Source organism: Panthera pardus, unplaced genomic scaffold, assembly GCF_024362965.1.
Source record: "Panthera pardus isolate Hobbes unplaced genomic scaffold, ASM2436296v1 HiC_scaffold_1, whole genome shotgun sequence".
NCBI classification, from domain to species: Eukaryota; Metazoa; Chordata; class Mammalia; order Carnivora; family Felidae; genus Panthera; species Panthera pardus.
In genome coordinates, this window is record NW_026526654.1 from 68,221,670 (window position 1) to 68,293,758 (window position 72,089).

Here is a 72,089-nt window from a genome sequence, read left to right on the forward strand (position 1 = left end):
TCTCTTGGGTTTAAGTCCTCTCTGTTATGCAATGATTCGAAGCATAACAGAAGAAAGTGGATTATACCAGATTGAAAGTAAAAATCCAAGTAGGTTTCTCCAGCTCTGGTGGGCCTATTTGCATTTCCCATATTCTTTTTCAGGTTAGTTAAAGTGGTCCGGGACCCAGGCAGATGTGTCCAATATGGACTGGGGAATCAATAACGCCTTTTGTATCTGAGTGCTTTGTAGGGAGTAGTCTGTAACAGGCAGGCTCTTAAGCACATTTCTTTAAGACCTCTTTTTTTTGTCCCTGGTGTGGGTTACACAGCACAATGTATTTCTTACATTTTTTATGTCACCTGGAGCTCCTTTCATTATAAGCTCTCAATTTCCTTTACCATTATCACCTTACTAAAGAGATAAATATTTGCAACAGTTTTCATCATCAAAACAATCTTAAAATTTTTTTTTAAATAGAAAGTATGGGGGCAGAAGAAGAAACCAGCTTATTTCACCAGCCCAAGGATCTTGCAATTATCACCAAATTTAAGAAACACAGTTCCTCAAGTATATGCCCTACCTAGGAGTGCAGTAGCATGGAGACTGATCTAGGTAACATAGGTCAACAATGTCAGTTGGTTCTAAGGGTTTCAATGTCAATAACTCATTGTGAGATCTTTCCTAGGTCTTTGTGTCTATTAAGAGCGAGGAATGCAGGGGACAGTTTTAGGCAGGCATAGACTGTCATGTTGCTCTAGGACATGATATCTGAGTAAATAGGAAATAGACTTCTCATCAATATTTATGGCGGAAAGCCATCTAGACTGGAACCTACCTAAGAGTCATGAAGACTAAGTGTGGCAGAAAGCTCTTCCTGTTTTTGTGCTGCTAATTATGCTGCTTTATGAATGATTTTGTTGTTGTTGTTGTTTAGTAACTATTGGCAGATGCAATGTATCTTGGGGTTCCGAGGTGGAAAGGTCACTTTAGTGATCTTTGACCACAGTTCCACTGACCACAGTTCTGCAGGAGACCAAAATCATTCAAGTTTTTCTTTGATTTTTGAATATTTTGCTTAATGATCATAAGAAAGTAATTTTGTGGTGGCTTTTAAAAATAAGTCTGTCTAAATAAGTGTGACCTTCCCATTAGCTTGAATTGCAATCTGTTCTTGGACTAGGCAGAAAAAGAACTATCAGAACTTCTTGAAGTCTTTTTTCCAGGACTTTGATTCTATTAGCTAGAACACTGTTTGAACACAAGGCAAAGTCCTTTAGCTGTTCAGTCTGAAAACATGAAACTTCACATTTATGGTTTTCAGAAATTTGAGTGTCCCAAGCCAGCCATGTTTGTTTTGTGATTTTCTGCCCAGTGCACTTTTCCTATTTTGACTTAATCAAAACAATTTTTTAATGTTTATTAATTTTTTTTTGAGAGAGAGAGCGCAGGTGGGGGTGGGGGGGTGCAGAGAGAGAGGGAAACACAGAATCCGAAGCAGGCTGCAGGCTCTGTATTGTCAGCCTAGAGCCCAATGTGGGGCTCAAACTCACGAACCGCAAGATCACGACCTGAGCCAAAGTCAGATGCTCAATGACTGAGCCACCCAGAGACCCCCCTGATTTAAATTTAAATTGCACATATATTTTTTTAAAAATTGCACATATATCTTAGATGTAATTAATGAGTAGGTATGAAATATAAGATATAATATACAGACATATTTAGAGATGTGGAATATCAAACCCTGATTAGACTATCTCACCCATTCTCATACAGGTTCTAGACAAAAGAGTTTTTAAAATTATTTAGCAGTTAAGTTTACAAAATATCTCTGGGAGATAATGTATGTTATCATATGTTCCACCAATGAGTGCAGCTACACTTTAAACTATTTTCAGAGTTAGGATTAAGTAATATTATTTTCCATATTTCATGAGAGTGTCACAATGTTAAATAATTTACCAGAATTCACATAAAGTTAGCATTGTTTTTGTCTCCACTGTGGGGAAAAGGTTAAAAAACAAAGAAGAAAAAATTTTTAGGGATTGCAGGGGGCCTTTTAATTAGATCCTAGGGTGATTAATACATTTTTTAAAAAATCAGTGTTTTTTGTTTTTGTTTTTAGAGAGACAGAGAACTTGAGTGGGGAAGAGAGGTAATATTAAGCAGGCTCCATGGTCAGCTCGCTGCAGGGCTTGATCCCATGACCCTGGGATCATGACCTAAGCCAAAATCAAGTTGGACACTCAACTGATGAGGCCACCTAGGCACCCCTAAAAATCAGTGTTAAATGGAATCTGCCTTCAGGTGCTTTTTACGTGTGTCCTATTATATGTACCAGGTTTATCTCATTTTAGGAAAGTGCACAAAAAAGATGGAATTAATGGTCTGAAAATTTAGTCAAGCATCTAAGAAACCCACTGAAAGAAATTTCGTAGTACTAACTTCAGATTCCTTTTCTGTTATAATAAAATGGCATTAAAAATGGCAAACTATTGCTTTCTCTGTATTAATTAAAATAATAATTTTGATAAAGATAGAAGGAAGGCAAATTCCTGTACCGAAAGCCAGCCAGAATAGAGTGACAGAGCGCTGGGGATATAAGTCTGGCTTGGTGACAGAGGGCCTCAAAATTTAAATTATATACATACACACATTGTGTGCATAGCAGGGGGCTGTGAATCATATATGTAGTCATGACAGAGAAATATCAGTGCCTCCTCCCACAATTCATGTTGCCAAAATAATGATTATGATAGTAGCAACACTCTCTTTGCCTTCTTGGATGAAGCCCAGTATGACACTTGGTAAGATTTAACTGGAGTAGGGTAGGCTTTTTATGATATTTGGCCAGGCTTTGTGCATATGTCTTTTACTTGACTTAAACACACACATGCTCTCTATTATAAATTATCAATAATATTGGGGTTTACAGTATCCCTTCTTTGAACATAAATAAAATAGCCCTATGACCCAGCAATTGCATTACTAGGTAGTTATCCAAAGGATACAAAAATGCTGATTCAAAGGAGCACAAGCACCCCAATGTTTATAGCGGCATTATCAACAATAGCCAAGTTATGGAAAGAGCCCAAATGTACAATAACTGATGTGGTATCTATATACAATGGAATATTATTTGGAGATCAAAAATAATGAAATTTTGCCATTTGCAACAACGTGGATGGAACTAGAGTGTATTATGCTAAACAAAATAAGTCAGAGAAAGATAAAAATCATATGATTTCACTCATATGTGGAATTTAAGAAACAAAACAGATGAACCTAGGGGAAAGGAAGGAAAAATAAGATTAAACCAGAGAGGGAGGCAAACCATAAAAGACTGTTAAATACAGAGAACATACTGAGGGTTGCTGGAGGGCTGTTGGGTGGGGGGATGGGCTAAACGGGTGATAGGGATTAAGGAGGGCACTTGTTGGGATGAGCACTGGGTGATACATGGCAGTGATGAATCACTAAGTTCTATTCCTGAAATCATTATTACACTATATGTTAACTAACTTGGATTTAAATACAATTAAAAAATTAAAAAGAAAAGAGTATTAGAAACTTATCTAATTTATCCTCATCAAATAAATAAAGGAAGGAAGGAAGGAAGGAAGGAAGGAAGGAAGGAAGGAAGGAAGCTTTCAATGGCCTGGAAACTTCCTTCTTTCTTATTCACCCAGAATGCCAATCAATCTTCACAGAGCAATCTTTTTGTTTTGTTTTGTTTTGAACAGGCTATTTGCAAAAACTCTCAGCAGTTTTCTCAGAAAAAAAATTCCACACTACTCATTTTAACACGACATGGAGATTTATAGCTCCATCCTGCCTATCCTGCTGTTATGCCCCACATTACTCTGCATGTACCTGCTGGAGGCCTCTCACTCAGCCCTCTCACGCAGTGGTCTTGGTGTCCTTGTTCATGCCATTTCCTTCACTCAGGCTTTTCTTCCTCCTCCTTTCTCTGCATCCAAATCTTTTCCATTCCTCTAACTAAAATCCTGTCCCCTCTATGAAACTTCACCAGGCCACTCCAGGTCATTCTGGACCTCAATGTCATACTTTGAACAGTTGACTTATTCGAGTATTACTGGTAAAATATGAGGCATGGTGAAGTTTAAGCAAGACTAGGGCTCATGTTGTTTGAGTGGATTCTAACCATTGGACCCATCTCTGTGCCTCTCTTCTATTTCTCACTCTATCTCTATCTCTATCTCTCTCTCACTCTTTTTTGTTTTTCTCATCTTTTCTCTCTTTTTTTCTCTCTCTCTCTTTTAAAGGTGAAGGGACATACTCCAAATGTGGAGGTACTTGGAAAGCCATGCTTTGAAGGGGGAAGCTAATAGATGGTAACTGGAGGACTGGAGCATCCAGGGTGGGGGCATATCCAGTCATTCCACCATCAACACAACACAATCCCAAATGCCAAGAGAGCTTCATTTATTGTTAGGACAATTCCCAAAGGCATATTACAGCCTGAGATTCTGAGAGGAAAAAAAACAAAGCCCTGAAAAACTAATTCAGTTCATCAAAGAAAATAATGACATGATATAAAATAAAATAACTGAAAAACATATATGGTATTGAGGTAGGGAGGTGATAAGAAATATAAACTTGGGAGGTAAGACATTTAGAAACAATAAAAGATATTTAAAGTTATGGAGAGAAGAGCAGTGCCTGCTTAAATCTGAAGAGAGGTAAGTTGAAGCCTTAGCATTGCCTGGAAGAAATACATTTTTTTTTAAATTTTTTTATTTGAGAGAGAGAGAGAGAGAGAGAGAGAGAGAGAGCACCCTTAAGTGGGGGAAGGGAGCAGAGAGAGAAAGAAAGAGAATCTTAAGCAGACTTCACACTCTGCATAGAGCCAGATCCCACAACACTGGGATCATGACCTGAGCAGAAAATAAGAGTTGGAAGTTCAACCAACTGAACTACCCAGGCACCCCTGGAAGAAATATTTCTTAAATAAAAGTTGAGACAAACCCACAAAAGATGCCCAGCCAAGCCACACACTGGGTTAAGAGAGAAGATATCAAAAGCACATTTCAAAGGGCATACTGAGTAATGTTGTTTCACTAGGGGCCCCAAATTTGCAAAAATTTCCAATCCTCTTGCTAAATCTGAAAGAGAATGAATTAAAAGCATGGAGATGTAAAAAACCTAAAAAACGAAAATCCTTATCCAAGCATTTAGATTTATAAATCTAAATGATCTAAGATTCTTAAATACTTTTTTAAAAAAATGTTTATTTTTTTAGACAGAGGGAGAGACAGAGAGAGAGAGAGTGCGTGAGCAGGGAAGGGACAGAGAGGGAGAGAGAATCCCAAGCAGACTCCTTGCTGTCAGCACAGAGCCAAAGGAGGAGCTGGATCCCAGGAAACAGTGAGGTCATGACCTGAGCCCAAGATCAAGAGTCTGATACTTAACCAACTGAGCCACCCAGGTAGCCCTGATCTAAGATTCTTGAATTAAGTTCTCTATGTTTTGTTTTCCCTGATGGTCTTTTTTTTTTTTTTTTTTTAAGGTTTTATTTTAAATAATCTTCACTCCCAATGTGGGGCTTGAACTCACAACCCTGAGATCAAGAGTCTCATACCCTATGGACTGAGACTGCCAGGCATCCTGTCTTCCTCCCTGGTTAAACAGAAAAACAAACACCAACATCAAGAAGAAATTTAAAGCAAGGATCACTTTTAAAATAGAGTTTCCTTACTCTCTGAAAATTAATGTGAAAAAGGAAAACAAAGGTCTTAGTTAATGGTTACTTACCATTATGTTTTTAGCTTTCTTTTGTTGAGTCATCAACTATTCTCCTCCCCCACTCCTTAGATTCCAGGGTCAACAGGCAACCTTTTATTAAATCATGGGACTGCGTTTGCTATGTTTGGTCTTGATCCAGCTTTTTTATTATCTGTGCTGTTGTTGTGCACTACACTGTTTTGTAGACACATCAGATAAAATGGGGAAACAAAACCGGGAGACTATTCCCAGACTATTTGCCAACTGATTTTAGACTGTTGCTGGGTACTGGTATGCAAAATAATAAATAGTCTTTTATTCCTAAATCTTGTAGAATAGAAATGGGGGGGGGGGTTTGTTAATTTCCGATTCTGTCAAATGCCTTCATTCTTCCTTTGCCTCAGTTTCCTAATTTAATAGTGTCCAGAATTTTTTCTTTTCTTCCCTAATTCTATGTAATGCAAATGCCTTCAATATTTTTCCATCATCCCATCATAACAAAAAGAGAAGCAGGAAGGATATATGTATAATCATTTATAATCCTCCAGATCTTGTTCTGGAATTCCTTAGTTTTCAATGGTAGTGTCTCAGGAAATCTATGAAACTATGCCAGTAGTTCACAAAGTAAACCTCACAGGGTTGATCCCTCATCAAGTGAGGGTCAGGGAGTATCAGTAAGGTGCTGCAAGACATATGGCTAGCTGGGATCAGAACTCACCAGAACTGGAATTCAACTCTTGGCCATTCTCAACTGAACTCTCAATTTTCAGTGGAATTTCAGAATGCCTAAGCAGACTTAGGGTCTGGATTGGGTTTCTGAGTCCAGTATGACCTTTGGAAACATGGTCTGAAAGATTTGACAATCTTGGGTTGTTTCACAGGGATTTTGGGGTCTGATTCTACCGAGTCTGGGACCTAACCTCATTCTGGAGCAGAGCCACATTCCCAAGGACCTTGGCCTCAACCTACTTCCTTCACAGTTGACCGAGGTCAGAGTTGACACAGCTGAAACATTCTACACTGTATCCACCTTTCTGGTGGAACAAGGACAGAGTGGGGGTGGAAGAGTACAAGATCAACCATTTGTTCAAAGAGCTACACAATCATTAACCCAGTTAACAGTGCAGGCCAGTATCCTCTTTCACATTAGCTATAAGAAGAATCTTTTCAAAATATAATTTTGCCTTACCCTGATTATTATTTTTAATTTTGCAGAAAATTACTAAAGACTCATCATTGAGTACCTTGCCTTTGAATCACAAATCATCCGGTGTGCACGTGGGTTTTGTTCAAATCTGCACCAGAGTGGAACATTTTGTTTTAGGAATGTGAGAAGTACGAAATACAAATCTGCCAAGAGTCTTCCTCCAAAGTGCTCTGGGATTAGGCAGGGTAGGTATTGACCTTCCAAGGGAGGGGGTGAAGACATGGCAAGTCTGAGTCCGGTAACGCCCTTGGGTGAGGTCCCAGGAAGATAAAAGTAGTCAGATCACAAGGATAGATTGTATTAAACATTTCTGCCCTCCACTGGGCCAGTTCCATAATATAGAGAGGAAACGGAGGTGTGGACGCCCAAAACTTCCAGTCTTTGGACTTGCGGTGGGGGCAGCGAGCAGGAAAGGGCCTGCCTGCTACTGCCTGAGGTGAAGCCACTGTGCGCGGCGAACCCAGCAAAGTTCACCTGACTTCGTTACAAACCTGCAACATTGAGCCCGGAGGTAAACTGGGTGTAAAAGAACTCAGAACCGGAAAATCCAGGCCCGCACCCAACGAGCGCCCGTCCCCGCTCCCCGCCAACCGGCAGGATCCTGCGTGGGACCTAGGGCGGGGGCAGAGTCTGGCGCGGCGCCCGGCCCCGCCCCTCCCGCCTGCGGTCCCGCCCCTCCCGTCCTCCCCGCTCCAACCCCGCCCCCGGGGGTGCGAGCCGTCTCCGCCCTCGCCCGGGAGCTGTGAGGCTGCGGGAGCGCTGCAGCAGTAGCCGCCTCAGCAGCCGCGGAGCCGCTCGCTTCACCTCCGTCGTCGCTGAGCCGCTCCCGGCCGAGGAGGCTGCAGCCGAAGCCAGGAGCCCTCAGCCCTCGCCTCGAGCTCGCCGCCGCCCTCCGAGGGCGCCCCAGGCCGCGCCATGGTGAAGGTGACGTTCAACTCGGCTCTGGCCCAGAAGGAGGCCAAGAAGGACGATCTCAAGTGCGGCGAGGAGGCACTCATCATCCCCCCCGACGCCGTCGCGGTGGACTGCAAGGTCCGAGGGCCGGGGAGGTCGAGGGACTGGGAGCTCGGCCCGGCCCGCAGGGCTACGCGGGCCCCGGGACGGCTTTGCGGTGGCGCGGGGGTGAGGGCGAGGGTCCCCGGGAGGGTCTCCGGGCTCTCCTTCTTCTGAGGCTGCTCCCCCTTGCGTGTCCGGCCGCAGCTTCTCCTTTGTAAGAAAGTGCGTGTGCAGGAATCGGTGCTTAACACGGGATCGGGGGCTTGCGAGGCCTGGAGAGAGGGATCGAAGAATTGTGCCGAGTTCACGGTCGTTGTGCAGTCGGGGGAAGGTGCGTTGGGTCGTGACTGGGTTCGTTCCACCTGGAGACCGGCGGCGACATGCAAAACAACAAAAACAACCACAGAGTTTGGCACTTCCTCCCAGTGTAAATAATGTGCCTAAAATGGCTGACATCATTACAAGCCTAAACCTCTGTTGCTTCCTACTTTCGTTTCCAGGCTGAACAGCACTTGGACTAAGTCCAGCTGCTGTAAGTCTCTTAATTTTAAAAGCATTTTCTTTACTTCCTTTTTCCACGGCCCTTCGGTATTGGCAGGTGAACTTCACTTTGGGGTCTGGAGAGGGGGGGCTGAGGAACGGGTGACGGAAGGAAGCGAAATGACGATCTTTTCAGAGTAGCCTTTGGCTACTGATTTTATAGTTAAAACAAATATTCCCGGTAAAGATCCGTAATTACTGTGTACATGTTAGTGTCAAACCGACAACTGGTTTTTCAATTATATAAGCGTCTTTATGAGGACCCCTTACGCTAAGTGAAACTAAACGGGAGAAACTTGTCCAAGTCCCTTATAAAATTCTCCTTTATTTCGCAAACTCCCCCTTTTAGTCCTAATTAAAAATCAGGAGTGGGACCATAATTGTGGTAGCTTTTAGCGGCTTACAATAATAAGTCATTTAGAATACGATTGTAATTGTCTCAAGTTAAAAAGGAAAGACTCCTAGCCTATTTTCTACGAGATCTTCGGGCTGCAAAAATTCAGTCCTCTAGAAATTAGCTGTAGAAGTTATTTATGCTGCACAACTTACTTTTTCCTTAGCATTTTTCAAGACGTGTTATCAGTAGGGCACACTTAGTTTTTACTTAAAAAACAATAATTGTGTGCCGGTGTGAGTAATAAGTTATTTTTTTTTTATATGGTTTAGTGAAAGTTACTATTGAAAAATATGGCACTGACATACTATAAAAAATTTGAGATTGTGTGAAGCTGGATGTGCCTGTACTTATTTTTTGGGAATGTTCTAGTTAAAAACAAAAACATCAGGGGTTGATTTTTAAATGACTGCCTTGCCTTGAAATAGGAACAGTGAACTGATTCCCTAAAAGGATTAAGAGTTTTGGTATTGGTATTGTTTTTCTGAATCCATTGCAAACAGTCTTGGTCTTAAAAGAAAATGTTTGGAATGCACAGAGGATAATTCCAGTAGCAAATTATTATCCTAGCTCTGTGTTTATTTAACATTCATTGCACCTAAAATAGATTGTCAAGTGCCCTGTCATAACAGTCACAGTCTCAGATACATATAGAGATTTTAATCGTATTATGTATCTTTTAAAAAATCCTATAAATAAATATAATTCCTCCCGTTTAAAAAAAGGGAGGGAGAAAGCATCAGATGATGTCACTTCAGAGAGCTTTTCTCTGTTTCTCTGTACTGAAGGAGATTTGAAACTCTGGATGAACGACAGAATTAATTTGCTAGGCAGCTTTAAATCTGACTTTTAACATTTTCTGTCATTTCTGAAATGTTAACTTTGTTTTCAGATTTTCAGAATTTCTCGCAGTTTCACCATACGCTAATTTTGTTTTCCCAGCAGTTGTGAAAAAGTAGCCATTGGTAGCTCTGTGCTTTGTTTTCTATTTTCTTTTTCTATTTGCTTTCTATTTTCTTAGATCCTATATGTAAATAAAAATACTTGAACTAAGCTGTGAGGGCCAGAGTATTCCTTTGTAACCACACAGCAGTCATGGATGAATAGGCAGATAAAAAAATGACTAATTCTTTTTCTAGCAATAAGCTCAAAGACTTCTTTTCTTCAGTGAGTGACAAAATATTGCTCTACATTAAAAGTAGAACCCGTATAATCAGTCACTTAACGGTAAATGAAGACTTTGCTTAGTAATAGACATTGTGAAAGAACTTCTGATCTGCATCTTAGCTTGGGCTGTGATTACATAATGTGCTCTAGCTCCTTGGGGTGACTTTACCAGTAACCACTGGTTTGACTGCCCAGATTCTGCACCGAATCAGCCTTCCTTTTTTCCCCCTGGGGCATTTCCTTGCCTGCCTGGTTGGTTGAGAGAAACAAGTAAAGCTAATTATGGACCAGAACTCCTGAACAAGACATTTTTAATACCTTTAAACCCTCCTGGACCTCAATGTCCAAAAGACATTTGTTTCTCAAAATGTACAGTTAAGGGTCACCTGCCCTGATGTCATTTTGGATTCTGGTTAAAAAATGCAGATTCTATTGGTTAGAATCTACCAAAGAATTCTGATCTCTACCATCAAGAATTCTGATCACTCCAGCCATCTGTCTTATGTAACACACATTCCAGTACTTTAATGTTGCTTCTGTCTTTTGCTGTTTCTTTAGCTCTTATTGCAGGTTCCATTGCCCCATTTTTCAGTCTTGTCTTTGCAGTAGCTGTCAACTCCCAACAGCCATGTCTCTTGATTATCTCAACTAGCTCGCTATTTACTATTCTTAATGTTTATTTATTTTTGACAGAGAGAGAGAGAGAGAGAGAGAGAGAGAGAGAGAGAGAGCATGAGTGGGGGAGGGGCAGAGAGAGAGGGAGACACAGAATCTGAAGCAGGCTCCAGGCTCTGAGCTGTCAGCACAGAGCCCAACGCGGGGCTCGAACCCACGGGCCACGAGATCATGACCTGAACTGAAGTCAGATGCTCAGCCAACGGAGCCACCCAGGCGCCCCTATTTACTATTCTTTCACTACATTTTCCCTTTAATTTTTCACCTTCCTCTGCCTGTCCCAACTGTCACAAAGCTCAGAGATAAAGATACAGAAATAGCAGAGTATGACCTCTGTTCTGTGTAACAGGTGAATTTGAAATCCCATGCATGTTTTATGTTAGGTGCCCCAATTCATTCACTTACATTTGTGTCTATAACTTTGAGCCTTGGAAAACTGTTATATATTTGCAGATATGAAAGAAAATACTTAATGTACTGAGTCAGAAGTCCCAGTTTTGTCTTTACATAACTGAGCTTGGGCTTAAGTTTTTCATTTTCTTTATCTGTTTGATGAGCGGGTACAGCCACATGGTCTATAAGGACTCTTCCAGTTTTACAATTTGATGAAGATGTTAGGATTACATAATTATATTTGGCAGGAATTAAGTTGTTTTAATTGTGAAAAATAACAACTAGCTCCTCACCCTAACCAGACCGTGCCCTTTCTTCTTCCCCATGTTTAGCATGTTACATTCCTTCTTCGTATTAAGTACCAGTGGGTCAAAGAGAAAAGAAATGGACCAAGGTTTTATGTAATAAACCAATTTTTTATTTTGGGTTACCTCACCAAGAGAGTGCACCCACATGAGCAAGGGAGGGGGCAGAGGGAGAGAGAGAGAGAGAGAGAGAGCGAGGGAGGGAGAATCTTAAGCAGGCTCACTCTCAGCTTAGAGCCGGATGCTGGGCTCAATCCTAGGACGCTGTGATCATGACCTGAGCAGAAATCAAGAGTCAGACACTCAACCAACTGAGCCACCCAGGTGCCCTTTGGGTTCCCTCATTTTAGAGCAGTAGTTGGTAACAGCTTTTTTGGTAATGCCTAATTATGAAACACCTTTCCCAATATCAAAACTCAGAAAGCTTAAATTTGCTTCATAGGTATTCCTGCCACTGTACTGCTGAAAAATAGCATTGCCTCTCTTCTGCCCTGCATTGTAGTTGTAGACGCAAAAGGGGAGAAAAGGAAACTGCTTGTGTGGGAGAGAAGATGGGGCAGGATGGAAGTGGGAGAAAAAGTACAGGACCACTACCCCAGTTAAGTTCTGAGTTACCCATTACAGAATGGCTATTTGGACTTAGTTCTTTACACTTTCTGGTGTTTCCTGTTTGCATAAATAGGACTAATGGGCTCAGTAATTTAGCTTTGTGGTGGTGGTGGTTGGTTTTTGTTTTTTTGGTGCGGATGAAGGGGAAGGAGGAACATAAAATATATGACATTTACTGAAATGTGTTGACCTTTAAAGAAGAGATTGGGAGCTTGGTTGTTTTTAAAGAATCTACATATCATTACCTAGTTGTGTAATTTAGTGCTTGTAAACAGTGGCCAGTAAAAAATTTATAGTCCTTAACATTTTGGTTCTCCAAGAGGGTATTTATCGATAGTTGAAGTGTGAGGGTTTAATATTGGGAGATAAATTAAATGTCCCTTGTGCATACCACATGACTTGGCAGGACCTGACCCCTCCTTCCACATACCTCTGGGGTTGCTACTGCAGAGGGTGGACAAGGTTGCATATTGTGCATTTGGAGGACAAATTACCTGCCTGGGGTCTTCACAGTGTCACCTTAAACATATTTTGTCTGTACTAAACAGAAGCAAGTGTATCATCCCTAGCAAAATAAGCACATCAGATGTTGTAGAATTCAGCTCTGCCATATAAGTGAATATAAGTGTTTTTTTTTTAACCAGAAATATCTTTTAGAACTCATGGCACAGGCTTAATTATAGTTGATTTAGAATTTAACTTATAAAGTTTTCATTATATATTACTAAAGCTTGATGTGCTTTCAACTAAATGTTCATTGAAAAATGTAGTAAGTAGTAATTCTGGGACATTTTATTTCTCCTTTTCTATCATATCATAACTTAATATCTAGAGTGCCTATTTAAAGGCATTTTCTTTTTCCAAAAGGAAATACTTTCTGAATTCATATTATAACTAAAGCTATTTGGACTGCTTTGTATATCATAGTGTCAATAGAGGAAGATTCAGAAAATATTTATGTCTTTTCAAATACAGAATCGGTGAATTCATCCTCTTAAACCTTTTAGGTAAACTGTAGGTACCTTTTAGGTAAACTTGGCAATTCTTATTAGAGCTTAGACTGAGGAGTTAAGGAATTTGCCATCAAAAGGCTTTTTCAGGTCATAATTCCTGCCTGTTTTAATACAGGATTTGACAGTTCTGAGTTTCTCAGGTGGTTTTTGTCCAAATGATATAGAAAACAGTCACACTGGAACTAGGTTTTCAAGAAGCTTATGTGCAGAGTTATTTCCTGGCTCTCTTATTTTCTTTGCACAAAACTTAACAATGAATGTCTTTTACAGGGTAGATGGCTAAAAGTTTAGAAATTTTAGTACAGATATGACCCAAAGAACATCATTAAAAAATCATTTACTTGTGATTATCCCCTTTAATTAGTATTTATGATACATATTCTTTTTTTTATAATTTTTTTTTTCAACGTTTTTTATTTATTTTTGGGACAGAGAGAGACAGAGCATGAACGGGGGAGGGGCAGAGAGAGAGGGAGACACAGAATCGGAAACAGGCTCCAGGCTCCGAGCCATCAGCCCAGAGCCTGACGCGGGGCTCGAACTCACAGACCGCGAGATCGTGACCTGGCTGAAGTCGGACGCTTAACCGACTGCGCCACCCAGGCGCCCCATATGATACATATTCTTAATAGCTTTAAAGATATCTACAATATAATCCTCTTTTATGTGTTACCAGCAAGTGAATGAACAAAATTATTTTAAACAGTTGAAGATTTTTTTTTAAGCTCTTTAATTGATTTGAGGGGAAAAACAATTTTATGAAGTATTTCTATAATTCTGTCACTTGGGGAAAAATCAGGAAAGAATGAACATAGGCTTTATTCTTATGCAGAAGAATTTTAATCTTGAGTTATAGAAATGAAAAAAGTATTCTTTTTTATATGACAAGAAGGATATTCTGATTTTTCACTTAATGTATTATCTTTTAATGTTGATAAGGTTCCCACAGTAATTATAGGACTTAGATCTAGTGTGTGTGTGTGTGTGTGTGTGTGTGTGTGTGTGTGTGTATGTGTATGTATTAGAAGAGAAATTAATGTTGAAATAAAATTTGTGTAAATGCCTGAACATTTTCAAGTTAAATATCTAGGAACTTTATTTGAAAATTGACAGTAATTATGGTGTTAGATGTTGGAGATTTAAAAATATTTGCATAAACCTTTTTGGCATAGTTGAATTTCATACTTTAGGAAATGAAGTCTTGATGGGTTTTTGTATATTTGAAAGTTTGTTTTAATGCCAACATTATTATTATTTTCTATTTGAGAGAGAGAACTCTCATGGGTATATGTGCATGTGGGCTCAAGTGGGAGAGGGGCAGGGCAGAAAGAGAGAGTGTGAGATAGAATCTCAAACAGGCTCCGAGCTGTCAGCCCGATTGGGGCTCTGTCTCAGGAATACTGAGATCATGACCGGAGGTGAAATCAAAGAGTCAGACTTTAACCAACTGAGCCATCCAGACAACCCCTGGCCAAAATTATTTTTAAAAGTTTGTCTGTTTCCCAAAACACCTAAGTGGCTTAGTCAGTTAAGTGTCCGACTTTGGCTCAGGTCATGATCTCACAGTTCCAGGGTTCAAGCCCTTATGGGGCTCTCTGCTGTCAGTGTGGAGCTTGCTTCAGATTCTCTGTCTCCCTGTCTCTGCCCCTTCCCTGCTGTCTGTCTGTCTGTCTCTCTCAAAAATAAACATTTAAAAAAAATTTGTCTGTTTTGCAGAACATATTAAGATTAAAGCCTAAATCTTGAATTGTTTACTCTGCTTTAAATATGATTATTATGTTTAAAATTATTTAATACAAAGCCCCAAAAGGTGAGTTGCATTGTTAAATAAATTAGTTGGATCACTGTAGTGTCCAAAAGAAGACCCAGCTTTGTGTTGGGAAAAATGATTTCCAGAGTCCGTCTGTCTGCGTCTGCATTTCTTAAAATTCATTTTCTCAGCCAACCTTTTAGTATTTCTGTTCTGCTATATACACTCTTCTATCAGTTTTTATCTTTTATTTTGTAGCTTTCGTCTTCAATTTATTTTTTTCCTTGCTTTCATCTTAGTGCCAAGAACATTTCCCAAGCGAGACATCAGTATTAGCCAGGACAATGATAGACTCTTTAAGCAGAGATCGCAAACTCAACGCCTCCTGGGCCCAAGCAGATAAATTAGTGAAGCTGGGCTTTTTACCTATTAAACGGTTAGAATATTCTTCATTTTCATTTAAAAAAAAAAAAAAGGATCCAGTGTTGTTTGATTCTCCAGTTTTTAAAGGCAAGGTAGAATCAGGGTTTTTATTTGAAACCTGAGTTTTAAATATTAACAACTAATTAATACAGGAATTTCAGGCAAGAATTGACAGCTTGACATGGGCCACTGTTTTAGTCTCCTTTATAGTAGAGAGCAGGGCTGGCAAATTATGGCCCATGTGTTCAAATGTGGCCTGCTGCCTGTTTTCATATGGCCCATGAGCTAGGAATTATTTTCACATTTTTAAATGGTTGAGGGGAAAATCAACCAGTTTCTCCCTTTTGCCCCAGTATCCTCACTCAGTAAAGGGGTACAGATCAGGAAGCCGTTGAGTCTAGTAACTGAGAACTCAGACTAGGCAGTTCTACTTTAGGATTTAAGTCCTATCTCTACTAGCCCTTACTGTGATACTCAGCTCTCTATGTCTCATTTTCTTCTTCTGCAAAATGGGGAGTATGATAATCTGTAAAAAGTTTATCACTGTGCCTGGAATAGAGTGAGAGTAAGACTCCATAGACATTAGCTGCTGTTATTACTACTACCATTACTGTCACTTATAACTACAGCTGTCACAGGGTTTGGCATTCCTCAGATTATTAAATAGCTATGTGATGTGAGACCAGATGTAGCATCTGTCTAGTTTTCCTGTTTGCTTTGATTCCACTTTGCACATGTCACTTGTTTTAAGGAAAGTTACCTTAAAGATTTCTAGAAGTAAGATTTAAAGATAGAAGTAAAGTGAACGAAGCAGGGCAGTTACTAATTTCAGTTTTGTTTTGTTTTTTTATAGACCAGTGCCCCACACCTAAAGCCATTTTCAGATAGGGTGAGATCCTACTGGCAAATGTTAATGTTGTAATCTGGATCTGGTAACTTGCACAAGTCAGGAAACCTCCCCAAGACTCAGTTCCCTCGTTAGTAGGATAGTGTGGTGACACTGGCCTTCTAGAGAATTGTTGGGATGAAATTAACAATACCTGCTACATAGAAACTTAAGTGTTAAGGCATTTCCTTCATCCCTATCTATTAAAATAAAGACCCACTTTTCTTCCTCATCATTCTTGTTCTGGAACATTACTTCTTGTGTTTACTGTTATTGTTTATCTCTATGTCACATGTCAGTTACATAACAATATTGTTATTAAATCACGCTCTCCAAGGATTCTGATGAGGATTCCTTTCTATAACATAAAACCCTTAGCCTTCAGTAGTTGTATTCATTTTCCTGCGAAAGTGGGTATTTTCCATCACATAAAGGATGTTAATAGAGTTTTATAAATTTAATTTTGGGTTTTACCAAGTAATACTTTATTTTAAAATGCAAATAATCCTGCCCTATCACAGAGGAACCCACTTTTTAAAAATCACACTATAATTATATTCATTACAATGCAAATTTTGAGTGTACAGTTATGTAACTTTAAACATACGCACCTGAATAACAACCCAATCAAGGTAGAATGTTGCTGTCAACTCACAAAGTTCCCATGTCCTTGTAGAGTCTCCTCCTCTCCCCTTAGAGGCAACCACTATTCTAATTTCTATCTTTGAAGATTAATTTGAGGCAATTGGGTTCACTCTGGCTTCTTACGGTCTTTTGTTATCAGAGTGGCCACTAGGCTACACTCTGCCTTTCTGAAAATTAGAAAAGGCTGCCCTCTGCGGTTTTGGTGAGCAGAGCACAGACTGGATTCTGGCTTCACTGATCTCCTTGGCCCTGTATTCTTGTACTCAGAACAATCTGCCCAGCCGTATACGATGATCCTAGCTCCGTGTTTCTATAAATTAGTGGTTCTCAAACTTTCTGGTCTCAGGACCCTTTTGTACTCTTAAAAATTGTTGAGGATCCCAAAGAGTTTTTGATTAATGCAGTTTATATCTATTGATATTTACTATATTAGAAATTACAACAATATTATTAACTTAAAATAACAATAATAAACCTATAAAACATTACCATAAATGACAATTTTATGAATACTGAACTTTTCCAAATAACCAGAAAAACTTTTTAAATTTATATTCAAGTCAGTTAGCTGGTTACAGTGTAAACTGGTTATAGTGTAAAATAACCAGAAATTTTTAAGAAGGGTAACACTTTTACATTTTTTCAATACTCTACTGAATAGCTTAGTAGAAGACTATTAATAATAGCTGATTCTCACATCAGCTTTTGTGGTCAGCTTATTGTGCTATCACACATTCAGCTTCTGGAAAAGTTGACTATACACTAGTCAGAGAGTGAGAATGAAAAAAAAAACAGTGTCTTAGTTTTTTTATGAGAATAGTTTTGACCTTGTGGAACCCCTAAAAGTGTCCCTGGACCACATTTGGAAAACTACTCTCCATATTTGCTTATGCTGCTGTTCATAGTTTTTGTTTTGTTTGTATTTTTTGCAGTTTTAGCTTATCACCTACTGGCTTCCTTATATGGAAAGTGAATATTTAGCCTTTTCTATATATTAACATATTACAAACATAGTCTATTCTTAAGGTATAGTTATAGTAATTTCTGGTTAAATTGATATTCTTTCCTTTTATTGTAATTGACATAAACATCATTTACACCTGAGTAATGTAGCTTTATTCTATTTCTTTTCTCATACAAAACCTTTTTATTATCCCTAGAGTTTAAAAAAATGTTTATTTTTGAGAGAGAGACAGCGAGAAAGACAGAGCATGAGTGCAGAAGGGGCAGAGAGAGAGGGAGACACAGAATCTGAAGCAGGCTCCAGACTCTGAGCTGTTAACACAGAGCCCAGTGCGGGGCTAGAACTCATGAACTGCGGGATTGTGACCTAAGCTGAAGTCAGGCACTTAACCAACTGAGCCACCCAGGCACCCCATTTTTCTTAGATTTAATCATTGTTTCTTGGGCCAAGGAGAGTTGCTTAATTTTCTATGTATTTATTGTTAATTCATCTTCAGACTCTGACAGCAGGTCCTGCCTGTCTGTATTTACAGACTTACTAGGTAACTCATCGAGTTTTCTGTTTTTCTTGGTGGTATTCCACTTGTCATTCTTCACTTTTGCCATCCCAACTGGTTGTACTCTAAGCATGTTGCTATACAGATGTCCAAGAGTAATTATTATCTTAGAATTGAATTGCCTTTGTCTTTATTCTGTGTTGGATCTGCAGTTGTATGAATCTGAGAAAAAGTGTCTGAAATCAGTTTTTTAAAAAAACTTTGCTTGTCTGAGAATCTTTATCCTCACATTTAATTGACAATTGGTAATTTATTTGGGTATAAAAATCTAAGTTAGCAATTTTCTTTCACCATTTTGATGGCATTGATTCATTTAACTTCTGGACTGATGCCATTCTGATTCCTGGTTCCTTATACATGACCAATTTTTTTTTTCCCCTCTAGAAGTTTGGGATTTTTGTCTGTATGCTTTTGGCTTTCAAAATTTTTATTGACATAATTTGTTTAATGTCATTCATTTCCATTCTCTGGCTTACAGTTTATTAATTTGCTTATCCCTTTATTATTACTCTGTTGAGCTTTCAGGAAGAAGTAAACATGACTATTTAACTGGAAATCAATAATAGGACTTTTAACTCTGCTGTCTTGGTAGCTTTTTAAAGATTAAAAATGGATTTTATGGTAATAATAGCTAATAATGGAAACCATTATTATCTGCATTATTATCAGCACTATTTTTTAAAGTAATCTTTACACCTAACATAGAGCTCAAACTCATGACCTCCAGGTCAAGAGTCCCATGCTTTTCCGACTGAGCCAGTCAGGTGCCCCATATTAGCATTAGTTTTAAGGTCAGACAGGATGGCCTAGAAAGATAGATGAGGCATCTTCTGGTTTCCCTCTATAAAGTTCTAAAACTGTCTCCTTCATGAGTTATTTTAGAGATAACTCACTCCCTACCAGCTTTCTGGTTTTGCTTTGTGGCTTTATTACTCTACTTAGATTCCATTTTTTTTAAAAAAAAATTTTATTTATTTTTGAGAGAGAGAGAGGGAGACAGAGAATCCCAAGCAGGCTCTGCACTGTGAGCACAGAGCCTGATATGGGGCTCAAACTCATGAACCATAAGATCACAACCTGAGCCAAAACTAAACGACAGATGCTTAACCAGCTGAGCCACCCAGGTGCCTCAGGTTTCATTTTTATAATTAATATCTTGCCTTTTCTATTTACTTTGAAATGTCTATATGCTGGTAAGCCTGACTTATTTTCCTTTGTTGTTTTTGCTTTGTGTGCATAGGATTTTAATACTTTCTGTTACTGTCCTTTGTAATTTGATGAGCAACAGAAAAAGCGTATTAATTTTCAACATAATAAATACAATACTACTGTTATAATAGTTAACACATAGTGCTTAATATGAGTGTGCCTCAGTTCAAATAAAATTATGATAGCAGAATTCTGAAGAAACTCGGGCTAAGTCATTTCTGATTGGATATGAGGATTATCCAATTATTACCTGGTGTCACTTCACTTATTATCAGTGTATTTGCGTAAGCTATTTAGTCAGGTGGTTTACCTAATAGCCCCATGCTTTTCCTTCCCTAAGATGTACATGGAGTGAGATGATATTCAGGCCTTACTAGTTCTGTGGTACTACACAAATAATTTCACTTAACTTCTCTGGGCCTCATTATATGTATCTGTAAAATGATGTGTTGGACTAAATGACCTTTCATGGTACCAGTAGATCTTTTCTTTCTGAAAACTGTACTGATCATGTTTTCAGAAGCGTCTACTTCATGGCCAGACACTATTAGGAATTTAAAAATTACTAAGCATCCTAGCCTTCAAGAAAGCACCTAGTACAGCTGAGAGAGACCAACCAATTGTGTAAACCAAATTAGTAACAACCTATTTAAATGTTGCAAAAAACACACCCCCCTGGACCCTAGAGCTAGGAGAGTGGTGGGATAAGGGAGCAAGATCAAATGTGAGTGACTACTGATGTATTGTGCGTGTATTTGGTGCTAGGCATAAGTTCAAAGCACTTTTTATGTGTTCATGCTAGACAAGTATCTCTCATCTCAAGAACTGGAATTTTTTTCCAGTAATTTTGTCTAACTTTAAAAATTCTAAACTTGGACAGAAGATTTAACTTTCTACATTTAAATTATTTGATGCTTTTAGAAAAATATAGTTGGAATTTTCTTACCAAGAGTTCTGCATTTTAAATGGAATTACTCATATTTGAATATGAATATGAATTATCTTGTTGAATGACTTTGAAATCCAAGATTTTTACAAAAATGAGTCCAGAATGAGTTTGCTTCCCCCCACCCCCAATCTTGACACTTAATTTTATAATGAGTTATAGCAAGTAGAGCATTCCTATCACACTTTTACTTTGAAGAAGACAGTTGGTATTCTTATTAGGAGCAATATGAACTCATAATTCAGCCAGTGGCAGAAGAACTCTATCTTGACCACTTTATCTGTCTCTGGGAAAGGCTATGATTAATAGTAAATAGCAGTTGTGGATAATGCTGTTGTTTACAAACGTCTGGTTGTTACTGTTAGTGTAGGCTTTTCTTTTGACTACTCAGTACCTTTTGATCTCACTTCATAAAATAGAAAATGCTCTTCAGTGGAGATTGAATAAACACTGAAGAATAATGAGTACCTTTAAAATATGTAAAAAAACCAAAAACAGAATAGAAAATGTTTAAGGTATGCCTATATTAATATTCTGCTTTGTATTAGATACTCTGCTTGTCCTGAATGATATAAAGTGATTAAGTTGTGATCCAGCACTAAAAGCATTTTATAGCCAATTTTTTTTTTTAGTTCTGACCTATATATATATTTTTAACCCAGGCCTGTACCAATTTATATAATGCCGGTAGTCTGGTTCAGATTTCATAATTTTTTACAGTAGTTAAATAATTATAAAGTGGCTTAAATTTTTCATTTTTTTTGTTTCTGTATTGCTGCTCATGTATTGTTCTAGGATTTATTCACAAAAAAAGACATTAATGAAAATCTGTTTTGTAGACATTGTAATTTTCTATTAATTTTGCACTTTTTAAACCTCTCTCTAGTTCAAGTACAAAATAATGCAGTAACTTTATTATCCTTCCAATGCCAAGCACTTAGAAAACTCTTCCTTTTTATGTGCCAGACACATTTGTCATGTGGACTTTATCATCATAGTTGAGATTATAGCAATCTTACTTGAAAAGTACGTGAAAAGCATAATTCAGATACTAATTTAAATGAACAAGACAAAATGCAAACAAATCTTTGATATTTTTATAGAATTTAGCTTCTTAGCCATAGATTTTGTGTTCTACATATAACAGACTATATATTTAGCAATAGTGCTATAAATAATGAGCAGACTGCTGGATCGTGTCTTTTTTTTTTTTTTTTAAGTTTTATTTTATTTATTTAGAGGGAGAGAGAGGGCCAGCAGGGGAGGTGCAGAGAAAGAGGGAGTGAAAGAGAGTCCCAAGCAGACTCCCCACGTGGAGCCTAGGCAAGCCCAAGCAGAGCTCAGAACTCAGGAACCATGCTGAGATCATGACCTGAGCCAAAAACAAGGGTTGGCCACTCTACAAACTGAGCCACCCAGGTGCCCCGGATTGTGTCTTTTTGATTCTTTCATACGCAGGAAAGAAAACTAATGTAGGAGTCAGGTGAATAGAACATATACAAATAATAAATGAGTGGCACTGGTATTCTACACAGCAGTGATCTGTTGGAGCAATCACCTACATAACTTTTGTGGTTCTAAGAATATAGGTAGGAAAGCATTTTTGGAAAATGCTTTGTCTGTCATTTTAGAATTCTTGCTTGAGTAAGAAGCGATTTAATTTTCCCCGCTGGTACTGTAAAATCTTTTTCCAGTTGGCCTTTTCGGTACTGTTGTAGATTGCTTTGTATTGGCTTCAACCCCAGTGGATACTTGTTTCAGCTTAACCTTTCCTAGCTAAATTAGATGGTGGCAGGATAATAATAGCTATCATCAGTTGAGCACTTACTGTTTCCTACATACCAAGCTGTGATCTAAATGTTTCACATATATTTCCTCATTTAATCCCTACAACAACTCTGTGAGATAGGTGCTATTATTAATCCATGTTTATGGTGACATAATTGATTCAGAGAAGTTAAACTTGTCCACCTGTTTCCCATTCTCCAAAATTCTGACATTTTTGTCTGCTGTCTTTTCATTTTTGTCTTCTCTTACAGGTTTATATCTTTTCCAGCTTCTTTAGTAATCATTTACTTGAGTCTGAGGAAAAAACCCTGTCCCGTTCCTTGCAAGTTGGGAAAGGAGAGGAATTTGAGTTTACTGGAGTATTATTTGCATACTGAAAATTCAGCCTTTTTAGGTATACAGTTGTGTTAATTTTGACAAATGTAGTTGTATAATCATCACAGTCAAGATGCAGAATAGTTTCCTTACCCCAAAATGTTCATACCGCTTCGTAATTCTTTCTCTCACTCCATTCCTATTTCCTCTTTCTGTAGTTTGCTTTTTCCAGAATATAGATGGTATTATACCTGTAAGTAGCCTTTTATCATTCTCATTGTCTTTATATTTTCTGGGAACTGGGTGTTGTCTAGAACAGATCTTTCATTCCTGTAGTTCTTGGTCCATGGTTTTATCTAGGCTTGTTCAGTTCCAGCTCTTCTCTGTTACCACTTTTGGTTTGCTGATACCATCCATATCCAGATTTATTGTTTATAGGAGAATTCCTGTTGTGTCATTTAAAGCATTGGGGTTTTTTGGTTTTGTTTTAAATTTTATTTTGTTTTAGAGAGAGACCGAGCAGGAGAGAGGGGCAGAGGGGTAGAGAGAGAGCGAGCCAGACTTGGGGCTTGATCCCACGACCCTGAAATTATGACCTGAGCTGAAATCGGGAGTTGGAAGCTTAACTGACTGAGCCACGTACGTGCCTCAAGCATTAAGTTTCTTTATTCACCATACTAATTCAGTCTGAGACTCAGAAGTCAAAATCCTTTATATAAGGAATGGTTTAGACTGGTTGTTTTATAAAAATTGGTTCTCAGAAGGAAGCACACCTAGTCAGAGTAGGAAATGAAGATCAAGGTTAAAAACTAAGCAACACGGTAGAAAAGAATATGGGATGTTGGCCTTCAACTGGGGAGAAAAATGATGAGAAGTTGAGAAAACTAGAACAATGAAGAGAAACTCATTTGTAAAAATTTGAATCATTAGATTCTTTTTAAAAATGTTGCCAGCTAATTCTGTATTTTGGAAAATAGAATATAGGCCAAACACATCCCTGGGCAGCTGGCCTGTGTAACTCTATATTTATCTATATTACTAAATGTGTCTTAAAAATGTACATGTTTCTAAGTAACCAGATCTATTTCTGCAGGTTCAGTAGTTCATGCTACTTTGAGTTGAATAAACTGTATTGATTCTTGTCCCTATTTGTCTCATTGTTATACTTAAAGCATTTTTATGCCTTTTTTCTTCTCCTTTTTCTTTTTCTTTCCTTTTGATTTTTCTTTTCTTTGCTTTCTATGGTAATATAATTTTTAACCCTAGGAGATGTTTTCTTCTTTAGTATTCTGGTTCCTAAAGCTTTGTTATTGCATTTGCTATAATAAATTGCATAATAGTATAAGTGGGAGCTTTGGAAAAAATGTCTCTTCATTCATCCTATAAAGAAGTCTCAAATGGAAGTGCCTGAGGATGTGAGGGGATTCGTTAGTATAGGAACAGTATAAAAATTATATGAAAGCCCTTGTGTTTTGTCTGAGTTAAGTTGATAATGGAGGCACATTTACTGAAGCCTCTTAGGGAACTGACTGAGGTGACCTAATTCTTAACTAATTGAAGTACCAGAACAGAATTTACCCTTCATTTTGCATAAAATATAATTTAAGTAATTTTACTTCATCATATGATGATAAGATTTATTTGAACCAGAAATTAGTTCAGTGAGAGAGCGAGAATGCTTCCAAAAACTGTCTTTCCATACTGCTGTGGAGGGATGATTATAGGCCAGAGTGTGCTTCAATGTCTTCATTTATAAACTGGGGTAAAAACTTGAGGTTTTAGGAAGATTAATGAGATGATAATTGTACAGCACCTATGGGAGCTCTTTTACCTCATCAGCATAATTTAAGGTGCACCAGTTTTATTGCAGTACAAGGGGAGGAAATGTCTCTAACTTGTTTTAAATTAGGCCAGGTAAACTTATATACCCTGGCAAGGAAGCCCTTGTTCATGGGTGTTTCCCCTTTTTTTGTTGATTTTTTTTGTTGTTGTTGCTGTCCTTTAATTATGAAATAATCCAAGCATAGAAAATCAGAGAATGTGTAGTACCATTTGATATGTTTTTAAGTCTTAAATATCATACACTGGTAATATCCAACTTAACTTTTTAAAAAAATTGGGCATTATGTTTCTGAGATTTATCTCAAAATCAACTATGCTAGTTGATTTCATTTTAATTATTATTGTGTGACCCTAAATACTTTATTCTCCACTTGATGGACATGTAGGTTATTTCTAATGTTTTTCCTAATTGACCATTCTGCAGTAATCATTTTTAGACCTTTGTGTACATGTATAAAACTTCATCTAGGGCCATATTCCTAGGAATGGAATTGCTGGGTTAGAGGGTATGTGTGTGTGTGTGTGTGTGTGTGTGTATCTTCAATTTTATTAGATTCTGCCAAATTGTTCTCCAAGCAGTTGTACCTGCCAACTGTATGAACATTCTCAATTCCCATTACTCCACCCTTTTCCTAGCATTTGGAAAGCATTAGGCTTTCTCTATTGCCTGGTATTATAAGAACTTGTTTGATTTTTTTTTTTCTCTGCACTTTCCATATTGAAGTATAATTTGCATGCAATAAAATTTGCCCATTCTGTGTGTATAACTTGATTGAATTTATGGTAATTGCATAAAGTTGTATATCCCCCACCATCAAGATATGAAACATATCTGTTACCCTAAAAAATGTCCTTATATGCCTTCAATTTCCCTTCACCAACCCTTGGCCATGGCAACCACTGAGCTACTTTTTGTCACTTATATTTGCCTTTTTTAGAATTTCATAAAAAATGGAATCATGCAGTAAATAATCTTTTGTGTTGGATTTGTTTCACTTAGCATATTTTTGAGGTTCAATATGAAACAAACCACAATTTATCTATTCCTCATTTAGTGGATATTTGTGTTGTTTCTAGTTTGGAGCTATTATGAATAATGATGGTATGACTAGTCACATATATAAATCTTTGACTCAGTTGATTTTTAATTACTGATGTTCAGCAGTTTTGCTGAACTTTAATTAGTTTGAATTATTTTTCTTTCTCAGATTTTCTAGACAGTGATATCATTTACACATAAGGATAGTTTTGCATCCTTTCTTTCTTTCTTTCTTTTTTTTTTTTTTTTTTAATGTTTATTTAGTTTTGAGAGACCTCAAGCAGGGGAGGGGCAGAGAGAGAGGGACAGAGGATCCGAAGTAGGCTCTGCGCTGACAGCAGGGAGCCCAATTTGGGGCTGGAACTCACGAATTGCATGATCCTGACCTGAGCTGAAGTCGGATGCTTAACTGACTGAGCCATCTGGGTGCCCTGATAGTTTTGCTTTCTTTTTTGTAATCTTTATATCTGTTCTTGTGCTTGTCCGTTGTGTACTAGGTAGGATGTGTAGTATAATGTTAAATGGAAACATTTGGTTTTAGTGAGCAGCCATTATAATTCCCTGACTTGAAATATGGTATAAGTCTGAAGTTTCACCATTAAATATGAGGTTTGCTATGGGTTTTTTTATCATTAGCCTTATTTATGTTAAAGAGTTTTACCTCTTGGTGCACCTGGGTGGCTCAGTTGGTTAAGTGTCTGACTTTGGCTCAGGTCATGATCTCATGGCATGTGAGTTTGAGCCCTGCATTGGCTCTGTGCTCACAGCTCAGAGCCTTGAACCTGCTTTGGATTCTGTGTCTCCCTCTCTCTCTCTGCCCCTCCCTTGCTTGTGCTCTGCTTCTCTCTCTCTGTCCCCCTTTCTTGCTTGCGTGTTCTCTCTCTCTCAAATAAACATTAAAAAAAAAAGGAGTTTTACCTCTTTCTAGTTTGCAAAGAGATTTTATTATGAATAGGAGTTGGAGTTTGTCAAATGCATTTTTGACATATTTTGAGATGGTCATGGGGTTTTTCTTAAATTTCATATATGTGGCTTTGGGCTTTCTCTTTACAGTGTTAATTTAATCATTTAAATGCACTTTTAATGATCACTTAGATTAAAAACTTTTCTGTCTTCAGTATGTTTTAATCCTTTCTCCATAATTCAGATTGTAATATGGAATGTCATTTATCTGTCATGAATAATGTTAATTTTGACTGTAAATTGCTTAAGGTATGAGCCATGTCTTAATCACATTTGAATTTCCCACAGGATCTAGCACAGTACATTGCAAATAACAGGTCCCTAATAAATGTTGAACTGGGCTAAGTACTTAGGGCTGCTTTTCTTTGCTAAATAGCCACACTCTGTTATGTGTCATGAATTCTTATGTTGCCCCCACCCTTCATTATCATGCTGGCTGCTGATGTAACTCTTATGGGTCATTAGAAAAGTAAATAACCAAGCTTTAAAAACAAATCTAAATTTCATTCACTCATCAAATATTTGTTGAATGCCAACCAAGTACTAAACTTGGCTTGGAGCTACCAGTAATGCAAAATGAATATGAATGGATACTCACAAGAACCTTATAGCCTAGTAGGGAGAGAGAAGATCTGTATATGAATTATTCTAATGCAAGGTAGAAAATGATCACTAGAAAATAAAAGGAAAAAAAATAGATTAGATGGACTTTGAAGATCTGATAACTCTTCTAGGAAGTACATGACTGTGGTGCATGGACATGGATCTATAATTTGGCCAAAGACCCTTAGTTTCTGATTAAAAAAAAATTTTTTTTTAATGTTTATTTATTTTTGAGAGAGACAGAGAGCATGAGCGAGGGAGGGGCAGAGAGAGAAGGAGACATAGAATCTGAAGCAGGCCCCAGGCTCCGTGCTAAGCTGTCAGCACAGAGTCCAACATGTGGCTCAAACTCACGAGTGATGAGATTATGACCTGAGCCAAAGTTGGACCTTTAACCAACTGAGCCACCCAGGTGGTCCTCCATTCTTAGTTCTTGTACCTTCCCCACCATGTTGGATACTCAGCCATACCACATGTGGTCTTTGGAGATGCTGTGCATTCTGGCTCCATGATTTTACTCATTCTTTGCCCTAAATATAATGCCCTTTAACTCTGTCTTCCGCGTGGGTAATGAGCATTTGTCCTTCAACATTCCACTCTAGTATTCTCTCCTCTGGGAGCTCTACTCCAAACACTAGCATCCCTTTTTCTGTTTTCTCCATTTTTCTGTTAGAACCCATATCATGTTTATGTTCTCTTTGTATATTTATTTTCCAGGCTGATCTGAATGATCTCTTTCTTGGCAGAGGTTATTTACACCAGTGCCTAGTACAGTTCTTGGCACCTAGTAGACATTTATAATTTCTTAAAATTATTGTTTGCTGACCAGTTAAAAATGATATATCAAAAGGCCTAGAAATTTGTCATCAACTTGACATTTGGGGCTGCATATTCTTTTACAAGTGTCAGCCCATGCTCTTTGGGTATTCATTTATGTGCTACTAGAGAAGGGAGTCTGCCAAGCAGGGTGGATGTTGTACGCACATTTGACTGTCTCAGCAGCTGATACCAAATGTTTGGAAATGACTGTTGCCATCTGTCATTTTCATCCCCCCCACCCTGCTTCCACCCTAAAATTAATTATGCTAGGAACTGTTTATTGTCTCCTTACATATTTATATCAGACAGGGGCTCAAGCAAAATACTAGACTTTATCATTCAAGTTTTATAATACCTTATGACTCTGTGGAATTCTTAAAGCTTTCCGTTCACAGATGGAATACCTTCCATGATTTGATAAATTACTCTAGGCTTATTCGTTTTACACACTATTTTGTAGTGCACTTGTGTTAAGTATTTGTACAGTACTTGGACAAGTTCACCTACTACAGCAAAGCGTAACGCTCTCACAGTGTTTGATCCAATCTTTAAGTTATAAGGCATTTGTTCTATATTGTTAAATTCTGTTTAAAACCTCAGTTAACCTAGGCACACACTGTCTGGCTCTAAATTGTTCTTGGTTGACTGGGACCTCTGGGACTGGGCTTTTTTTCAGTAGTGTCATGTTGAAATTTCTCATCTTAGCATTGAAAACATAACCTTGACTTTCATTCTTTCTTGGTTGTATTCCTGCTTCAACCATATCTAGTATTGTTCATATAGTTTTTCTTCCTTTTTATTTATATTCCCTGTATTTATCTGCAGAGGTGTGGGTCAAGTCTACTTTCTCCCTTAAGCCATCCTATATTCAGTTTTCCAAGTAAAGATCAGAGTCATGTACTTGAGTGGCTGTACATACATACTACTAACTAGAACATCTTTTATTATGTTGGTTTCCAGTCAATTGGAGCTTTTCTTTTGCTGTCTGTACTATGTGTCTTGAGCCATGAGTTAGATAACACTAGCAACTAATCTCGTTTGTCACCTTTTTGACATTAACCTAGGTACAAATCAGAAATTAGCTGTAGATCTGTAGTGACAGAGTAGTGGAACTGAGTTAGAAGGGCAAAGGGAGTATTTAAAGGACTGGATATTGTGACCCCAGATGGCGTTCTAAGGCTAAATTATTTCCTTGAGTGGATCAAAATAAAAATTCTAACTAATTGTATGTCTCTTACCTTTGTAAGTTTTTCTCTGTTGAATCTTTCCTCATTTTTCTACTGCTTCTATCTTAAAAATGAAAACATTTGTCAAACGGGGATGTTTTTTAGAGTAGGTCAGTGGAATTATGGGATTATTTATGGATAAGTTTGTCTTATTTTTTAAGACTCCAGTTGTTTAAAGAATTTGTTTCATATTATTTGTTCTGTCCCTTATTTTCCTGTTACTTTTTCTTGTGTATTGTTAGGATTGCCTTTATACCTGGTGTGAACTATTAGCCATCTGTAGTAGGCTAATACATAATTTTATAGTATAATGTAATATACACCGAAGTTATAGTATAATGTAATATACACTGAAGGCTCAGTACCATAATACTTCATGACGAAGTTGTGTTGTAGCCTTTCCTGAATTTTTAAATGTTAGAAGATATTTTAATCACCAAAAGTTGTGCACAGACAATAGAAATTATAGACTATGTTATTGTTCTAGAGGTATGAGTAGCAGAGGTGTTGAGAATTAGAATAAAAACCCTCCCAAGAGACTGATGGCTCAGCTTGAGTGGCATTGTGGTGACTTCTGGCACCACAACCTAATAATTCCTGGGTTGATTTTGATTAAAGAACTGAGTCTTTATATCTTGGTTTATAAAATGATAATCCTTTTTAGACTTCTTTCGATCCTGACCTTTCTATGATTCTCACTGGATATATGATACTGACCATTTTTGGTCTTTTTCATATTTTAGGACCCAGATGAAGTGGTACCAGCTGGCCAAAGAAGAGCCTGGTGTTGGTGCATGTGCTTTGGACTAGCATTTATGCTTGCAGGTGTCATTCTAGGAGGAGCATACCTGTACAAATATTTTGCACTTCAAGTAAGTGGAAAATGCTAAGGACTTTTTTGCCTTTCCTTCACATGTATTAGAAAATTGGCCCAAATTTGTTCTAAGCCTGCACTTTTTGTCTGTGGCCTTTAGCCAGAGTGGTGGTCCTACTTTAGAGTTGTGTGTAAAAATCTGAACGTAAGTTTGCTGAGCCTTTTGGAAAGTCACTAAAAGCAGAATAGTGTTTTGAAATGTTGCTGACTAAAGAGTATAGATTATTGGATGATTTTTCAAAATTGACTAACCTTCATTTTCCTACTATAATTAGTGGCTAAGGTATAATGTTATTAATTGCCAATTGAGTAAATACATCAGACAACATCACATGTTGTCTTGTTGATAGACTATAACTTGATACTCAGTTTGGACTCCCCTACAGTAGCCTTTGCTCCTGGGCACTGAATTCACTGGCACCACATCTCTCTGACTCTTTCCCAGTTTTTGGTTTCTCTTTAAGAATTGCGTGACTTCAGCAGTGATGTTGAAGTAATTTAGGATGAATGTTGTTTTATAACTTGAGAGTGTTTAATAGTAATCCTAGTGGGTTAAGACATGAGATTTTTCTTCTCATGATACTCATGATTTATGATCTGTGTTTTGTGATCTATTTCTCTTGGCAATAATTTCATAGGTTTATATTTTCTAACATTTTAAAATTTGGAGAAACTGTTGGCAAATAGATTTTATTAAAATAATGAACATTCTGCCATAGTATGTATACATTTCATGTTCATTTTCTATAATTTTCAAGAAAATTGCATGTTGGTAGACATTATTGAAATACTAGTCATCTTTTTCAATGCCGTTTTTTTTTTTTTACAAGAATTATATTTGATGTAGAAAAAAACATTTTGCAATTACCTGTCCAGAGATATTTTTTTGCCTTAACATATTGCTTGTTACATGCTCCTACCTAGTCTTTATGTAGATTTTTTAAAAACAATCTTTATAGTGGTTTCTCTAATCTGTTAGGCTGCCTGTTATTTTCCACTTCATTGTAATACATTTTAAGAAAAAAATCACAACTACTTGTATTCCTGTAAAAATTACAGAAAAACGACTCCTTTTTTTGGCTAAAAGAAAAATCATTTAGTCAGTGAATCATATCAAAAAGTTTTGAAAGTATATTTCAGAAAAAAACCATTCATTTCTGAATATATTCTTTTATAAAAATAATGCCTACAGGTAGAAGTAGGCCTATGTGTTTCTTCAAATTTAATTGTCACCAGATGAATAATTGCTTTTATATTCTATTTTTGTCGACTATAAAAAGTAAAGGAAAAATCAGCTGCTTTTCTCCTTCTGAAACAATTTTTTTTACAATACTTCAAATCCCTGTCTTAAAGAATGTGTTAACTGTGTAATTAAACTGTCTGACTTGTCATCTAAAAGTAAGAGTTTGCAAGCAAAATGCTATTTAGATAAGCGGTGGCAGCTTAAGTAATGCTTACATTTAAAAACCTATCTCCCTCTGAATTGCTGAAATAGTGTTTAAACTCTCTATAGCCAGATGACGTGTACTACTGTGGAATAAAGTATATCAAAGATGATGTCATCTTAAACGAGCCTTCTGCAGATGCCCCGGCTGCTCGCTACCAGACAATTGAGGAAAACATTAAGATCTTTGAGGAAGATGAGGTTGAATTCATCAGTGTGCCTGTCCCAGAATTTGCAGATAGTGATCCTGCCAACATTGTTCATGATTTTAACAAGGTGAGTCAGCTGTCTAGAACTGTAAAAAGAATGCACGTTCTTTAATTTGTGCTTTTTGCAGTTTTAATTTCAGTATTTTCTGATTTATTCTATTTAGAGTTTACTTTTTACTTAAAAAGAAAATGGACTTGGGTTTCTTCTTCCCTACAAAATGCCCTAACATTTGATGGATTTCTTTATCTGAAGCCGACCCTCAATGGACTTGGCCTTCTTCCATGTTAACTTTTCTTCCCTTGGCTGTGTTTACCTTAAAGCCCACCTTATGGCTGCTTCTCCTTTGCTAGTAAATTGCTATTTCTTACGTGCTCTCATTTTCTTAGATAAGAGGTGATTCACGCTCCCATTTCTGTGTAGCATTTTCAAATATTAGTAATCTTAGTTCTGTATCATTTTATTAATCTATTTTTAAGTTCTCATTTTACATTTCCCCCTAGTTTTGAATATTGTTATGCAATACAAAAAAGGTGAAGTGAGAATACAGTGACTATCCCAGATCCTCCACCTATTTCCAAAATTTTATCACATTTTCTTAATTTCTTTTCTCACATTTGACACTTGACCCCTAGATACTTGAGCTGTTGTCTCTTGTACATAACGTCTACATAACCATATCATTTATTACCTCTAAGAAAGTGAACATGATAATATGGTATTATTTAATATCTAGTTAATAGTTATATTCCCCCAATAATTTTTTTCCCAAGAATTTTTTGTTTTCTTAAAAAATTTGGAAGTTTACCTATTATCTGTGGATTTTGCATCTCTGTATAGTTTGCCAGTTTGAACATTCAGGCATGTCACTGAATTGAGCTTTGCAAATATTTCATGCCTAATAAATACAACTGATAAGTGTTTATAAAGTAATTTGAGAAATTACATATCTTCAAGGTAATAAGCCTATCCAAAGCAAATAGTAAATAATAACTAACACTGAGCTCGTAGAAATCAAAGTGTTTACATGATTTAATTGAACTCTTGTTAATCCTCAAAACCATCCCATGAGATAATCCTTCTCAACCACAGTCTCATCTGAACCACAAGAACACGGAAAACCATTTAATTGACTGTTATTTCACTTTCTCTAAGGATGGTAGTAACTAGTACTATTCTAGATGCATAGGACAGAAGTTAATTCTTACATGTAATGGTTGGATACCTTGGAGGGCATTGGGTTTACTACATGTGAGGAAACTGGTTATATCTCTTAATCAGATGATAAGGCTATTAATTTTAATAGTTTTTTGTTAATCACTTATAGAAACAAACCCCTGATAAGAATTTTGTTTACTAGTAGTGATAATTTTTCCTCTTTCAATACTACCTTCTGTTCCTATCCCACCAAATACTTCATTTGTTGAAATGCAAGTGATTTACACATTCTAAAGCCAACCCATTTTAATGGTACAAATTATTCTTAAAAATCAGTTGCTATGTTACAAATATTAATCTAATGAAAATTTATCTTTTTCTTTCCAGAAACTCACAGCCTATTTAGATCTTAATCTGGATAAGTGCTATGTGATTCCATTGAATACTTCCATTGTTATGCCACCCAGAAACCTACTGGAGTTACTTATTAATATAAAGGTATAAAATGTTCAGATATTTCTTATTAATAATGCTGTTATCTTAGAATTCATGGTTGAGATATTAACCCTGTAAGTGCCCATCTTACTGGAAATACAGCCAAGAATTTTATAAAGAGGAATTAAGATGTGTGGTTTTGGGTTTTTCCCTTTTTATATTTTGAAATAAAATATAATTTCTTAAATCATATCTTTGTTTTCCTTATGGGCCAGATAATCAGTAATAGACTTTTAGGAAGTACGATCTGTGTTGCAAACTATTCAACTCATAGACAATATGTAAGCAAATAGGCATGATTGTACTGCAATAAAACTTTATTTGTAAAAACAGATGGTAGGAAGTAGTTTGCCAACCTCTGTTGCACACATTTCCTCATCTGTTCAATGTATGTTTTGAGGTATTCATAGAATTTATTTTCCAAATGTAGGCTGGAACCTATTTGCCTCAGTCATATCTGATTCATGAACACATGGTTATCACCGATCGCATTGAAAACGTTGATCACCTGGGTTTCTTTATTTACCGACTGTGCCATGACAAGGAAACTTACAAACTGCAACGCAGAGAAACCATCAAAGGTAATACTTTTTACTGTTAAAGTGCTTGCAGCAAAGTTTGTTTTACTTCGTTGTGTTGAACCTAGATTTAGATGTAGGCTGATATTGTTATCATATGCTTCCACGAGTGAGAAAGTAAAACTATATTGTATCACTATATAGTATTTCTAAATTCCCAGAGAATCACCTAAATTCTAAATTCACTCTTCTCAGATAGAATAGGTGAATGTGAAATGTCAGTGCCTTGAGATGTTGTCAGCTCACGTTCCATGTAGTCACCCAGTCCAGCCTTCCATCCCACCACTTTGGTTCAGTGACATTGTGTGAGAGTTCTTATCCAGAAGGTCTCTAGAGGAGCTCTTCAGGTGTGTGCTCAGGGATCTGGATTCTAAACAGAGAGTTTGCCTTTTGGATCACGTTGAAGATAATCATAGTCAGGTTAGTTAGAAGGGAATTTGGCTAAAGAATTAAGAGCATTGACAGAAGTAATGTGGCTTTGCCAAATCATTTAGCCTTTTTTTTTTTAAACCTGAAAAACAAGAGTGACAGTATCTCCCCCTTTCCTTTCAAGATCTTTGTAAAAATAAAATGAAAGTACATGTGACAAAGCTGTAGAAAGTAAGAAGTGCCACTTGAATCACTGTGGTGTGATTTCTTTGGAATTGTGGCACCTAGTAAAAGTGCTTTCCTGGCTTTTTGTTAGCACCTTAATAATGTTCTCTCACCTTGGACGATGAGTCACCTGAAACCTGCTTGATTTCTTACATTTTAAAATTATCTTTCTAGCTGATATTTTTTTTAAAAAGCCAGACTTACACGTATAATGAAATACACCCTCTTTAGTGTGCACTTCTGAGTTTCAACAAATCACCACCACAGTCAAGATATAGAACATTTCCACTACAAAGTCATAAATTTATATGCGGCATTATCATTGTTAATAAGATCTGTGAAGATACTTAGTTCAGACGAGAGAGGCAGATTATTTTCTCCAGTGTTAAAAAATCAAACCATAGAAGTTCATGGAATAGAGTATAATATTTCTGTATATGTAAATAATAACTATGAAGATTAATATGAATTACTAAAGAACCAGAAATTTAAAAACTTTTCCCTCCATACAGGTATTCAGAAACGTGAAGTCAGCAATTGTGTTACAATTCGGCATTTTGAAAACAAATTTGCTGTGGAAACTGTAATTTGTCCTTGAACAGTCAAGAAAAACATGGGAGAAAAATTTAATATTGCATCATAACCCCACCCTTTGTATTTTGTGCAGTGATTATTTTTTAAGATCTTCTTTCATGTAAGTAGCAAACAGGGCTTCACTATCTTTTCATCTCATTAATTCAATTAAAACCATTACTTTAAAAAAATCTTTTCTTCTTTCCAAGTGTGGTGTCTATCTTTTATCTTGAATTAGTAGTTGTATGAAGTCATAGATAATAATACACCATAGATCTTATGTGTTAGGAAGAATTTAAATTTCTTTAAATCATTTATCCAGATTTTTACGTTTGAATTATGCATTTTCCAGAGGAGGGGTTATCTAAAGAAAAATCATATATATGCATACGTAAGAATGGACCACAGTGACTTATTAGTAGTTGTTAGCTGCCCTGCCACTTAGTTTGTTAGAGCATTTGAGCACACATTTTAATTTTCCTCTAATTAAAATGTGCAGTATTTTCAGTGTCATATTTAACTATTTAGAGTATGATTTCCACCTTGATGTTTTAATATCCTAGACATCTGCTGTAATAATATTTTAGAAAATGTTTGGAATTTAAGAAATAACTTGTGTTACTAATTTGTATAACCCATATCTGTGCAATGGAATATAAATATCACAAAGTTGTTTGACTAAAAGACTGTGTGTTATTTTTCCCCTATAACAAAACCAAAGAGTAATTTGGTTCTTTATATCTTAAGATAATCTATGTAAAGGAAGAAAGTATCTCTTAAAAATTCAGTTCGCTACATATAGTGGGTAAAAATACAGATTTTTAAAAAATAAAAACAAACTTTTAAACTAACTAAGGTACATTCTTTGTGGGTACTATTGAAGTAACGTCTAAGACTCAACCTTGAGCGATGTTGTGTAGTACATTTTAAACTAATGCTTTTGTAGTTAATGGAGGGGCTATTATTAAACCTAAGGCTTCCAAGAAGCATAAAATATACTGCTTTTCTGTGAATGCTTCCCTCCCTCACAAATGGAGCATTTCGAGTTACAGAGGTGATTCTCTTCTATTTCCAAGGTTACTTCCTATCTGAAATAGTTCAGAATCCATCACCATTTTAAATATCTAAGAGTAATTTCTCTGTAAATCCCTAAGAAAAAAATTTCAGTTCTGAATCTAGGAAGTCAAAATTTTTAGTTTCACAGAAATCCATAAATGATCTGGTCTAGGAACCAGTTCTAGTCCAAAAAGATACCATTTGATTTTTGGCTCTTAGTTTTATTTCAGTAGTACTGTAGGAACTTTAGGCTGGCTAGTCAGATATGCAGAGATTGAGAATTTATTTTAGAAGAAAATATATTCTGATGAAATGAGAATTGTTTTTTTCCTACCTTCCAAGGCTCTAAAATTTCATGTTTTTTAGGGAGCTATGAACATTTAAGAGCACATTATATATTCATTGAGCAGATAACTTACTGGCATCTTTTAGTGCATCCGTAATGCACTAGCATTAAGTGTGAAAGATACATCTGTGAGGAACAACTGCTGTTTAGAGGAGACTCTCAAGTCTAATGAAAGGAACTGGTGAATAGCTACCTAATTACAATACAGTTGTGATTGGTACTGTAATGGGGAAGAACAGGCCCAGGAACTTTGGGAGAATTCAGGAGAGACAATGAGATATTGGAGATGTGAAGTGCACTGCAAGGTTATGGAGGACCTTGTATGCCAGCTTGAGGACTTTCTTCAGTAGATCATGAACTGCTATTGAAGGTTTGTATTTTAGTTTCTGCTTTACCACCTATAAGAGTAATGCTGTATTAAGATAGATGAACTGCTTGTAACAGCCACCATCTGAATGGCTTCAGATAGTAGGAGTTTATAAGCTTTTATCCTACTTCATTGTGGCAGGCAGGCTCTAGGCTCCCAGGGACCCAGACTTCTCCATCTTGTAACAGTTCCAGCTTTGATTCCTCAAATTTCCCATGGAAGAACAGGAGTTAGAGTGGTAGATCCTGCAGGGTTATGGCTGGGCCTGACCAGTGGGCGTACACCATTTCTGCCTATTTCCATTTACTGGAGCCCAGCCATATGACCCCAGGCCAATGGTAAATAAGGTGGGGAAATGCAGTTATCCTGTGTGTAAAGAAAGAGAACCAAAATATCTTGCTTAACATACAGCATTTTTACCACCAGCGGACAATTCAAATGAATGATCAAATGAATGAAACAAAAATCACCAGAAAATAATGATCATCCATGGTTCCATCACACAGAAATAAATAATCATAACAAGATTTTGAGTGTGTATGTTTAAAACTTGTGTTATCTTACTACAATAGCAACATGCTCTTGGTGGATTTGGAAAATATATAAAAACACAAGGAAAATAGAAGTTGAATATTCCTCACCAAGAACTTACTGTTTTTTTGGTTATTTTGGTTATGTGTCTTTACTGTTTTACAGTCTTTTCCCTCCATTTATACGTTATAAACACTTTCCCCTATCATTCAAAATTATACATTTTAAAGGCTGAAATTACATTTATTGTAGATGTACCACAGTTTTTTAATGAGTTCTCTTTTATTGAACATTTTGGTAATTTATGACATTTTTGCCATTAAAAACACGGAGATGTGTTTCTTTTAATAAGCTTTTTATACACATATCCATGATTATTTCCATCTGGTCTTGAAATTATTTTTCTTTTTGCATTTGCTCTTCAAAAAATTGTTGAAGTAATAGATGCAAATAGAAATCAAATAGTATCAAAGGGAACTTAAAAAAAAGAAAGGTAGTCTCCTTTCTCCTTCCCTAAACCCACATCAGACTCTTAATTCTGATACTTTCTCCTTCTCATAATACTTAACAGTGTTTCTCATACTTACAATGCTATTTTAAATATCTCTTTATGTTTTCCTCCCCAATCTATACTTTTTATTTCCTATTCTTGCCTTACTGCATTAATAAGGATTTCCAGGATGACATTGAGAAGAAGTGATGAGAGGCAACATCTTTGCTCTGTACCTGATAGTGGGAAGGCTTCTAGTTTGTCACCATTGAGTGTGATGTTAGCTGTAGGGTTTTTTGTAGACAGTCTTTATTAAGTTGAGGAAGTTCTTCTCTACTTCTGGTTTACTGAGAGTTTTTATCATGAATGGGTATTGGAGTTTGTCAGATGATTTTTCTCCATTTATTGATATGATCAATTATTGATAATATGGTTTTTCTTTTTTAGTCTGCTGAAGTGGTGGATTCCATGAATTGAGTTTTGAATGCTAAACCAGCCTTGTACCTGGGATAATTCTCACTTGATCGTGGTGTATAATTCTTTTTATGCTTCTTTCAATTTGATTTGCTAATATTTTGTTGCATCTGTGTTCAAGGGAGATTTGATCTGTAGTTTCCTTGTAATGTCTTTGTCTGGTTTGGGTATTTGGTAATGCTGGCCTCATAGAATGAGTTAGAAATTGTTCCTTCTGCTTCTGTCCTTTGTAAGAGATTGTAGAGAATTGGTATACCAATTTCTTGCTTAAATGTTTGTTGGTAGAATTCACCAGTGAAGCCATCTGGGCATGGTGCTTTGTGTTTCAGAAGGCTAATTATTGATTCCTTTTCCTTAATACATACAGGTCATTCAGATCATCTTATTCTTTTGAGTTTTGGTAGATTGTGTCTTTCAAGGAATTGGTCCATTTCTTCTAGGTTATCAAATTTGTGGGCACAGACTTGTTCATAGTTTTCCTTTATTATCCTTTTAATTTCCATGGGATCTATAATGATGTCTCATTTCTGATATTAGTAATTTGTGTCCTGTTTTTTTTCTTAGCCTGTTTAGGCACTTAACTGATTTTTATTTATTTTTTTTCATAGAAGCAGGTTTTGGTGTTGCTGACTTTTCTTTGTTGATTTCCTGTTTTAAATTTCATTGATTTCTGCTCTGATTCTTACACTTTCTTTTCTTCTGCTTACTTTAGATTTAATTTGCTCTTCTTTTTCTAGTTTCCTGAGACTTAGATTATTGCTTTTAGATCTTTCTTCTTTTCTAATATATGCATTGTCTATAATTTGCCTCCAAACACTGCTTTTGTTGCATCACACAAATTTTGACAAGTTGTATTAACATTTAGTTGAAACTACACAGTGGACATTGTGGTTTGAGAGCAGACATTGATTTCTATTCTTTTAAATGCGTGTTTTTCTTAATTCTTTTAAGTTTGCTAAGATGTGGGGGTTTTTTTTTAATGTTTATGTTTGAGTAGACAGAGTGCGAGTGGGGGAGGGGCAGAGAGAGAGGGAGACACTGAATCCGAAGCAGCCTCCAGGCTCCAAGCTGTCGGCACAGAGCCCAATGTGGGGCTCAAACCCACAAACTGTAAGATCATGACCTGAGCTGAAGTCAGATGCTCAACCAACTGAGCCACCCAGGCGCCCCTAAGATGTATTTTATTGATCAGAATGTGGTCTATATTGGTGAATGTTCCATGAGAGCTTGAGAAAAATGTGTCCTATTATTGTTGAACTAGTTTATAGATTGATGGTGTTGAATTTAACTATGTCTTGGCAGTTCCATTGTGTAATGGTGAGCACTCTGGACTCTGAATTTATGTCTTTACTGATTTTCTGCCTGCTAGCCTTGCTTTTTGTTGTTGTTTTAGGTTTGTTGTTTTTGAGAGAGGGGTGTTGAATGGCCTCCAGCTATGATAGTGAAGTAATCTATTTCTCCTTGTAGTTCTGTCGGTTTTTGCCTTGTGTAACTTGATGTTCTCTTGTTAGGTACATACACATTAACAATTACTATGTCTTAGAAAATTGACCCCTGTATCATTATGTAATGCTCTCCTTTGTCAATGATAACTTTCCTTACTTTGTATTAAGCTCTGTCTGAAATTAATAGAGCTATTTGTACTTTGTTTTGAGTAATGGTATCATGGCATATTTTTCTCTATCCATTTACTTTTAATCTGTCTGTGTCTTTATATCTGAAGTGGGTTTCTTATAGACAACATATAGTTAGGTTGGGTTTTTTGACCGTTGACATTCAAAGTGATTATTGTAATTGGATCAGTATCTGCCATTTTTATTAGTTTTCTGTTTGTTGTTCTTGGTTCCTATTTTTATCTTTCACTCTTCTGCCTTTTGTGGTTTGGGGTCAGCATTTTCTATGATTCCATTGTCTCATCTAAGTCAATACTAGTTTTTTTCTCTCTGGGTCTTTCTCATTAATATATAACCTGAGGAAGAACCCTGGTTTAGTCTCTGTTTTCTTACTATTGATCATTGTGAGCCTTTTATCTTAATGAGAAAATATTAATCACAATTTAAAATTTTAAAAACTATTTACTGTAGATCCCACACTTAATTCTTCCAACCTTATATTGTAAATTAATCCTGAGAAGCAGAATGGGTGGGAATGGGCTCTTGAGAGCTCAAAATCCATTCCTAAATGGCATAAAGCAAGATAGTCCTAGCTCTTTACTGCTTACATTTGTAAATAATTTGATGGGATTTTTATATTTATTTTTTAAACTTACATTTATATTCATATTTTGATGGTAAAAAATCACATAGAAGGATTGATGGTAAAAAAAAAATGAATGCACCCCTCTTTCTACCATCCTCTTCTCCAGTCCCATTTTCCAAGGGAGACCATTGTTAGTAGTTTAACATGTAACAAAATTTTTAGATGACTTTGTTCTTACCCTAGTGGTAAAAGAAGAAATTGTCCTCTGGTCAGATGATGTGGTCTTATGTGTCAAGAACTATGTGTTTGAGAAGTCCAGGGCAGAAACTTCATACTCTGCACAGCTTCCAAGTCATCCATCTCCCAGCATCCTCTAGTTGTTCTTCTGCATTCATGGTGTAACTCACTTCACTACATCCACTTCTGTGTCCCTACAATAAATTTGAAGTTTTATCACATGCCCTGCTTCAAACGCTTTTATGGCATCCCCTGGCTAGGATAAAGGCCATACTTAATCTGCATGATCTCATCCCAACCCAGCCTCTCCAGCCTCATCTTAATCACACTCCCTTTTGTTCTTTGCATTCTGCCACACTGACTGCCTTAGTTTCTTGGTAAATGCAATTTTCCCTCCCTTAAAATTTATTCCCATCCGTTCCCCATTGTGCCCTTTAGTTAGCTTCTAGTCAGCTTTCAGAACTTAGTGCAAATGCACTTCCTCAAGGGAAACCTTTCTTGAAGCATTAGGAAAGGTTCTGGTTTTAAAATTTTGTCATCTTTGCTTGTTTAATATAGACCCTTGTTTAAACTAGACCCTTCAATATATATAGGATGGCTGACACCTAGTTGGAGCTTTTCCTTATTTATTGAGTGGATTAATCCTTCCTTCCTGTACCACCCTAGTCTTACCCACTGTTCCCTTTATTCTGGATAGTATGTCCAGATGTCTCTATAGATCTCTTCCAAAGTCTTTGCTGGCTTCTAAAACCTATTCATTCTGGATCTTAGCGAGTTGACAAATATAAATCTGATTATGTCTTTCATAAAAGTTTCTGAGGTGTTCTATTGCACTTAGGAAAAAATACAAACTCTTTTCAAGCTCTAAAATTCTGCTCTGGGTACATTTCTGTTCACCACTTAACTTTTTATCCTAACTTCTTTCTGTTCCAGCCTTTATGTAAGCTGGTGGCCCTGCCTGAAACAGTTTTCTCTCTGCCTGTCCCCACCCCTGCCTCCGCAAACAGAACATTTAACTCCCACTCATCCTTCAGATCTCAGATTAAAATTAAACATTTCCTCAGAGAGGCCACAATGCCTATCTTTATTTCTTTTAACTTCCATGTTACTTTATTATCTGTCTCCCCAAAACCTTTCTTTAGACTATCGCAAAGCTTATGCACCATCGTGTCCTGTCTACCTGACACATGGTAGGTCTTAACATTGAATGAAAGAGTAAACTAATTTCTTGGTCAGTTGTAGCTACAGAGGAAAAAAAAAAAAAAGTTCAATATCAACTTCATTAAAACCGAAGTATTTTTTTGGCACACAATCTTCGGCATTTGAGTGGACCGTTTAATTAATAATAAATGGGCTACATTTTGTGGTTCGAGTCACTCAGCTGATAAGGGTTTTACTTGGAGGCAGCTTCATCCTGGCTGGCATACTGTGCAAAAGACACAGCCTTGTTTTAAGTAAAATGTTCTGTGGGGGGCCATATTAAGGTTTTTATAGGACCAAGTGGTGACTGATAACTATATATCCCCGAATGTTTCAAGCCAAGATTGTCTTTTTCCGTATCATGTCATTACATGGAATTTGGGACCAGATGCTCTTTGATATTCAAAAGGATGCCAACATTCTTTTAGGCCCAGTGAGGACCAAAAGGAAGTAGAATTAAGTTTAAAAATGTAGGCAGACTACTTGGTTGTCACAGTCCTGGAGATAGCTATTTGTATTTATTGGGTAGGGCCACAGATGCTAAATGTCTTAAAAGTACGGAGTCCTGCACAACAAAGGATTGCCCTGCCTGATTTGTCAATTATACCCCTGCTGGGAAGCATGAAAAGAGACTTTCTTGAATACCAGGGAGAAAGGCATCCATTAGACTGCCGCCAACTCAGTGAAGCCAGGCATAGTTTTCCATTCGGGCACGACTGTGGCAGTTTCTTAGAATATTTTTTGTAACAAAACATATAATTAGCCAAATACAAGTTTGGTAGCTAAGCCCCATGTATCTAGTTCTCCCCCCCCCCCCCCCACCACGGATCTAGTTTTAATCAGCTCCAGAAAACATTATACTTTAGTCAACCCTTAATTATCTGATATCCAACTCCTGTCACAAACCTGGCTGAGACATGCAGGAAGGTAAGCATACGAAGTGAGAATGCTCTATTCCTTGGGAATGAGTCTAGATTCTTTCTATCCCTGAAGCTAGGGCACTGTAGAAAACCACTCTATTGTGAATAGCTTCCTTTAATTCTTCATAAAAATGCTTTCATAGAACCATCACTTAGTATCCTCTTGACTTTTGTTAAGAACTGATAGAAATAAAAATGAACCAAAAGCGTTTCAACTTTTATAAAAATTCTGGTGAAAGTATGTAATATCTAGTGCTTCTTATCAAAATATTCTTAATTTGGTATTAGGAAAAATTTGTGTCTCCTGGTACATGCTAATATTAGCTAACAGAGCTAAGTAGTCTCTTTCCCCTTTACTTGGTGGCTGGGAAACTCAGAACAAAACTTTGTGCTCCATTAGATTAATTGCTTTTAGCCTAGGTTTTTGTGTATGTAACCTTTTAAGTAGTAGTCTCATGTTTTGTTGTGTATTTTAGGTAGAATTTACATGCAATAAAATGCACACGTGTTCGATGAGTGTTGACCATTTTCTATGTCTGTGTTAACAACGATCCGAACATTTTCATCATCCCGGGAAGTTCACTTGTGCCCCTTTGCACTCAGTACCCACTCCTGTTGCAACTGCTTTCTGGCTTCTATGCCCATAGATGAGTTTTTGGCTGTTCTTGAACTTTGTTTGAATGGGATCATAGAATATATATGTAATCTTTTTGTCTAGCTTTTTTCACTCAACATTGTTGACATTGTGCTGTTGCATGAATCAGTAGTTCTTTTTAATTACTGAGTATAGGGGCGCCTCGGTGGCTCAGTCAATTAAGCATCCAACTTCGGCTCAGGTGGTGATCTCACAGTTCGTGAATTCGAGCACCGCATCAGGCTCTGTGCTGACAGCTTAGAGCCTGGAGCCTGCTTTGGATTCTGTGTCCTCCCTCTCTCTCTGTTCCTCCCCTGCTTGTGCTCTGTCTCTTCTTCAAAAATAAATAAAAAACAAAAAAAATTAATTACTGAGTAGCATTTCATTTAAATATACTTCAATTTATCAGTTTCTCTGCATATTGATACTTCAGTTTCCAGTGTTTGGCTATTTTGAATAAACTTGCTTTGAACATTTGTGTACAGTTCTTGATGGACAGATCATGTTTAAAAATAATGATTTTATTGTGAAAGCATCTTCAGTGTAAACTTCATATCTTTATGAAAGGAGTTGGTAAAGTGTAATAAATACGTGGAAATATAGCCGCCCCCTAGGATTAGATTTATAGTCATTAACTTAAAACACTAAAAACAGCTTCTAAATATTAGTTTCCCATTGTTTTAGAATTGAAGGTCAGGTCAAATATGTAACTTACCTCTTCAAATAAACTGCAAATTGGATACCTTCTCATTTAAGTCCCTTCTAAGGTATAGGTTGCTATCTTCAAATCCCCATTTTTTTTTGTCCAATAGTCACACCAAACTTAACATATTCAAAGCCAAATTTGATTTTCTTCCCCAGACGTAACTCTCCCATGGTTTCCTCACCTCAACTGTTTTTCAGTTGTTCAGCCTAAAAATGTGGACTCGTCCTTGATTCCTCTGTTTTGTAAACGTCGCATTGCACCCATCAGCAAATCTGGTGCACTCTGCCTTCAGAATGCAGATTATCAGCGCTTCAGCCACTTCCCACTCTCTGTAATGCTAACATGCTAGTCAAAGCCACCATCCTCTCTTGCTTGAATTGGTGCCATAGCTTCCTAACTCACCTTCCTGCTCCCATCTTTGGCCCCAAGAGCCTATTCTAAACAGGGGAGGGATCCTTTTTCAATCTCAGTCACATCAGGTCACCCTGCTCAAAACCCGACACTCATTCAAAATAAAAGCCAAAGTTCTTACAACGGTCTACAAAGCCATAAGTCATCTGGCCTTCCAGAACCTCTCCTCACATCATCTCTGACCACTCTTGCCCTTTGCTACCCCTCTGCAATCACGTGGCTGCCTCACTTACCTTTGCACGACCAAAAGCAATCCTGCCTCAGCCATTGCACTTGGTGTTTCTGGGCCGGGAACCCCATTCTCCTCCAGCCCTCACATACATCCCAAGTCACACTGCCTTACTTTATTCTTACCTCTACTCACTGTCCCTTCATTCATTAGGTCTTCCTTGATCACCTTTGGTCACCCCCAAAGTTGGCAGTGTCTGTATTGTATTCTTACTTACCTCACCCAAGCCAGACCTTGATGACTGCTTCAAGTCTGAGGATGGGCAGAAATGATGGCTAGAACTTGGCTCAAGATTCCAGAAACAGCTAATACTCAATGTAAAGAATAACAAGGAAGTGATTGAGGACACTTTTCTCATAGTCTCCCTGGTTTTCTCATGGAGGCTCCTCTGGAGTTTGAAGGTCTCCACAGCCCACATGGAGTGAGATGTCCATTAGCTAGAGAAGCATAGAGCTGTGGGCTCTGCCTCATCCCTTCACTCCCCTGCAGCACTCAGCAACCAGAAACAACCTGTACTGTCTTACTCTGCTGTACAGTGAACCTGATCAACAAGGCCTTATAGCTGGGTGTCCTTGTGCTGTTGACAACCTCCCATTATCTGTGTCTGCACTCCACTGGGGTCTAAGAGTTTGCAGTCTTTCCCTTTATAGGCCGCCTTGGCCATAGTCTATCACAATGCCTTATTTTCTCTATGGCCCTTATCACCATTTGACCTATTATATACTTATTTTTTGTACTTGTTTATTGTCTGTCTCTCCAAGTAAAATGTAAGTTCCCTGAGAACACAGACTTTACTCTTTCTGTTCATGCTGTATTCCTAGTACCTAGAATAGCACCTGACACATGGTAAATACTTACTAAATATTTACTGAGTTAATTTTGCTCAATATATTTAACATGGGTTTATGTAGTTCCTTCTAAAAAATAGGCAGCACTGTATAGATTTCAGTGGCTGCTAATGTCAAATCACTCCAAACCTCCCTTTTTGCTTTTCTCTTTCCTTTTCATTTCAGAGTCTTATTTAGGGGTTGGAATGACCATGGGAATCAAGTTGCATATACCCCAGGTTTGGTACTAGTTTTGTTGCCGTGTTGCAGTAAGCTGGGAATTGTGTCTTTGGTAGGCAGGGTGAAAGAAAATGTACTATTTTAATGTCTCAAGTTCAAATTCCCTCTCATATAGGGATCCCTTGAATGTGATAATGTTGAATCACATTGGAGAATAAAAGATGGCAAAGACTGTATTGGGATTCAGACTGATTCACAAGTAAAGACCTCTTGGAAATAACATTCTGAGAAAGGTCCTTCGTATTTGAAAATCTGCAAGTTTTGGGATCTGGATGATGTGAGTGGTACAGAGACTTGAAACGGAAATTGTAGGGGTGCCTGGTGGCTCAGTCGGTTAAGCATCCGACTCTTCAGGTCATGATCTCACAGTTCATGGGTTCAAGCCCCTCATCAGGCTCTGTGCTGACAGAGCCTGCTTGGGATTCTGACTCCCTTTCTCTCTGCCCCTCTCCCATTTGCTATCTCTCTAAAAAAATAAATGAAAATAAACTTAAAAAAATTTTTTTAAATGGAAATTTTAGCTTCTTCTCATTGATTCATTCCAATAAATATTTTATCAAATGTCTAAAATATCAGATACCTCAAATATGTAATCCTAATTGTGATCTATTTTTTTCAACAAGTCAACATTGTTTCTATAGTAAGATATTTTCTGCTCAATGACCCAGAAAATCCCACTCCCTGGTTGTCAGTAAGTAATATTCATTGAATACCCACATGTGCAGATTACAGCATTTTCTACCCTAAAGCAGTTTGCAATTTCTGTCTGCTCAAGGGGCTTGGTTGAAAGGAAATTAATAAATAAGCTTGACTATAAGACTCATTGCTTCCAATGGAAGAAAGGATGTTGACTACTAAAACTTTTATAAATCGCCTCTTTTTGTAATATGGAAGCAACTGAAATTTGTTTTTCATATTTTGAGAGGATATTTGCTACTGACACTATCGAACTGATACTATGTTTGAGGGTGGGGCTTATACCTGGGAGGGTTGTGAATCTTGTATCACCTTCCCCAAATACTCAAAAGACCATGGTCAGGAAGAGGGTTATTGCGAGAACAAGGGCATTACACAGCACATTCTGGTCAAGAATAATAAATAAGGAAAACAGAGTAATCAGCTTTTAAAGAAGACATGTATATATAAAAACAATCTGCAAAGTCAAAGTAATTTGCAGAAACTTCCTAGTTTCACCATTGAGATGCCTCTTGTCAATACTATTTACTTAAAACAGTCTAAGACAAGGTGCAACCTATTGATCAGTTTCTCATAATCAATTCTTAGCCAGAAAATGTAAGGACCCTTCTGTGAGTTCTACCTTACCAGAAGCCATGGGCTTCCTGGAATGACTTAGAAATCTCAGATCTGACAATGATTTTGAAACACAATTTTCAGTATTATTGACCCACCCAGCCATTCCTAGATGTACAAATTATATGGCCACCTGGCGTGTGACCAGAACAGAGGACCAGGCAGAGAGCACAGCAAGGAGAACAGGAACAGAAGAGACACTTTTGCCCATTGACCATTACCTTTGTATTTTTTATAAGATCACATTTTTGAATTTTTATTATGGAAAATTTTGAACATAGACACAAAAATAGAACAATAATAAATGCACATGAACCCATCAATCAGCTTTACCCGTCAGCAACATTTTGTCTTTCTCAATGTATCCATCCCCTCTTGTATTGTATTGTATTATTTATTTTATTTTTATTTCTGCTGGAATATTTTAAAGCAGCTCTCAGACATATCGCTTCACCCTTAATTAGTACAGTACACATCTCTTTTTAAAGCAAAATCACAATACTATTATCCCCATCCTAAACAAAATTAACAATTCCTTTTATTAGCTAATAATAAATTATTATTTATTAGACCTCTAAATCCATGTTCATATTTCCTCAGTTGGTTCAAAATGGCTTTAGTATAGTTGGTATGTTTGAAATGGGATTCAGGCAAGGTACGCCCCTTGCATTTGGTTGCTATATCCCTTAAGTCTATTTTAATTTATGAGTTCATTTCCCCTTCTCCACCCTTCTGCCATTTACTGACTGAAAAGTTGGGTCATGTGTCCTGTAGAATTTCCCAAATTTTGAATTGTGCTGATTGAGTTTCTATGATGTCACTTAAAATTTTTCTCTATCCCCTGTATTTTTTGTAAACTGATAGATCTGGAGGAGGAATTCAATTCAGGTGATTGATTGATTGATTGAGGCAAGAATACTCATTGGAGGTGCTGTAAGCTTTCTATTGCATCACATTAATAGGAAGTGATATTAAGCTTGATTAATGGGTTTGCTAGGTTTATATCATTTTATTTAAAATTCTTAATTATGAATATAATACACTCACTATGGAAAAATTTAAAAAATATAGATAGCGATCAAGAAGAAAATAAAAAGTAAGAGTATGCCTACATTCCAAAGAAGACTACTATTTGTATTTGGTGTACATCTTTCCCAGTTTCTTCTGTTTTGGTTGAAACTTTCTCTTTTTGCTCCCTAATTGGACTTATGCTGCCTTTAAAAATATAATCCAGTAAGCCCATTCACTAATAAATATTTTGGGTGCCTATTACATTTTTGTGATAATAGAAAGAAGAAAAGGAGGAAGGGTACGATTTGAGCCTCTGCTATCAAGCTGTTGCTGTTATATTATTTTTTACTTATCTTCACAATGACTGTGTGAGAGAGGTATTCTATTCCCGTTTTATGAAAGAGGAAATAAAGACTCAGACCTCTTGGAATCTTTAACTTTGAGTCCGAAGAGTCTTGAAGTCTTTTGGTTACATCTGAAGTCCTGGCATTCATTTTCTTCCTGAATTTGGGGGGTAACTATCAAACAGAACCATTCTATCTCGTCAGTTAAGAATGTACTTGATGGTCATGAAAAAACTTTAAATTGCTTAAAAGGCTTGAGAGATTTTTTTTGATAAGTAGCAAGGCAAACTCATTTAGGTGTATGAAAATAAAGTACAGAATGTTGTGCATTTTTCAGAGATTAAGAAAGTTTTGCATGTTTCCTATGTTTTACTTCATCTTTACTGTTTATCTTTTGTAGTACTGGCAGTTAGTCTTTAACTTAAAATAGGTAAAGGAGTGAAAAAGAGGACAAAAATCTGATGCAAGAGTTTGGATTTTGGGTTATCTATAAATCCTTTGACATCAATTCTTAATTGCATGAGTTAATTCAAAGAAGTACAGAATTTTATTTATTATTTATTTTTTAAAATTTTTATCTAAATCCAAGTTAGTTAACATATAGTGTAATAATGGTTTCAGGAGTAGAATTTAGTGATTCATCATTTACATATAACACCCAGTGCTCATCCCAACAAATGTTCTCCTTAATGCCCTTCACCATTTAGCCCATCCCCCCACCCAACACCTTTCCAGCACCTCTGTTTATTCTCTGTATTTAATAGTCTCTTATGGTTTGCCTCCCTGTTTTTATCTTATTTTAACTTGCCTTCCCCCATGTTCATCTGTTTCATTTCATAAATGCCACATATGAGTGAGATCATATAATTTTTGTCTTTCTCTGATTTTGCTTAGCATAATACATTCTAGCTCCATCCATGTTGCAAATGGCAAGATTTCATTCTTTTTGAGGGCCAAGTAGTATTCCATTGTTTATATATACCACATCTTTTTTATCCGTGTTGATGGACATTTGTGTTTCCATAATTTGGCTATTGTTGATACTGCTGCTATAAACATTGAGGAAACACAGTATTTTAGAACTGGAAGGTGTCTTCAAGATCATCTTCTGGAACATTTTCAATATATAATGAAGAGTCTACAGCCCCAGTGGGTTCAGTGCCTTTCCTCAGGTAACTCAACTACTTTGACATCAAGGTATGAGTTGAACTCAACATCTTTAACCTTCAGTTGTATATTGCCTTTGTGTGAATTTAACCTATTTTAACAATTTTTCCCCGCTATGAACAGAAGGAAATGTTTAAACAATCTTTTCATTACACTTAGGGTGGCCACTAATTTTACCAGACTCAGAAGCACGTCCTAGTGTTGTAAAACATATGCCAAGAATGGTTTCTTACTATTATGAAAGCTGAGGGCCAGGATACAAAGGGCCCTGTCTTTAGACAGGGAGAGAAAACACGTTTGAAATAAACGGTGATTATATTTTCTAGACTTTCTTTAATCCTCTTCAGGAAAAGTTTAAATAAATGTATCTTTTAGAACCACTGAATAGTTTAATTCCAAAATAGAGGTAGAAGAGTAATAAGCTTGATTGTAATATTACTGATCATGCTTTTTTAAAAGTAGAAATATTTGCATATAGAAAAGTAGAAATATGTAAAACTCATTTGGGAAAATTGAAGCAAAATCTTTCATCATGCTAACTTAAAATGCAAACATAAAAGTTGGAAATAAATGGCAGGAAAGAGCTGAGTAATAAGCCCTTGGGACAATGGTTTGAAGCAGCTAGATAATGTGTTTAGTATCCAGTTTCCTACCATTTTGTATAAACATTGCCTCTCCGTTTCCTTCGTGGATAAATTTAACCTAAAAATCAGTCTCAGTGTCTCCAGTGCTGTCCTGTTTGTAGGGCAATAATCAGTCCACAGGTTTTTGACAGTTTGTGGCTTACAGGATATCCTTCAGCAGACAGACATGTGCATTAGTCATCCATTTTCTGATGATATTTCTGGACTGCATACAGGGACTGATGGTGCCATGTGGTACATGGCTATTTATTCTGGTTTTTAAGCAACTGGAATGCAGGGAACTATTTAGTTCCATGGTACTTGACAGAAGGGAACAGATTTGCTAGACAAGGTTGAAAACAAGCGTGTCATTGTAGGCTGAGAATAAATTGGCATAAATGTAGTATCCTTCCTATATGCATAGCCACTAGTAAAGAATAGTATCAGGTACCATTAACATTCAAACCAAAGTTTTTAAAAAATACACAGTGGAGGAAAGGGAGCTTTGAAGTACCCATCAATTAACTTCACAATTATCAACTCATAACCAGTCCAGTTTGTCCCTATCTACTTCCCAACCCTGACTATGGTAAAGCAAATTCCAGACATCAAATTATTTTATCACAAATATTTTAACATTTATCTCTAAAAGACAGGGGTCTTTTTTAAAAAAGACAACCACACTACCATATCACAACTGGAAAATGGACAAAAATAACTTAATTCATTAAACATACACTTGCTATTGAAATTTCCTGGGGTCTCATAAATTTTTTTTCTTTATTTTGAAGTTTATATGTTTGGATCAGTATCCACACATTGCAATTGGCTGTTTGTTAATTTTTTTTAATTTAAAAAATTGTTTTAATTTACTTGTGGTAAAATACACATAAGGTTTACTATCTTAACCATGTTTACATGTATAGTTTCGTAGTGCTAGGTACCTTCACCCTATTGTACAATCATCACCACTACCTATCTCCAGAACTCTTTGTATATTGCAAAACTGAAACTTTATGTCCGTTAAACAACAATTTCCCACCACCCATTCCCTAGACCCTTGGCAACCACCGTTCTACTTTGTCTCCTTGAATTTGGTCACTCTAGGTACCTCATTATTAGTGCAATCATATAGTATATATCGTTTTGTGACTGGCTTATTGCACTCAGCAATAATGTTCTCAAAATTTATCCATGTTGGAGCATGTGTCAGAATTTCATTCCTTTTTAAGGTTGAATAATATTCTATTATATGTGCGTACCACATTTTGTTTATCTAGTCATCTGTTGTTGGACACTTGGGTTCCTTCCACCTCTTGGCTGTTTTGAGTAATGCTTCTATAATGTGCATATACAAGTATATTTTTGAGACCTGCTTTCAATTCCTCTGGATGTGTACCCGGAAATGGTATTACTAGATCCTATGGTAATTCTGTTTTTATTTTACCTTTATAAGGAAGCACCACACCATTTTCCTTAACGGTGTGCCACTTTACATTCCCAGCAACAGTGCACAAGAGTTCCAGTTTCTCACATCTTTGCCAACTCTTGTTATTTTCGGTTATTCATGAGTTTTTCTTTGTTTTAATAGTAGCCATACTAATGGGTATGAGGTGGTATCTCATTGTAATTTTGATTTGCATTTCCCTAATGACTAGTGATGAGCATCTTTTCATGTGTTTCTTGGCCATTTGTATATCTTCTTTGGAGAGATGTCTATTCAAATCCTTTTGCCCATTTAAAAAAATATATATATTTTTTAATGTTTATTCCTGAGAGAGAGAGAGACAGAGACAGAGCATGAGCAGGAAAGGGCAGAGAGAAAGGGAGACACAATCCAAAGCAGGCTCCAGGCTCTGAGCTGTCAGCACAGAGCCCGATGCGGGGCCCAAACCCACGGACAGCGAGATCATGACCTGAGCCGAAGTTGGGCACACAACTGACCGAGCCACCCAGGTGCCCCCTTTTGCCCATTTTTTAAGCTGGTTTTTTGTTTTTAGGTTATAGGAGTTCTTTATATGTTCTGAACGTTAACCCTTTATCATATAACGATTTGCAAATATTTTCTCCCATTCCATAGACTAACTTCTCAATCTAATTGTGTCTTGATGCACTGTTTTAAATTTTGATGTGGTCCAATTTTCTTATTTTTACTTTTGTGGTCTGTGCTTTTGGTATTATATCCAACATATCACTGCCAAATCCAATGTCATGAAGCTTTTCCCATATGTTTTCTTCTAAGCACTTAAAAAATTTATTTATTATTTTTATTTTGGAGAGAGAGCACATGCACGAGCTGGGAAGTGGGGTAGAGGGAGAGAGAGAGAGTGAGAGAGAGAGAAAATCTTGGACAGGCTGCATGTTCAGTACAAAGCCCAATGCAGGGCTTGATCCCACGACCCTGTGAATATCCACCTGAGCTGAAATGAAGAGTTGAACCCTTAACTGACTGAGCCACCCAAGCACCCCTCTTCTAAGCATTTTATACTTTGAGCTCTTACGTTTCGGTGTTTGAACCATCTTTAGTTAGTTTTTGTATATGGTGTGAAGTAAGACTTTTACATGTTTTAATCTATAAGTTCTTCCCTTTTTTTCTCTCTCCCCCACCCACTTATTTTTTCCTTGCAATTTATTTATTGAAGACACTGGGTTATTTTTCTTGAAGACTGGCTTTTGTTAACTGCATCCTTGTGGTTTCACTTAACAGATTCTTCTGTTTCTCTTCCTTGCATTTTCTCTAAACTGGTAGCTGACTCTAAAGGTGTAGTTTGATTTTGGCGCAATGTTTTTGGCAACAAACTTCATAGGTATTACAGGCACATCAGGAAGTACATATCTGGTTGTCTTTTTGTTGTGATGTTAACCATCACTGAACAATAATTATTTGTATCCATTCATAAGGGTTATAAACAAGTGATATTCTAATTCACTCATTCTCTCTTCCCTTATTTACTGGAAAAATTCTGAATGGTGAAACTTCTCATTATCAACTAACTAATATCTTAGTTTATAAGTTCATATAAGAAAAATAACACAAATATTAGATTCTTATTCTTAATTTAACAATTTTCAAAATAACGAGTTGGTTCCCTAGTATTCTCCAATAGTGACAAATGCACCTTTTTTTTTTTTTTTTGGTTTTATTATAAACCTATCATGAACTTATTATGAAAAAATGTTTTATGTACTTCAATTCATTTTAGTTATTAATTTCATATGTGCTCACGTTGTCCCATCTTTTCTAGTGGGAGCCTCTTCAGTTTAACTCTTGACTCCTTTTGAAATAATCATTAATCTTTGATCTTTGATAGCCTCCTTGCAATCTGAAATGACAAGCTATTCCAGGCTTGTTTTTAACATTTTCTTCTCCAGATCAGGAATCAGCCAATTTCTGAGGAGCTCTGATTCATTTTCCTGAGAAATGATATGTAGAGATTACAACTTGGGGCATAAGATATATTCGTTGCTATTAGGTTTGCCATTATTTCTAGACCTTTTCAATGGACTGACAAATATATGATATATATCATATATATGCCATATGTATGCACATATATATATATGCACACACAACATATATATGTGTGTATATACACATGCTCTATGTGTGTAAATATGCATATATTTGTATACAGTCAGTCTAATATAAAAGATAACAAAACATTAATTCATTTTGATACTGCCAATGCAGGAGTTTTATTTAACTTAATTGATCTTACATCTGTAGACCTTTCCCCCATGCTTCACTTTATTGTCACAACGCATACACACCTCAGCATAACAATAGCAACACTGCTGTCCACAATATGATTACTGAAAACAGTTTACAAAATATTTTCTTAGTTCACTTGTCCTTAAAGTGTATCTTACTAAGAATGTACAGTTAAATTGCTGAATTTGTCTAACTTTTAAGTAATAGCTTTGTTGAGATGTAATTCATAGATCATACAATTCACACACATCATAAAATTCAGTGTTTTTTTTTAAATTTTTTTTTTTAATTTTTTTAACGTTTGTTTATTTTTGAGACAGACAGAGACAGAGCATGAACAGGGGAGGGTCAGAGAGAGAGAGGGAGACACAGAATCTGAAACAGGCTCCAGGCTCTGAGCTGTCAGCACAGAGCCTGACATGGGGCTGGAACTCATGGACCGCGAGATCATGACCTGAGCCGAAGTCGGCCGCTTAACCGACTGAGCCACACAGGCGCCCCAAAATTCAGTGTTTTTTAGCATAATCACAGTTGTGCAACCATTGTGGCAAAACAATGAATTTTAGAACATTTTCATTATGCCAGAAGGAAATCCTATACATATTAGCAGTCCTCATTTTCCCCCAACTGCCCTCCCAGCCGTAGGCAAACACCAATCTACTTTCCATCTCTATGGATTTGTCTAATCTGTATATTTACATAATGGAATCATGTAATATGTGTCATTTTGTGTCTGACTTCTTCACTCAGCATAATGTTTTCAAAGTTCATCCATGTTGTATCTATTCATTCCTTTCTATTACTCAATACTATTACGTGGTATGGTTATACAAAATTTTATGTATCTGTTCATCAGTTGATAGACATTTGGGTTGTTTCCACTTTTGCCTTTGATGAATAATGCTTCTATGAACATTTGTGTATACAGTTTTACATAAACATATGTTTTCATTTCCCTAGGGTATAAGGTTTTGCATAAACATATGTTTTCATTTCCCTTGGGTATATACCTAGGGGTTGAATTTCTGGGCCATGGGGTAACTATGTTTAACTTTCTGAGGAACTGCCAGAATGTTATCCAAAGCAGAATGTTATCCAAAGCAGCTGTACCATTTTATATTTCCACCAGCATTGTAGTGGGTTCCAGTTTCTCCATACCCTCCCTAACACTTGTTATTTTCTGACTTTTTGATTACAGGCATCTTAGTGATATCTTAGTCTGGTTTTGATTTGTATTTCTCTTTTTTTTTTTTTTTTTTAATTTTTTTTTCAACGTTTTTTATTTATTTTTGGGACAGAGAGAGACAGAGCATGAACGGGGGGAGGGGCAGAGAGAGAGGGAGACACAGAATCGGAAACAGGCTCCAGGCTCCGAGCCATCAGCCCAGAGCCTGACGCGGGGCTCGAACTCACGGACTGCGAGATCGTGACCTGGCTGAAGTCGGACGCTTAACCGACTGCGCCACCCAGGCGCCCCTGATTTGTATTTCTCTTGTGGCTAATGTGTGGTTTAAGTTTCATGTGCTCTTTTGCCAATATCTGAAGGTGGAACATTAGGCTTTGATTTCAGATTTTTCTTTTTTTTTTAATATAGGCACTTAAAGCTATAAATTCCCTCTAATCATAGCTTCTGCTGCATCCCATAAATTTTGATATGAGTTTTCATTTTCATTCATTTTAAGGTATTTTCTAATTTTTCTTATGATTTCTTCTTTGGCTTATATATATAGATTATATATGTATACATATTATATATGTTATGTATATATGATTTCTTTGATGAGTGTTGTTTAATTTTAATATCTTCAATTTCTTTCTGTACTGATTTCTATTTTCATTCCATTATGGTTGGAGAACATAGTTTGTGTGATTTCAATCATTCTAAATTTAATGAGTTTGTATTATGGCCTAGAATACGATCTGTTCTGAAGAACGTTCCATGTGATCTGGAGAAGAATATGCGTTCTCTTGCTGGGATAGATTCTATAGATGTGTTAGAACTCGTTGGTTTAGGGGCAACTGGGTAGCTCAGTTGGTTGATCGTCCAACTCTTGATTTCAACTCAGGTCATGATCCCAGGATCCTGGGTTTGAGCCCTGCATGAGGCTCTGTGCTAAACATGGAGCCTGCTAAGATTCTCTCTCCCTTTCCCTATGCCCCTCCCCTGCTTGTGTGCATGTGCATGCCCTTTTTCTCTCTAAAAAAGAAAAAAAGAATTAGTTGGTTTGTAGAGTTCTTCCAGTCTTCTGTTTCCATGCTATCTAGTTGTTCTGTTTATACTGAAAAGTGGGGTATTGAAGATTCCAACTATTATTGAATTGGCTATTTCTCCCTATAATTGTTTCAGTTTTTGCTTCATGAATTTTGGGGCTCTACGATTAGAAACATGCAGGTTAACAGTTACTAAATCTTCCTAATACATTGACCCTTTTATCATTACAAAATTGTTCTTTTTATCAATACTAAATAATTTTGGTTAAAGTCTCTTTTGTCTGATATTAATATAGCCACTCCAGTTTTCCTATGGTTGTGGTTTGCATGATATAGCTTTTTCCATCCTTTTCCTTTCAGCCTATTTGTATCTTAAACTGAAAGTGTCCTGTGGACAGAGATCTGACAGTCTCTGCCTTTGACTAGTTTAATCCATTCACATTTAGTATCATTATCGGGTATAGTTGGATTTACATCTGGCATTTTCTTTTTGTTTTCTATACATCTCATGTCTTTTTTTCTTCCTCTCTTCCTCTTTGTTGCTGTCTTTTGCATTAATTGGAATTTTCTAGGGTAACATTTTAATTCCTTTAGTATTTTTCGCTGTCTATTTTTGCATTATTTTCTAGTAGTAGCTCTAGTGTTTACACATCTTGTTAGAATCTACTTCAAATATGCGCTAGCTTATTTCTGGTTCTATAAAGTATATAAAGATATAAAACATTACTCCTATCAAGTTTGATTTGTTCTCCCATCTGGGCTATTATTATTAAACATTTATTATGTATGTTACAAATTCAATTGTACATTGTTATAATCATTACTTTGTATATAGTTTTATGTCTCTTAGAGAATCTCTCTTTTACTATTTCTGGTTCTTTTCATTTGTTCCTGTGGATTCAAGTTCCACCTGGTGTCATTTCTTTACTCCCATACAGCTTTGCTTCTACCCACCTCCTCTGTGGTGTTACTGTCAAGTTTATTAAATTTCTGTATGTTATATACACAACAGTATATTTATATACATATTGTTTTATGAAATTACTTTTAACTCAGTTAAAATGGAAAGGAGATAATATGTTTACTGGTACTTTTTGTTTTTCTTTGTGGATTTTAATTGCTGTCTGTTGTCACTTGCTTTCAGCCTGAAGACGATCCTTAGTATTTCTTGTATGGCGGTCTGTTAGCAAGGAATTCTCTCTGTTATTTCTCTAGAAATGTCATTAATCCATCTCCATATTTGAAAGATAATTTTGCTGGGTATAAGACCCTAGGTTGGCACTTTTGTCTTTTCAGCACTTTGAATATGTCATCCCATTACTCTCTGGCTTTTAATCAGCTGTTAATCTTACTGAGATTCTCTCGTATGTGCTGAGTCATTTTTTTCTTGCTGCCTTCAAGATTTTCTCTGTTTTTGGCTTTCAGCATTTTGATGTGTCTGGGTGTGTGGGTCTCTTTGCATTTATCCTACTAGAGTTCATTCTGGAAAACTTGTTAAAACACAGACCACCCCAGAGTTTTTGATCAAGTAGGTCTGAGGTGGGGCCTGAGAATTTGCATTTCTAATAATCCCCAAGTAATGCTAATGCTGCTGATTCAGGACTATACTTTGAAAATCACTGCCATATAGTTTTGAAGATTTAGAAAAATTTGGTAAATTAAAAACATTTTTTAAATGTTCATTTATTTTGAGAGGGAGAGAGAGAGAAAGAGCGCGAGTGAGCACTAGTGGGTAGGGGGCAGAAAGAGAGGGGGAGAGAGAATACCAAGCCAGCTCATGCTGTCAGCATAGAGCCCAGTGTGGGGCTCGAATTCAACAAACTGTGAGATAATGACCCGAGCCAAAATCAAGAGTTGGATACTTACCCAATTGAGCCACCCAGGGACCCTCCAAATTGGGTAATTTTATCAAATTAAAAAATAAATTAACATGTGCTATTACTTTAATTGTACTAAGATTTATTTTATTTTATTATTTTTTTTTCCAATATATGAAATTTATTGTCAAATTGGTTTCCATACAACACCAGTGCTCATCCCAAAAGATGCCCTCCTCAATGCCCATCACCCACCCTCCCCTCCCTCCCACCCCCCATCAACCCTCAGTTCTCAGTTTTTAACAGTCTCTTATGCTTTGGCTCTCTCCCACTCTAACCTCTTTTTTTTTTTTTCCTAAGATTTATTTGAAATAAGAGATGTGTAATCTTAAAATCAAACACAGAAATATACAATTGATAGATGTATCCTACTATAATGCATGTACTTATGCTATTTGTCAATCATGTAGCTGCAAATCAATTTATGGTCCTTTATCTCCCTCTAGCTTCTAATTAAAATTTTGCAGGCTGGACGTCTGCCCCCCCGCCCCGTCCCCCCCAAAAAAGCAATTACAGAGATTCTTAAAATTTAGCACTGACTTATGGGGTCAAAAGCTAAATGAAAGGCCATTTAAATACATAAATATAAAAGCTGACTCAAATGTGGTACATAGTAGGGTTCCTTCCTTGAAGGAACCCCCAGGGAAGGAAATTGGACAGAGGAAGTCATTGTCTCAATACTCCATCCCCCTTCTTGGTTTTAAATCTGATTGAGCCCTCAGTAACAACCTGAGTAACAACCTCAGTAACAAGTGGAATGTTAAAAAGGTGTTGATCCCTTTTCTAGATTTTGGGTTTTATAGATTTTGGGTCTTTTATTTTTCAAAACACCTGGTGTTAAAAGTGGTTAATTCAGTTGAATCTAGAGGGTAGGCTATGGAGGATTGAAACTGTGTTGTGTTGATTATTGACCTTTGCTCAGAGCATTCTGTAGTACTCCTCTCTTCTCCTTTTTAAACAGACTGCACTTGCCACTTGCTTCTGCCTATGATACCTCCTTTCCATGCTGTCAGTTCTTGCTTCTTGCTGGGACTTATGCTATCTGCCAACTCCTAGGTTTCTCCTGGGTGAAACTGTGGAGAATCTAATCACATATCTAGGCACCCTACATGCTGGAAAAACTCTGTCGGCACAAAGAAAAGACTTGTCCACAGGCTCCATAGTTTTGACATAAGACTTCCTGATCTGCCAATAGCTAAACCCTAGAGAGAGCCCTGAGCAGTTGAATACTCCCAGATTCCTTTATTTAGCTAACAGGTGGCCCTGTATCTTATAGCTGTGGCCAGAGTCTCACATACAATCAATCTTCTGTTGGAGTGAAAGAACATTGTTGGCTTCCTATAAACATAACTAGAGCCCCTGATGGAACCCTTTACTTAGGTTCCTCAGGAGTTCAGTGATCCACCAGAACTGATAAACGGTCCATAGTTTCATTCACCAGCATTCTATAACTTCCATCTCCTGCACCCAAACAGAGGTTGGCACAAACTTTGCCATGTGACTAATTTCAGGAGTAATTAATGGATCCCATCCACAGCAGTGGCAGTAACTCCCTGAACTCAACCAAGCAATGAAACCAGGTAGAGTGAAAGTTTGACATCAGTTCAAGTTTCCTTTATTTTGGGATCTCAAATACTCAAGACTGACATCCTTACGCCTCCATCTCTGAGGATTCTATCCTCTAAACCTGACACCCAGGAGTGAATCAGTGCAGCCCAGCATCATCACCCATAGGGGGCCCAGCTTTGTCTCTATCAAATGGTTTCAGCTCCACCCGGAGGGGTCTCTGTCTTATTTCTGGCCATTTGATCTTAAGCACTGTGTTCCCTACAATCCTTAACCAGAACTCGTGCATCTCACACAGTTCATCAGAGATTTGGGTGCAGCAGTGGATGGATGTCGTTGTCCTGAAAGACCCCCTGCTAGTGAGTACAAGGGCTGACTTGGTGGCAGGGGGCTCTCCTGAAGAGCTTTCTCCTGGTGAGGCCCATCCTCCAGATCTTGGGGTTGGATGTCCAGATGAGAGAACATGAGGATATTCTTACCACATCATGCAGACATGCAGTGGCCTCCTAACTGGTCTCCTCCTGTCCATGTTTTCCTCTTTTCAATTCTCCACATGGCAGTCAGGAAATCTCATGGTGGCTTTCTTTTATTGAAAGCCCTTCCCTGTCTCACCTGTATGCCCTTGTCCTTGCCAGTCTTTCCAGTCCCACCTCGTGCCACCTTCCTCCTGTGCTGTGTTCCAATTTTTTTTTTTTCAGTTCCTCACATTTATTGCTCCCTCCTACTTGAGCTTTTCCACATGCCGTTTTCTTTGACTTTTCAACGTATTAATTCCCACTCATCTTTTTTGAGCTCAGTTCAAATGTCATCTCTTCAGGGAAGCTGTCCTTGAGTCCCCCATTACTCCCTTTGTAGCTCTACATCAATTCCTTCCTAGTTTGTAATTTTATATCTGAGCAATATTTCCTGTCTACCTCCCAACCAGCTTGTAAGCTTCATGAAGGCAGAGTTTATGTCTATAAAGGTTTCCCCTGGATCCCTGAGTACCCGCATGGTAGAGGCTTGATAAATATTTACTAGACGAATAAATTCACGAAAATAAACATGGAAAATTACTACTATCAGAGGCTCCACCAGATGGTGAGTAGATGTAGTTCCATGACCTCATGCACTTTCAGTGGTTCTGTCACATGTGTGACAGCTAAGAAATTTTTCATTCTATGTGACACAGAAATTCGATATGACAGCTGCAGGAGTGGGTGCCTGGATTCTTGTCCAGTTTCTCCTCCCTCAGTCTCTCTCTTCTTCCTTCTAGCTCACCCAAAATACTCACTAGACAAGTGTGGACACATACACATACACACACATGCACATACATACACACACACAACTTTCCTATAGCATATGAATGGCAAATTCTGGCTTCTTGAATTCTAAAAAATGTTTTTGCCTACATTATTTATTTAGTGAGATCTGTTAGTTGGCTTTGTTCTGTTAAAAACAATAATATCAATCAGAAAATAACATAACCTTTCTTTAAGATTCACACATTTCTTAAAAATCTCATTTCCTAGAGATCTTAATAGAAACTTTACACCACTTGGAATTATTTCCTAAGAGTACATTTTTCACTCAAACTCTTTTCTGGCCACTTAACTTTTCACTTCGTCTAGATTTTTTTTTTTCTAAAAAGATCATGAGGTACTTGAGGGGAGAGTCTACGGATCTTCTAGTTTATACTCTCCCCAACCTATATCTGTGCACAAAAAAGTGTTTAACAAAATTCTCTCAATTGTTTCCAGAAAGAGAATTTAAGTTGAAGAGGAAAAGAAAATGAAGTTATTACAAAATTGTATATTCTATAATTATATTTCATGTCCTATGACAAAGGAAAATGAAGACTGTAGGCAAGAAGGTAAATCTGTATTCTAGTTGGTTGAGGTAAAAGCCATGGTAACTGTGAAAGTAAGTTACTGTTAATAACCAGAAAGAAGACAAATTCACAAATTATCATTTTCATGGAAAATTATTATTGCAAACTGCTCTGGATTAAACAGTCCTTGAGGCTTAAACATTCTATTATGGCCAACTTTAACTCTTATATATGATTAACACTCTTTTTATTATCCCACTGAATTTCATAAACCCCACGAGGAGGACTCAGAGTGTAAGCAATCATGTAGAAGAATGTAATGTGAATCAGAAGAACTTCCTGACTTCAGACTATAGATTCTCTGGGTTGAGAAGAAAGGTCAAGTCTAGATGGCAAATGAACAAGAGGAGAACTAACCTTGGTGGGTCACTGAAGAGGGAACTGGTCTTGCCCCACTGGGGAGGAGCAAACTAACAGAAGCACCATGTAAGTTTGCAGGAACCGAGAAGAGAGACGATCTCAATGTTTTCTTAAATAGAAACTCAAGAAAACCCAAGATCTCAGAGACTAAAAGGGCTGTGTGGCCGATATGAGTCAGGGGCAGCTTACAGAGTCTCATGTGTCACAATGTGACCTGCAAGCAGGCAGGTGGTTCTGTGGCCTGAGTGACCCAGGAGATGGGGTCTTAGATAGCACCCCACAGTTTCCAAGCCTGCCAGTTTCTCAGCCTGGCAGTGGAATGAAAATGTGTGTACCCTGTACAGTCTGTATGTGTGTACAGTGTGTACAGTCTGTATAGAAGTTGAAAGGGTGGTTGTCAAACCTGCAGGGACCTTTTTAATGGAATCATGAAGATGGTGCAGCAGTCAGACCTATATGTCCAGTGAACAAACATGAAACAGGATGATGGGTGGCTGAATGAAAACCAAGGTGACAGCAGACAGTTAAGGACCAGATGCCACATCTCCCAGTGCTTTAACACTCCACAAGCACCCCAGAAATTAAATGTATCCCTTTGGTATATATTGACTAAATTTAAATTTTTACCACTTAGAGGCCAGGGGCTCTAAATAGAAAATCAGAGGAAGATAAAGTTACTATTTCTTACACAGCTGAGTTTGTGAGCTGAAAGTGAAACCAATACACAAACCTCTTTAGAAATGCTAATGTTCTGCATTCACATATTATTATGTGAACAAAGTATTTCTTTGATTAATAGCATCCCTTCACCTAGTTTTGAACTAACGGGAGAATATAGCGTATTTGGGTGAAGAAGAAAGGTGGGAGGATTGTTGTCAAAGGATTCTCTTTCTAATGGGAAGAGAAGGAGGAGAACATTAAGAGAAAAAGAAAGAAAAGCAGACAGATGAATAACCAACATCTCCTCTGTTCTCATTTCGATATTCATCCTGAATTAATGGGACTTTCTGTTTTTCTAGCATACTCACAAAGGATACTTTAATCTAGACTACTGAAGATGCAGTGTTATCGGAGGTGTGGAAAAACAATGGTAGGTTTAATAACTCAACCCAGGTTTAATTTCTAGCTTTGCCATTTCATACAGGTGTGACTTTGGACAATACCTTAACCTATTTGAACTTCAGTTTCTTCAACTGTAAGAAAGGTTTAACACAGCCCATTGAATCACTGAGAGAAGTGAGTCAGTGTACATGAAAGAGATTAGTAAATGGTAAAAAACCCAACAGCAATGCACAATGTAGGTCATTTTGTGGTAAAGGAGACTATGGGGAGAGATAAAACAGGTGGAGAAGGCACATGGGGGTGAAAGGTGCTATTCTGGAGTCTTTGAACAAACAGTTCAACACAAGGACATCAGGCTTACTGGAAGAAAGTAGTCCAGAAGAGAAAAAGGAGGAAAGGAGTTTTATGGGCATTAAAGACAGACCCAGATATCCTGACTGGAAGTCTAATAATTACAACATCAAACTCTGTTTATTTATGCCTAGTTGTAGAGTCTCTTGCTCATTTACCTTAGAGATCTACTTACAATTAGTATTAGGTACCTTGCCCTGTACTTAGAATTCCAGAACAGGGCAATCACTACTCACACTTTCAATATAAGAAATCAACGGAAATTGGGAGGGGCATGAGGGGATGGGCAAAATGGGTGAAGGGGAGATACAGACTTCCAGTTATAGAATGAATAAGTCAGGGGAATAAAGGGTACAACACAGAGACTATAGTCAATTGTATTGTAATAGTGTTGTAGGTTGACAGATGTGGCTACACTTGTGGTGAGCACGGCATAATGTATAAGCTCATCAGATCACTATGTTGTACATCTGAAACTAATGTAAAATTGTGTGTTAACTACACTTCAATTTAAAAAAAGAGAGAGAGAGAGAAACCACAGTAATTGGGGCTTTAGGAACTGATAGTTAACCTTTCAACCGCTAGAAATCCTTCTTAGTTACTGTCCTTACCATGAAAACCCCTGGATACTAATTCAACTAGTTGTTTTTTTTTCTGACATCTCTGGAAGTTTCACACTTCTGTGCAAAAATCTTTGTCAGTACTCTTTGAAAGCTGGGAATTAGGAAATAGGCTTTAAATTTAGCTTCAGATGACATACAGAAAAGTCTGAAATAGCAGCAATCTTCCTGATTTAATTCAGGGTTGGCATCCTTTAGTTGTGAAATGAGATGAAAATCCCATTCCCCAGAATTCTTTTGAAGTAGTGTTTGGTGGGAATATTTTGTTATGCTACTTAGGGTGTGGATGATATCTCAAAAACATAGCTAGCACATAATGGTCACTAGAATGTCTTCTCAGGAGTGTAGGCCTGACCAACTAGAGCCCTCTGGGTTTCACAGAAAATTTTGATGGGTCTATGATTGTGACTTTTGGTGTAGAAACCAATAAGGGGTAAATGTTTTGTATAAATAGAGAGGAAACATAATTGAAGTGGGAGAGAAAGAGATACCTTGTATAGAACTGCAGAGCCAACAAAGGTAGGGCAGTATTGGAGAAGGAGAATTAAAGAGAGATCTCTGGTACTGGGGAGCCAAAGGTGGATGTCAAAGAACAGATATAGTAAGGGGATTCCCACAAATGTTTTATTTTGAAAAATACCAAAACTTTAGGAAGTTGCAAGAATAGTATAATAAACACTAGTATACCTCTTACATATACATACACATGTATATAGAAGGACAGAGAACATACTTTTATAAATGCGTGTATTCACATTTTATATATAGATAGGCAGATAAAAAAGTAGATACAGAGAGGGGTGCCTGTGCGGCTCAGTTGGTTAAGCGTCTGACTCTTGATTTCAGCTCAGGTCATGATCTCACAGTTGGGGAATTCCAGCCCCACATTGCACTTAATGTGCGGAGCCTGCTTGGGATTCTCTCTCTCTCCCTCTATCTGTGTCTCTCCATCCTGTCTCTTCTCTCTCCCTCCCTCCCTCTCTCTCTCTCTCAAAAATAAATAAACTTTAAAAAAGTAGATACAGAGAGAAATGTGTGTGTGTGTATTTTTTTCCTGAACCATGTGAAAGTTGTTTGTAGACATGAAACTTTATCACTAAATACTTCAATATGTGTCTTCTGAGAACAAGGCCATTCTCCTATATGACCACAATACAATTATCCCACTCAGGAACTTAAATTTGATACAATACAATATCTAATATTTGGTACATATTCAATTTCCCCGATTGTCCCAATAATATCCTTATAAATCTCCAATGTAAAGGGGATTTTAAAATTGTTTGCCATGTTTGGCATAAATGCCTTTTCCATTTTCCCAACAAAATCATCAAAAACAACTACATTTTCATTAATGTTTTTTGCAAGTAATTTCTACAGGGGAACTTGTAGATGTCCCACGTCCAGATTGGCAATGAATGAAAATAGAAATAATAGCAGCTGCCACAAGAGAGATTGGTTGATACTGATCACATTTGAAGCAACTATTTGGGGGAGAGGAGCTTTGTAGAGACAGTAAGTAATGGAGACATTTAAAACCACTTATTCGGTTCCTTGTATCCTGCCCCTTTTCTTCCTACCCATGTTTTAAATCCATTCTCTCTTAGTTGTTAGTATGTGATAAGTGTTTCCCAGATCCTACCATGATACATTCAGCTTGCTCTCATAGATCTTTTGTAAAAAACAGATTCTATTTTTAGAGCAGTTTTACATATACAGAAAAAAAAAAATAAGAAAACAGTACAGAGAGTTCCCATACATCCCCTCTCCCTCTACACACAATTTCCCCTATTAACATCTTACATTAGTATAGTATGTTGGTTACAACTGATGAACCAATATTCACAAATTATTATTAATGAGATCCATACTTTATTCAGATTTCCATAGTTTTTAACCTAATGTCCTTTCTGTTCCAAGATCCCACCTAGGAATCAGAATTACATTTAGTTGTTATTTCTCCTTAGGCTCCTTAGACTGTGACAGTTTCTCAAACTTTTCTTGTTTTTGATGTCCTTGACAGTTTTGAACTCATAGGTCTTTTGATAATTTAATCTCCATACATTGCTTGGCAGAGCACCACAACAAATACTATTTTGAATTAAGTAAAATCTTTGATAATTCGTGAAAATCAAATCCTGTTTGAAGTAGCTGCATGATAAAGATGATAAAGTTATTTTAGCAGCCTTGCTTGTATTAGGTCATATTATGACTACTTATTGATTAAATATGGGATATAGAGTTCACAGCATTCATTGGGTGGCATGGTCTTCTTTGTGTGGATTGAGTCAATGGAGCCCGAGGCACAAAGATCAATTGAGAGAGAACCATTCAGAAGGTGCCTTTTCCCCTGGGGCCTTGTGTTCTTACAGACTACACAAGGCAGATGTTTTATGCTTTTCTCTCGGGGGTAATTTGGCTTGAGACATGCTACTATCCTTTACCAAGCAAGTATTTCTCTTGTCCTTTTAACTTTTTTTAATTAAAGTACAATTTACAAATAGTGATAAGCACAGATCTTATGTACACAGTTGGGGGTGTTCTGACAAATGCATTCACCTGTGTAATCCACACCTTATCAAGAGAGAGAATATGTTCATCACCACAGACAATTATCTCATGCCTTTACCAAGTAAATGCCTGCCCTTAATAGAGGCAACCACTGGTTCAATTTCTTTCACTGTAGATTAGGTTTGCTTGTCCTAGGACTTCATATAAATGGGATCATATATTTTGTACTCTTTTGTGTGTGGGCTTCTTTAGCTTAGCATAATGCTTGTGAGATTCATTCATGTTTTGCATCTATCAAAAGTTTATCCCATTTTATTGCTGAGTAGTATTCATTGTATTGTATCACTATACAATTTCTTTATCTACTTTTATATTGATGGGAATTTGTTTTTTCTGATTTTTTGGCTGTTTTGAATGAAGCTACTGTGAATATTCTACTTTATGTCTTTTATGTGGACTTTATGTTTCTCTTGAGTGTGGAATTTCTGTGTCATGTAGTTGGAGTATGTTTAATGTTATAAGAAAATGTCAAACCATTTCCCAAAGAGTGTGCAACACTTTACAGTCTGTGTTAATTATCTATTGCTGCATAACAATTTAACAGCTTAAATCAACACACACATTTATTATCTCCCAGTTTGGGTCAGGAGACTGGGCATACCTTAGCTTATCCTTTGCAAGACTATAATCACAGTGTTGACCAAAACTGGGTTCTCCTATGGAGGCTTAATTGGGGAAGGAAGAATTCTGTTGACAGGATTAACTTCCTTGTGTTGTGTGATTGAGGACTTCAGCTTCTTGCTGGCTGAGGTGGTTGCCCTCAGTTGCTAGAGGCTGCCAGCAGTTTCTTACCATATGGTGTTCTTTAACATGGGCAGTTTGAGTTGCTTCCTCGAAGCCAGCAAAGGAGCAAGAGATTCCAGCTAGGTGAGTGCTATAACCTTATAAGATGTAGTCATGTAATCAAATATAGTCAATCATATACATCTCATTACCTTTTCCATATTCTATGACAAGTCCCACTTATGCTCAAGGGAAGGGATCATATAGGGCATGAATACTAGGAGGTGGGGATCAAAGGAGACCACCTTAAGGGTATGCGTATCACATACTCCCACCAGAAATGAATGAGAGTTTTGGTTGCTTCATATCTTTGCCAACATTTGGTGTTGCCACTTGTTTCATTTAGCCATTATAGTTGTTGTAAGGTATGCCACTATGGTTTATTTTTTAGTTTGTTTTGTTTTATTTTTAATTTAATTTAATTTAATTTTTGTGAGTATGGTTATAACACAATGTTAAATTAGTTTCAGGCATAAAACACAATGTTTGGCAAGTTTATACGTTATGCTATGCTCACCACAAGTGTAGCTACCATCTGTCACCATAAAAAGCTATTAAAATATCACTGACTATATTCCCTATGCTGTGCCTTTTATTCCCATTGTGGTTTTAATTTGTATTTCTGTAATGTCTAATGATACTAAACATTTCTTCATGTGCTTATTGGCTGATTGCATGTCTTCTTTCAGGAAATGTCTTTACCTGTATTTGGCCCATTTAAAATATTGTGTTGTTTGTCTTTTTATTGTTGAGTTGGAGGTCTTCCTTATATATTCTGGATAAAGATCCTTTGATAGATATATGTATTAAAATATTTTCTCTCTGTCTAGGTCTTGCCTAGGTTTTTTTGTTAGCAGTGTCTTTTGATGAACAGATAATTTTAACTTTGATGAAATTTAATTGACCAATTTTTCTGTAATGTTTAGTACTGTCCTGGTGAGAACATTTCTCTCTCAGTAATTGATAAAACAAGTAAATGGTAAATTTTAAAATAACTCATGATACAGAGAAGAAATCACATGGGAAATAAAATATTTTGAACTGAATGTTAATAAAAATACAACATACTAAACCATCTCATATTTGTGAGATATAGCAGTTGAATCATTGCCTAGAAGGGAGTTTATAGTGTAAAATGCTTAAATTAAATTTAAATTTTAAAGTTTTGAAGTTTCCATCGTCCAAAGCAAAAGGGAAAAAAGAGTAAATTAGCCCAAAGGAAGCTTAAAAAAGGAAACAAGAAATGTAAGGAAAATCAATAAAATAGGAAATAAATTAACCAGTTAGTTCAGTGAAAATCAGTGTAATGAAAATTTGGTTCTTACAAAAGAACAGTGGAGGCAATAAAGCTCTACTTAGACTGATCAAGAAAAAAAATCAATAAAAAAACAGAAAATTAATAAAATAAAAATTTAAATCAATTAAAAATTCATTGATATAACACATTGCATCATATTAGCATAGAGGACAAAAACCACATTATCATCTCAATAGATACAGAAAAAGCATTTGACTAAATCTATAACCCTTTCATGACAAATACTCAACATATTAGGAATAGAAAGAAAATTCCTCAACCTGATAAAGGGCTTCTAGGAAAATCCCCCCAGAAAATATGATACTTAATGGTAAAAGACTGAATGTGTTCCACTAAGGAACAGAAACAAGACAATGGTGTTCTCACCACTTCTATTCAACATTGTATTGAAGGTTCTAACCTGGGAAGTTAGGCAAGAAAATAAAATAAAAGGCATCCAGATTGGAAAGGAAGAAGTCAAATGATCTCTATTTCCAAATGGTATGGTCTTGTATACACAAAAGAAAAAGTCCTAAGGAATTCATTAAAAATAATGAACAATCTAAAAATAAGGAAAACAAGTCCACTTGCAATAGTACCAAAAAGAATAAAATACTTATAAATAAATTTACCTAAATAAATGTAATACTGATATTTTGAAAACTGTAAAACATTGCTTAAAGAAAATAAAGAAGTCCCATTAAATGGAAAGACATTTCATGTTTATGAATCATAATATTTAGTATGGCAAAGTGAAGATACAAATATTCCCCAAACTGACCTAAACTTCAGAGAAATCCCTATTAATATCTCAACTGGCTTCTTTGCAGGAACTGACAAGCAGATCTAAAATTCATATGTAAATGAAGTTTCAGAATCATCAAAGAATTCTTCAAAAAAAATAATAAAGTTGGAGCACTCACACTTTCCTACTTTCAAACTTAATATAAAACTCAGTAATCAAGACAATGTTGTACTGACATCAAGGTAAACATATAGATCAATGGAACAGAATTGAGAGTCCTGAAATAAGCCCTCACATTTCTGGTCAATTATTTTCAGTAAGGGTGCCAAGACAATTCAATATAGAAAATGGTGCTGTAACAGGTGGTATCTGCATACAAAAGAATGAAGTTGGATCCCTACCTCACATTATATACAAAAATGAGCTCAATATGAATAAAAGACCTTAGTGTAAGAGCTAAACTACAAAACTCTCAGAGGAAAATACAGGCTAAAACTTTATGGCATAGCATTAATTTCATCCCTGACTTATTTTATAACTGGGAAGCTTGCATCTCTTAATTCCCTGCACCTATGTTGCCATTACCCCACTCCCTCTTCCCTCTGGCAATGACTAGTTTGTTCTCTGCATATATGAGTCTCTTCCTGTTTTTTTGTTTTGTGTTTTAGATTCCACATGTAAATGAAATAATGGTATTTTTCTCTGTGTGATTTATTTCACTTAGCATAATACCCTCTAGGTCCACCCATGTTTTTGCAAATGGCAAGATTTCATTCTTTTTAATGGCTCAGTAAAATACTCCATTGTGTATATATACCATATATATGGTATATATACACCCATACACCACAGCTTCTTCATTCATCCAACCATCTATTTAATAGACATTTAGGGGTTGTTTCAGTATCTTGGCTATTGTAAATAATGCTCCAATAGACATAGGGGGTGCATATACTTTCTTGAATTAGTATTTTTTTTCCTTTGGATAGTGGAATTATTGGATTGTATGCTATTTCTATTTTTACCTTTTTTAGTGACTTCCACACTGTTTTCCATAGTGGCTGCGCCACTTTACATTATTAAGAAGAACAGGACATGAGCGTTCTCTTTTCTCCATATCCTCGCTTTTCTTTTTGATACTAGCCATTTTGACTAGTATAAGGTGATATTTCAGTGTGGTTTTGATTTGCATTTCCCTGATGATTAGTCATGTTGAGCATCTTTTCATGTGTCTGTTGGCCATCTGTATGTCTTCTTTTGTAAAATGTCTATTCAGGCCCTCTGCCCATTTCAATCAGATTACTTGTTTTTTGGTATTGAGTTCTATGAGGTCTTTATATATAAATTTTTAATTTTTAAAAATGTTTAATTTTTTTTTTTTTTTTGAGAGAAAGAGAGAGAGACAGAGTGCGAGCAGGGGAGGGGCAGAGAGAGAGGGAGACATAGAACCCAAAGCAGGTCCCAGGCTCTGAGCTGTCAGCACAGAGCCTGATGTGGAGCTCAAACCCACGAACTGTGAGATCATGACCTGAGCCAAAGTCAGATGCTTAACCTACTGAGCCACCCAGTCACCCCTATATTTTTGATATTAATCCCTTATTGCATATAAGTTTGTAAATATCTTCTCCCATTTAGTAGGTTGTCTTTTCATTTTGTTGATGGTTTCCTTCATTGTGCACAAGCTTTAAAACAATCACTATCTGCAGATCACATAATGCTGTACATAGAAAACTCTAAAGACCCCATCAAAAAACTATTAGAACTGAGAAATGAATTCAGTAAAGTTATGGGAGAAATCTGTTCTTTCTATACAGTAGTAATGAAATAGCAGAAAGAGAAATTAACAAAACAACCCCATTTATAATTGCATCAAAAAGAATAAAATATCTACAAATAAACATAACCAAAGAAATGAAAGTTCTGTTCTCTGAAAACACTGAAGACCACACAAACAAATGGAAAGATATACTATGCTTATGGATTGGAAGAATTAATATAGTTAAAAACGTCCAAATGCTTTGCTTACCCAAAGCAATCTACAGATTCAATACAATGTCTATCTAAACACCAAAAGTATTTTTTACAGAATTAGAACAAATAATACTAAAATGTGTATGCAACCAGAAAGGACTCCAAATAACCAAAGCAATCTTGAGAAAGAAGAACAAAGCTGGAGGTATCACAATCTCAGATTTCAAGGTATACTGTACAGCTGTAGTAATGAAAATAGTTTGGTACTGGCACAAAAATAGACACATCGATCAATGGAACAGAATAGAAAGCACAGTAATAAAGCTGTGCTTATACGGTCAATTAATCTACAACAAAGGAGGCAAGAATATACAATGGGGAAAAGACAGTCTCTTCAATAAATGGTGCTGGTAAAACTGGAAAGTTACATCCAAAAGCATGGTTGAGCTGCACCACTTTCTTAAACTATTCTCAAAACTAAACTCAAAATGGAGTAAAATCTAAATGTAAGACCTAAAATCATACAACTTCTAGATGAAATCATAGGCAGTAATCTTTTGGACACTGGCCTTAGCAACATTTTTCTGGATACCTCTCTCTAGGCAAGAAAAACAAAAGCAAAAATAATTTATTGGTATTACATCAATATCACTGCCAATAGAGGACATCTGCCTTTCTCAGTGTGGCTTAAGGTGACAGTTGACTGACCAGAGGTATTGTTTTCTTTTACAAAGTATACATTTCTATTAACAGAATCCATCGCAATCCCTGTAATTATTGTCCCCATAGTGCTCAAGTATCAGAGCCACTACAAATTCCAATGCTCCACCTTCTAGGTGCACTG

At 36.8% G+C, this 72,089-nt stretch overlaps 1 protein-coding gene across 1 annotated transcript; it reads left to right on the forward strand.

Moving 5' to 3' along the window:
- Positions 1-7,675: 7,675 nt before the first annotated feature.
- On the forward strand, positions 7,676-35,774 carry ITM2B (integral membrane protein 2B). Its single transcript, XM_019447572.2, has 6 exons — positions 7,676-7,966; positions 29,744-29,872; positions 31,388-31,594; positions 33,071-33,181; positions 33,609-33,759; positions 34,863-35,774. The coding sequence occupies exons 1-6, from the start codon at positions 7,850-7,852 to the stop codon at positions 34,946-34,948; spliced, it is 801 nt and encodes a 266-aa protein (XP_019303117.1). The 5' UTR covers positions 7,676-7,849; the 3' UTR covers positions 34,949-35,774.
- Positions 35,775-72,089: the final 36,315 nt, after the last annotated feature.

Coding starts and splice junctions, on each gene's coding strand:
- ITM2B (XM_019447572.2), top strand. CDS start 7,850: ATGGTGAAGGTGACGTTCAACTCGGCTCTGGCCCAGAAGGAGGCCAAG. Junction 7,967..29,743: donor CCGTCGCGGTGGACTGCAAG/GTCCGAGGGCCG, acceptor TTCATATTTTAG/GACCCAGATGAAGTGGTACC. Junction 31,595..33,070: donor TTGTTCATGATTTTAACAAG/GTGAGTCAGCTG, acceptor TTTTCTTTCCAG/AAACTCACAGCCTATTTAGA.